This window comes from Nomascus leucogenys, chromosome 7b (genome assembly GCF_006542625.1).
Source record: "Nomascus leucogenys isolate Asia chromosome 7b, Asia_NLE_v1, whole genome shotgun sequence".
In the NCBI taxonomy this organism is placed as follows: domain Eukaryota; kingdom Metazoa; phylum Chordata; class Mammalia; order Primates; family Hylobatidae; genus Nomascus; species Nomascus leucogenys.
In genome coordinates, this window is record NC_044387.1 from 80,489,513 (window position 1) to 80,561,601 (window position 72,089).

The window sequence follows — 72,089 nt, forward strand, 5'->3', positions numbered from 1 at the left end:
TAATATAAAGTATGGGATTATATATATATATATATAGAGAGAGAGAGAGAGAGAGAGAGAGCGAAAATTTTGGTCTTTGGGTTAACACTTGGTTTTAGATCTTTTTCTTTTCTCTTTCTTTCTTCCTTTTTTTTTTTTTTTTTTTTTTTTTGTTTTTGGAGATATAGTATCGCTCTGTTGCCCAGGCTGCAACCACCGCCTTCCAGGTTCAAGTAATTCTCCTACCTCAGCCTCCCAAGTAGCTGGGATTACAGGCATGTGCCACCACACCCAGCTAATTTTTGTATTTTTAGTAGAGATGGGGTTTTGCCATGTTGGTCAGGCTGGTCTTGAACTCCTGACCTCAGGTGATCCATCTGCCTTGGCCTCCCACAGTGCTGGGATTATAGGTGTGAGCCACCGCGGCCAGCTTAAATCTTTTTCTTAATGATTTTTTATTCCTGAGTAAGTTAGTTAACTTTCATAAGCTTAAATATCATATGTAAAATGAATAAAAATACCTACTTGATTAGCGTTTTGTGAAGATTAAGGGAAATGATATATATTATTACTTAGGCTAGCTTCTGGCCTTGCTCAGCATTCAGTAGAGGGCACTGTTGAAGAAGAAAAAAATGAATGTGATCAATAAAAAGATATTTTTCTTTATAAAAAGTTTGTTATTCCTACTCATAAAATGAAACAAAGAAGTCCTGATTAGATGCATTTACCCCTACGATTACATAGTCTTTAACTACAACTTAAATGTTCACTACTCTTATTTTTATTTTCTTAGAGTTGTGGTCATATCTGAGCTAGAGGTTATTTAAAACAGATTCATTAAATATTATCATCAGAGCTATAATTTATTGAGTGTTTAGTATGTCCCATACTTTGCTATGCTCTTTACAGGCAAGCTAAAAAAATTGACTAAAGTTACACAGCTAAGAAACTACAATATTAGTATCCAAATCCATGTCTTATTTCAAAATTTATGCTCTTATCCAGTTTTGTTAAATTTTCCTCCAAGTTGCAGATTTATCTCCAGAATTGGTGGCAACAGAAATGCAGATGTATCTGGTATCTAGGATAAGACTGAGTACATGAAGTTGTTGGATGAAATTGGAAAGACTTTATGGGAAACACAAACGGCTTTGTATTCCTAAATTATTCTTATTTTCTAGAATAATTCAAATTATCTAAACTACTATAAAAGTCAGTGAATTCTGGCTACTCTGTAATAGTAGTTTGGGAATTCCCTGTGAAAACCAGTTTCTCTTCTGATTTTTGTATAACTTATGCAGTAGGGACATTCAACTCAATTTTCCTCAAACTGTTCGTTGTCTAGGGCCAATTCAAACAAAGGACACATTCTCAATGGCTTTCTGGAATGCTAAGTGTGATGATGGGCCACCTTACGGCCAACCTGTGCTTTTTGGATGTATCCAACTTATGTACTGATTATATGAAATCTGGACTATCTGCCTTGCCTGCTGTCTTCCTAATAGGTAGTGCTACAAAGAATACAGCTGCTCAGTCCACGTGAGCCCATCATCAACTATAAATGCCAAAGTGCCCTCCTATAAAAGCAAAGTCTTTATGACTCCACATACGCAAGACATTTTCATGACTGGCAATAGAAGCTGAAATATGAGTTGTTAATACCATATACATTTTGTTCTGAAAAAGTAAAATGTGTTGTTATGCCCTGGGCACTTCTGAAAACTCAAAATTCCTAGGTATTTAGAAGTTTCAACAACCCCATGCATAGCCTTTTCCTAGTTCTCTATTAATGATTCAGTGGGCCTTGAACTTCTGTGAAAAGCTGCAATCTCTTTTAAGCAGATAAACAGATAAGAAGAAAAACTGGCCTTTTACAATGGAAGGAAAATAGGGTCCCAGGAATAGCCATGAAACAATGAAACAGATCAAGTATGTTCTATGATTATGTATTATTAACATGACAGATGAAGATATGATTATGAATTGAATCTCTCCCAATGCAAAGATTGAGGAAATGAAGCAAATGACATAAACTTTGTGTAGGATGGTAAAGTGTTACAATTGGCATTGCTTGCTTTTGTTGTGAAGAAAGTGGGATCTGACTATATCTGTGAGGAAGGATATGTAAATTTGTATGTATATATAATGAATATATACTATATATACACACACTATGTACATACTACAATATATATGTATAGATATTCACATATATGAATATACATGCATATATATAAAACCAGATGGATGGTTATATATCTTCTTCCCTAGTTTGTTCTTACTACATTTGATGTAGATTTGTTCTAATTGGTGCCTTAAATAATTTGGCCTAGACCATAATAAAAACACCCAGTTCTAAGGAGTTTGGTTCTACAATTTTGAAATTTATTCATACACTGAGGTTGGTTATGGGCAGGGTGGTGAAATCATTTGAGTTGTAAAATTGGATAAAAGTTTTACTGATTTGATTAAAAACCCATCTGAGTGCTTGCTACATTCAGCATTTATGTGAGACTCTGTCAGGTAGAAATATGTCACTGAAAGGCTTCAGTTCTTTTGCAATCTGGTCTGAAATATCTGATGGGAAATGAAAAGCCATTATGGCTACCTGGTAGCAAGTCCAATTACAAATGACTCCAGAGCCCTCTGCAATGTGACCTGACTCTAAATCGTCCTTTAGGATTGTCATCCAGTCTGCTGGCCCTCTGCTTTCTGCCTACTCACATGTAATTGGGAAATGGAAGGTACTTATCTGTCTTGTTGATGGCACTGTGCTCATTTGATAACAGTTGCTCCACAAGAGCACAAGAAGGAAAGTGCATTTGCTGTAGCTATAAATTTACTCACTGAAGTGAGTAAATCATGGATATTGCAATTGGACAAATAGACATTGGGAAAAGGGGGTGGGGTAATTGGACTTTTTCTTTTAAAAAGGAACAATAAAATAAACCTTGTTCTTCACCCTCTTTACTTGACTTCTATTATCTTATTTATGAAAAATACACACAAAAGAAGAAAGAAATACGAAACTAGTATTGAAGGAGTTAGAAAGAGACAATCGTTTGTATTCTTGGCAGAAGGAGAATCTAAACTAAACATTAGGAGTGACTTTCACTCTCTTGATACAGACATCCTTCAAGAATTCTCCTTTGGTAGGAGGAAGCTGTCTTTCTTTTCTTGTCCCAATACTACACTGAAAATGCTATTTTTTTTTTCTTTGCTCTGGAGTCAGCCTGGTAGGGAGTCAAGGCTTGTTTTGCAGTAGAATACTGCACAAGGCTCATTTCATGTGGATCTTGCAAAATTCAGAGTTGTGAATATTCACTGCAGGTGTCCTGCTAAGGGAGTAAATTTTCACAGACTAAACAGGCACTAAAGAAGTCCATTCAGATGTAAGAATTGAATGTAGGGGTTTTACGTTTTTATACATTTTTTATGAATTATAAAAAATATATGAACAAAAACCACATCTGCAAATAATCAGAGGGATCTAAAACGATGTTTAGAGATTTGCAGATAAAAATTTTCACCTCAGCAAGTATTGAGGAATGTTTTGTTAAAGTGCTGTCACAGTCATAAAAGCAATGATTTTACATCCTTTATTAGCGCTTCTGATTTAGAAAGCTGAAAAGCACATTGATTCATATGTGAAAATGAAAATACCCAAACCAAAACCTTTTGCTTTTTGATAATAAATTTTTGTTTACTTCTGAGGATGCTCTTACGTTCTTTTCTGGTATATTAGTAGCGAAACTGTTTCTTACAACCTGAAGCAAATAACTTTATTTGGGGCTTTATAAGGGTGATCGATTTCTCAAGAAAAAGAGGAGTAGGATTAGGTAATCCACAGGAGTTGTTGTTTTAATAACTTAAAATTATTTGAAGAATTCAAATCTAGCATGGAAATACTAAAATTTAGTGATGCTAATATAGTTTTAAACCATCATACTACTACTAATAAAATAGATCATTAAAATTATATAACCTTGATAAATTCTTTCCAATTTAATATTACAAAACACGTGGATTTCTTTAAGACACTGTTAACATGGTCATTCTGAGTTTTCTTTTACATCTGAAGTTTTATAAGATGAAGGCTCTTGCCCAAAGCCACACGCAGAGCTGGGATTAAAATGATTGAGTCCTTCCTCTTGGTCCTGCCTTTCTCTTCACTTGACAACACATCATCCAGCAAAGGAGCAAATCAATAATAATGAAAACTTCCTCTTTCTCTCTGGAGTGTTAAAGAGAACAGGTTCACAGAGCAATATCTATAGTAGCACCAGATGCTTGTTGGCCAAGACCTTAGCCATTTTGGTGTGGGGCAGTGGGGCTACTTGGGATGGCTAGCCTGGGGATGAAAATGCAGTAAATGATGAGAATGGTAGAGACTAGAGCCCTATGGGCTAAACATAGGCCATCTCAACCCTGACACTGATTGGCTCTGTGACTTTGAGCTAATCACATAATTCCTCTGTGCTTTACTTTGGCCACCAGCAAAATGGGACATGGAGGCAGGATAAACTTGTTCTCCACAGTCGTGATATTAAATCAATTGCTGGGGACTATTTCAAAACACAGGTGCCAGAGGTGGGTGGTGTTTTCTGTATTGATCTTCATTCTAAATCAAGTTGGCATTCTAAAAATCTTTATTAGGGGATGTATTCATGTGTAACTTTGTTGGGACAAAGTATGATGGGTTTGAAAACAATAACAAGTGGAACTGAGACCAATATGTAGTGTGTTAAAATGACTTAAAAGATTTTTAAATTCTAAAAGGATTATTGAATTTTTTTTTCTAGAATAGCAGCAGTTTAGATGACGTTTCAGCTTAACACAATTTCCCCGAATCAGGCCCCTACATACTCTTCCAGGATCTGTAGCTCCCTGCAATATACCCTCATCCCAGCACTCCTATTAGTCATCATGGGGTCTGTGGCTTTTGCTAAACTAATCCCTGATTCTGGTGCTCTGCCTGCTGGTAGACCATTGACATTCCCATCCAGCAGCTGCCATGGCCATCTTTTGGGGATGACTTTCCCAGGTTGCTCTTTCCCAGTGGTCCCTGGGGTTGAAATGATGCAAAGGCTAAAATTATTTTAAATGTTTCAAAATGTAGTTATTTTCCTTTTAGCATCCACAAAGTCCCATAGGAAACAGATCCTTTAGTCTCTACCTCAAATTCATTAGTTTATTGGGACTTAGAAAACAGACTATGTGAAGGTAGAGGTAGAGTCTGAAATCTTTCATTCTTATGATCTCCCTTCTGGTTATTTTGCATAACATTCCTCTATGTTTCTTTATTTAAAATGCAAACCCTCTCATGCTTCTCTGCTAGAAACTCCAAAGGAAGTACAGGACTCTGCCCCAGAAGTTCCACAAACAGCTAAATTTTTGAGTACAAGTTTGGGCTTAAAGGGGATTCACTTCAGTTATATAAAAGCAACAAAACACTTTTAAAAACTCAATCTAAAATATAATGTTTTCTTTTAAATTAGCTTATATTTCTTTCTTCATTCTATCCAGGATTTACTAATTTTGACACCAAATAATTATATATGCCTATAATAATTGCTTAGAAAAGGAAGCAATAATGTCTGCTAGGTTGAGCTATATGAACTTTACACATTTTAAATGTTTTTGATCTACAGAAATCATAGTTTAATATGCTGTAGCCTAAATCCTTCCATTCTTCCTGAAAAACATGCTTCATTTCTGAGGTTGTCAATTAAAAAAATTATCTGTGGTTAAAAAATACCTTATCTGGGCTAGGTGGACTGAACCAATCAGCAGTCTGTGATCTCATTACTTAGAATATTTGATTAAAGTTTTTGGCCAAGAGGCACATATTTACTAATCAGTGAACTTAGACTCTGTCAAGTCTTGCCTGTGCATAAATATTTTGAAATATCACATTGAAATTAGAAAGTATATTTTTCTCATTCCCCGTTTTATGTAGCATCTCTGATCTGAACAGGACATACCAAAACATGTAGCTCTAATATCTCACTTTTCAAAGGAGAAAATTCTAATACAAAATGAAGAACTGCCTGGCTCAAAATAAGTCAGCTATAATAGTGGGATGAGTCAGGGTGAGGGGTGGGAAAGGATGATGTTAAAGGATTATCAGTCATCAGTTAATGGAAAAGGAGAGGATCTTACCAGTATTGCTTGAAAATGATGGACGTTGATATGCATGAAATCGGCCTTATAAATTCCCACCATCACTGAGCTCTAACTGAGAATGGTGTACTCACCCTCTCTACTTTGGAAACACATGCACACACACGTTCAGATTTTACATTGCTGTATGTCTTCTTACACCCTTCAATATTTCCTTGGGTATTCATTTTATTATTACTTAGGCTGTATAAAAATGTCGTGGTTGTCAAATGATCAGTAGAGAGAGACTCCTGTGAGATTGAGTGGTGGAAAACTGCATCAGCTGTAGTCAGAACTAATGAGTAAGTCGTGTGACAGGACAACAATAGTTTGACATCTGACCTTTTATCTACTTGGTATTAAATGTTGGTGGCTAAGGTCTCACTGCTGTGCACACAAAAGTAAAGTGTAGTTAGGTGCAGAGTGAGAGCACAGTGACTGTAGGTGCACTTCAGACATGAGCAAGCCAGAAGAAGCAAGAGAGAAAACTGTGGCAGTGATTGATTTGAGTACTCGTCAGTTTATAGTGGCTTCCAAAATAAAATGCTCAGAAAGATTCTGAGGCTCTCTTAATTGACCCAAAATATAATATTATCTTCTGGCCAGGTGTGGTGGCTCACGCCTGTAATCCCAGCACTTTGGGAGGCCAAGGCTGGTGTATCGCCTGAGGTCAGGAGTTCGAGACCAGCCTGGCCAACATGGTGAAACCCCATCTCTACTAAAAATACAAAAATTAGCCAGGTGTGGTGGCATACACCTGTAGTTCCATCTACCTGGGGGGCTGAGGCAGGAGAACTGCTTGAACCTTGGAGGTGGAGGTTGCAGTGAGCCAAGATTGTGCTACTGCACTCCAGCCTGGGCAACAGAGCGAGACTCCATCTCAAAAAATTATCTTTATTCCTCTGACAGACACCTTTAAGAAGGTCATTATATGGCTTTCTTAAAGGAAAATGTTAACTTTCTCATCTGTCTGCTTTTGGTTTAAATTTTGGTAACACTTTTGATCAATCACAGTCATATCTTTTTTTTCCTTTTTTTTGAGACAGGGCCTGGAGTGCAGTGGCATGATCTTGGCTCACTACAACCTAGGCTTCCCAGACTCAAGTGATTCTCCAGCCTCAGCCTCCTGAGTAGCTGAGACTACAGGTATGAGCCACTGTGCCTGACTAATTTTTCTTTAAATTTTTTTTTTGTAGAAACAGGGTTTCTCCATGTTGCCCAGACTGGTCTCAAACTCCTGAGCTCAAAGCCATCTGCCTGCCTTGCCTCCCAAAGTGCTGGGATTATAGGCATTAGCCACCACGCCTGGCCACACAGTCATATCTTAAAACAGTTCCCTTTCTACTTATTTCTTTCAATAGAATATTGCCTCTAGGAGAGTGATGTCAGCAAGATGGTGAACTAGGAGGCCAAAAAAAAAAAACCGAAAAAACAACTAAATACTGACAAAAAAAAATAGCTCAGACAGCAAAGAAGAAGCGGAAGAAACCTGTAGAACACAAAAACTGAGGATGCTTGCATAAAAAATTTAGAAAGCATTTTTTTAAACCGGTGTCACTCCATCCCTCAGTCTGTAGCAGTTTGGTGCCAAGAGGGACCCCTCAAAGGCATTTCCCCTGAGAGGCAAAGGACATGAAGAGGACCTCAGCAATTCTTGTCATCCCTGGGAACACTTGCAGTCTTACTTACTGAGGACATTTGTAGTCTTTGTTGATGCTGAGCCCAGATGCCAGAGCTGTCTGGAATCCACACTACAGTGCTTACCCCAAAGGAGTTGCTGCTGCATCTCCTTCCAAGGCTGGAGCTGTGGCTCTGCTGAGCCTTGCTTTCAGGGGCCTGAGTTGCTGCTGTGCCCAAGCCTCTGATATTAAGACACCACTGTGCCTCACTGTCTATGGGACCAGATCTGCTGTTGTGTTGTGCACTCACCCCTGGGGCCTGAGTCACAGCTATCCCCTACCATCACTGGGACTGTATTTTTGCTGCGCTGTTCCGACCCCCTGGAACCTTAGTCATGGTGCCATTGCTCTGTGCCTCCCTCATCAGAGCCTGATCTGCAACTGTGACACCATCTCTGCAGGTGCACTGCTGCTATGTCTGACTCTAGGATGCCCGTCACTGCTATCATTTTTGGTCTCATGCTTCTGCTGCATCCCACTTCACCAGAGCCAGAGAAACCATAGCATGCCATAGGGATCCAGATCCTGGCCCCATGGCTATCTGCATATGCCCATGCCTCAGTTACTGGTACTACAACCACAGCAAATGTGCCCATGCCTCAGGTTCCATGGAATGTGATAGTTCCTGCATGACCCTGAGCCCAGGAAACTGGCTCCAGTAATGCTCTGGGTGTCTATACCACTGCTGTGAGCCTCAGTTTTAGTGCTACCATGACTGCGTCCATGCCAGTGCATGACCACGTGTCAAGAGGGATCTTCTCAGGTAGAACTTCCCTGGATAGAGGAAGAGGAGAATAGAGGGACCCAGCAGCCTTAGCAACCAAAGACCTCAATAGTGTAGCTGTCACTGCCACTGCAGATACCCATAACCTTGGCCACCAAAGACCTCTGCAGTATTTTCCAACATTGACCTCAGCTAACAGAGCTGCACAGAGACTATATTGCTGCTTCTACCCTGAATGGGAGACATTTTACCCCACCCAACTGGCACCCTTAAATCCACCTGCAGCTGAACTTCTTTCCACACTGAAGTCCATCTCAAAAGGCTGAAAGAGGTAACTGCGCCTTCAAAGGTACAGACATCAACATGAGACCACTAGAAACAAGAAATAGCAAGGAACATGATACTATAAAAGGAACACAAAAATATGTCAGTAACTGATCTCAAAGAAATGGACAAAAGAATTACCTGAAAAAGAATTCAAAATAAACATGTTAAAGAGGAAAACAGATAACTCAATTAAAAAATGGGCAAAATACCTCAATTAGACATTTTCCCAAAGAAGGTATACAAATAGCCAATAGATATATGAAAAGGTGCTCAACATCTATAATCATCAGATAGATGCAAATGAAAACCACAATGAGATATCACTTCATACATGTTAGAATGGCTATTATCAAAAAGATAAGAGATAACAAATGTTGCTGAGGATATGGAGAAAAGGGAACCCTTGTATACTGTGGGTGGGAATGTAAATTGGTATAGTCATTATGGAAAGCGGTATGGAGGTTCCTCAAAAAATTGAAAATAGAACTACCATATGCTCCAGCAATCCCATTTTTGGATATATATATATATATATATATATATATATATATATAACATATTTGTACACCCATGTTTATTACAGCATTACTTACATTAGCAAAGCTATGTGTCCATCAGCAGATGAGTGGATAAAGAAAATGTGGTATATGTATGTATACAATGGAATATTATTCAAGCTTTAAAAAGAAGGAAATCCTGCCATTTGCAAAAATGTGAATGAATTCAGAAGACATTATGCTAAGTGAAATAAGCCAGAAACGGAAAGATCAATATTGCATATCACTTATTTGTGGAATCTAAAATAAGTTGTATTTAGAGCAGAAGTGTGATTCTCAGGAGCTAGGGACAGGGTTGAGAAAATGGGATACATTGGTGAAAGTGTACAAACTTTTAGTTAAAGATTAATAAGTTCTAGAGATATAATGTACAGCATGATAATTATGGTTAATAATAATGTACAAATGCTCCTCAACTTACAACAGGCCCTCCTTGACCAATATACCCATTGCAAGTTGAAAAATCATAAATTGAAAATGCATTTAATACACCTAACCTACCAAACATCATAGCTTAGTCCAGCCTACTTAAACATGCTTGGAACACTGATATTAGTCTATATTTGGCAAAAGTATCTGCCACGAAGCCTATTTTATAGTAAGTGTTGAATATCTAATGTAATTTATTGAATGCTGAAGGACTATTTCTACTGAATGTGTATTACTTTTGCACCATTGTAGGGTCTAAAAATCATAAGCTGAACCATTGTAAGCCAAGGACCGTTTATATTGTATACTTGAAATTTGCTAAGAAAGCAGATCTTAAGTGTTCTCTTTATAAACACACACACGGTAACTCTGTGATGTGATGGATATTTTAATTAGCTTGATGGTGAGAATCATTACACAAGGTCTACTTAAAACACTGTGGTGTACACTTCAAATATGTAGAATTATTAACGTTTTAATTATACCTCAATAAAGCTGGAAAAAATATTGCCTCCAATCCTCATTTAATGAATAGGATTTTCCATGTTTTTATGAAGTCCTTTTTCAGTCATCGTTTTGTCTTCCATTCTCTTATCCTCCCTTTCTGTAGTTGTTACTTGCCTAAGATGTACATAAAGTTAAACCTGCTAAAGGTGGGAGCTGTGGACCTTATAAGCTGGAGCTGTCAGTTGGTGTGGATTCTGGGATGATTCCAGCAGCCTGTCTGCTCATTTTCAAAAGAAAACACACTATCAGCAGAGTTGAAGCTGGTCTCCTTAGAAAAATAAACAAATCTCTGACTGCTCTTATAAAACTCACAGATCTTGTCAGAATAAGTTCAATGTTGTTGACAGATCATCAATTGAACGGTGCCTGTGTGAAAACAAATGTGGGAAGTGAGAGGTGTGTGGCTTTTTGTGGGGTGACAGTGACTCTTACCAGATTGGCAGATGAGCGGAAATCCATTTTGTACTCAACTTTGGCTCAAAAGCAGTAGTGCTGGATTTCAAAGAGTAGTTAATTTACGAAGACTATCAACTCTTCCCTCCAACCCATAGCTATAGATCTTGTCCTTCCTTAAGTGTATTATTATTTCGTCCCATGATTTTTTTTCGTTCTGCTAGAACACTAGGGCATGATTTCAAGTACTATGCTATTTTGACATTAACTATGGCTACTACCAGTTGAGGTTTTGATTCACCGAGGGTGTGCTTTAGGGTTTATTGGTGATCACTTGACTTATTTCTTATTTATGTATTTAATAATGACAAAGAAAATCTTTTTGTTTGATCTACATCAGAGCACTACTATGTAGAATTTATGCCAGTCCCATGAAATGCATTGGAAGGGCAGGCTATGGAGTGAGGGTGACTTGTGTTATGCTGTCTAGACACTGCGTGATTTGGGCAACTTATTTATCTTCTTTGAAGTTTGGTTTCAACATTCGTGAAGTGGAGATAATAATGCCTACTTTGCATTGTAGGATTGGCAAGGTCCTGTGATTAAAACAAATGTACAAACAACTTCTTTAGTGCTTGACATGCAAAAGGTACTTAATGGTTATTACTTTATATCAGTAACAATGATAACAGAAGAACCGTTTATTAAGAAAGCAGGCACTGGAATTCAATGATGAAAGACACCGCACTCAATAGTCTCGGAGTGTACAGCTTTGTAGCTCAGATATCTCTTGAATGATTTCCATGTGTTAAGTTACTGAAAGTACCACAAGGAGTCCCCATAATTCCTCTATGACATAATCCAGAGGCACAGACCTCAAGAATTTAATCATAAAGCCGTAGATAGAGGCATCAGTAAAAAAATCTGCCGAAAGATCTTTGGCTCTAGTAAATGAAAGTATGTTTAGAAAGACTCACTTATAGATGTTTTTGCGTTAGTTTTAACAGAATATTAGTTTCAGAATGACCATAGTTCTACTTTCTAAAAAAGAAATTGAGGTACAGAGTTTCAAAATTGTGTCAGCAAAAAACAGAATTCAAGCTTTGTAATCTCCAGGTCTTCAGCCATGCATTATCGCACCTGCTTTTCTTAGTTTCTTCTCAGTAGAAAGACGAATGTTTCAAACCATGTACAAGATGTTATAAAGTTACTTATCAGAAACTTTATAAAGCTGCTTTTATATATCCATCAGAGATTTATGATTTCAATCGCCTCGTACATTGATTTTTTTAAAAAATACAAGATAAAATAGAATATTTGGTGATATACTTTTCTGTTATAGTGATAACATCTATTAGAAGAAAATAAGCCCAATGGATGCATTAGAAATTGAGAAATGTAATTAAATTATAGTCTTGTTTTGCTCATTTCTAATAAATGAATTTAATTTAGTTAAACATTCTTCTTTAAGACCAGGGAAAACGTAATTTATCCAGAATAGAACTATATTAAGAAGGCCTATATAATTGCTTAACTTTAATATTGGTGGTTTTGAAAGCAGTTTTAAAACATGTATGTATACAGCCAGTAAGTCACATTATTAAGACCACTTTAACTTGAATATATGCAGCGTCTTTATAGGACATTTCTAAGGAATACATTTTAATAACTTCCATCAGTGTTACTGAAAAGGTAAAAAATAAGACAGTTGTTCTGCAGGGTTTAATTAAACCCATCACATGGGTAATTGAATATGTAAATATTTCATTGAGTGATAAACTTCACACAAGGAATTCTTCTAACACTTGGTGATATTGAACTTGGTGATGCTGCAGGTTCATCAGAGAGCTAGCTAATCTATGTGAATGACGGTATGTCTAAGAAAGAACAATGAGCTTAAATTAGAAATAAAAGTGATCTGAAAGACTGCTTAGAGCTTGAATTTTTTTTCTCTTTAACTATGTCTGATTTACACCTGTTTCTTTTTAAGAGTATAATTGTAATTGTTAGCATCTCTGCATTTAAAAGTGCAAGTTAAAAAAATCCAAAATAGTATTGGAGACTAAAATCCCCCTTTATAATGGAAAATCTCTTGGCATTATTGAATTATGGACTAGTTTACAGGACTTTGAGCTTCATACATGGGTATGTGGTATCTGTTTTCAGACAAATAACTGACAAATACCAAGACATCTTTGCGTTCTGTCAACCTAGATCTACATCCTTTAACTACCGTCCACATGCCTAGTTGAGTTTAATAAAGAACATTCTTTGGATCATTGAACAAAAATCAACATTAGATTTACCTTATTTTAATAATTCATTTTAGCATTATTATCTACCATGTCTTTATTTTTTGGCTTTTTAAAATTAATTTTTTTGGTACATAATATTTTAAATATATATGGGATAATGTGATATTTTATTATGTGCACAGTATATATAATTATCAAGTCAGGGTATTTGAAGTGTTCACCACTTTGCTGAACTCAGTGTTGTGAACAATTCAAGTTCACTATCTTAGCTACTTTGAAATATACAATTCATTGCTGTTAATTATAGTCACTCTGCTGTCAAACAATAGCATTTATACCTTTTATCCAACTGTATATTTGTACCTGTTAAGGTACAAATTTGTACCTCTTCATTCCCCTTCCACCCACTCATTCTTCCCAGCCTCTCATTACCTATCATTCTGCTTTCTACCTTTTTGAGATCAACTTTACTGCATCTTATCACTCAAATCTTGATGAATGAGTGGTGGTCATAATCCAGAAACCCATTAAATGGTGTAAACTTCAGAAATTGGTTTAGTTCTTCCTGTACTGAGACTGACATATCTGTCTAATGTGCTCTGTAGGGGAAATAGAGCTGAAGAAAGTGTGCGCTGGCAGGAAGAGATGCCAGTTTCCAGCTTCAGAGTGTATTAGATGCTGCAGACTCTCAGGTCCTTTCAGCCTCCTGTCGTTATATTAAAGGCTGATGGGAACTGTTTTTGTCTGCCAACGATCCTCTTACTGTGTCTACTTGTATTTTAAAAGCGACATCATATATGATTTTGCGATTTAAGATTTCATATGTAATTCAACAGATGGATATAGTAGCACCAATCTTATTTCAAAACTGATGTTATTTAGGGTTTATTCCACATAATGACTAAAACCACTGTTTGCAACACACATTGTTTTTGGTAGCTTTGCCTTGTGGACAGCATGGTGTCTGTTGAAAGATCATCCCCTTTCAGATAATGTATTTTGTAGCCTTCTACAGCTCAGTTCAATGTCAAGGATGGAAAGGTAAAAGAGATAAAAAGTAGGTATCGTGCAAATTCTAAACTGGTTTCCATACGTTTTGGGAGACTTGACTTGCCATTAATAGGGAGATACAAATATGGAGGATAGTCATGCTTGGAAGAAAAAAATCACTTAATCATTAAGTCTTGATTGCTTGTCTATAAAATAGTATCCATCATGTAGAATTAGTAGGATTGTTAAATAAGATGATTAAAGTACTTGGCCAGTTTCTTGCATACATAAATTAATTAATATATTTTTTCATTAATATGTTTTGAGTTTTCTGAAAATATAAATTCCAGTTTTTTTTGAGTTAGCAGAACATGAGTTTTTAAACCTTTTTTCCCATTCTTTCTAGAAGTTAGCCCCTCTTGTATTTCTTTCTAGACTTGGAAGCTGGAATTCACTTCCCACTTAGAATGCTTGATGAGCTAGGAAATATTAATATAGCTGCTTCTTATTCACCTACTCAACGTCAAAATGTAACAGACTGATTAAAGAGAAAGAAGACATGAATAAAATGACAGAATACACATTAAATTTTAATCACTACAAGTTCATCTAAGACATGTAGCTGGCATGCTGAAAAGGAATTATATTTAAGTCAGGGAGATGGCAGTGTTGTTTAAGAAGCTAGTTGAATTCATCTAGTCAGGGGAAAGGTAATGGTGGGATTAGGGCAGAAAGAAAGCAAATATGTTTGTGCTTTCTAACACAACCATTTAGACATTTTTAAAACGTCCCAAACAAAGCTGGATGGTGTTTTTGATGTTAATGCATTTGGAATAAAAATGTATATTAAAGAAATCTTACTGCAGTAGAATCCTCTGACAGCCTTCAAATTTCACTGAAGAAAGGCCCCTGCAAAGTCTGTGGGGAAAGAGATACCTGAAATAGCCCCTATCTGTCAGATGCATGCAGAAAGATGAATTTCAAATGACAAAATGTTTATTATAAAATGTTAGGCTATCGATTAGTGTGAAATTGTACATGTTTTTTACCATGTCATTTCGTTTATTCCTTCAAAGAAACTGACGTGTTTGTCAGAATGAGGCATAAAGCTATTTTAACCACCTATCTAAAAGTGTTCAAATTCCTTAGCATAACATTTCATGGAATCCACAATCTGAACCCAACCTGCCTTACCTGCTACTTCTCTTGTTTACAAATTCAGTGATTCAGTTACCCATCAGAATACCCACTGCTGTCAAATAGACCCCTCCGGTAAGGGAAGGGAGGGAGGGACAGGAGCATGCTAGAAAAAACCACCACTGCACCACCAAAGTCTATTTATCACTCAAGGATTAACTCAAATATTATCACAAATATTTTTTGTCTTACCCTCTTATCCTCAACGAAAAGAGTAGGTAGTATCTCTTTTCTCTTCATGCTTGTGACAATTTAGCTACACCTAGGCCTTTGTAATATATTACTTTCCATTGTTTATAATTATTTGTGTATATTTCTTACAAATCCCTAAAATAGTATAAAATAGTAAGCTTTTAAATAGCAAGAGAACTTGTCTTTTTATTATTCTGTATATCATGGAACCCTGCGCACCAACTTACTAACAGTCATCTATTCACATATCCATGTACTAACTCGTTACTATACAAACTATGTTCTATGAATGTTTCAAGACACTATGTACATTAAGTTGAGAGAGAAACAGAAACAGAGGAGAGAGCGAGAGAGAGAGTGAGAGAGACTTCTTGCCAGGAAGGACTAATGCTCTAGCGAGAAACTATACATGTTGCCATGCAAAGCTTTAGTTACAATGATATTTAAGATAAGCAATGGTTCAGTATGGAGGATATTTATTAGAAATAATGGGAGAGGATGTTGAAGGGTTAGAGATGTGGCATGAAGTTCTTGTATACTGTGCAATTTGGATTTTGTGCTAAAGGCGATGGGCATTTGCTGAAGAAAGTTAAGTAACAAAGTTATACTCTCAAATTTTACGTGAAATTTGGATCTTAGAGTCTGATCATTGAGATAATGAGCCCACTCTGAATGATGTTGAGGTTAAAAATGAAAACAGCCCCACAAATAATAAATAATAAAATTGAAACTAAGGCAGTAGCAAAGGTGAGAGAAAGGCAGGGATAGATTTAAGAGCTAATTTTAATGAAACCAAATCACCTCAAGAATTTAAAATATGTCCCTCCCCACTTCCCACTATTCATTCTCTACTAAAATTAACCATAACATCTGGTGGTATACAAAACTTTCTCTGGCTAATATTTCCCACCTAGTTAAAGAAACTGGTCATTTTGAAGTTTTACACATTTAAATCTCATGACTTGATCAGCCTAAAATCCTAAGTCAAAATGGTCTCCAAACATCAAAACTTTAAACTGTGTATAATGTAATTAAACACAAATAAAACAAATTAGGCAGAAGATACAATGAAAAATGGGAAGAAAAGAAAAATCAAGGAACAGATGCCTATTCAACCTTTTCCACTTTGAGCTTCCCACAAAATATCACCTTTCTGTTAGAATTAGTGTCTGCACCAGTGGGGAAGCAGGCTATTCAAGGTTTTCATAGCTTGATGATTATGGGTTTCAATAGTTTCTGGGTATTTCTCTTTTCTATTTCTAAGTCTTTCTTAGGTATGTTCCCTCGGATGGAATAGTGCATGTTCCTTAAAGAGGTTCTTAGGTTGCAACTGATTGTGCCTGCTCTGCAGAAGTGATTTTTTTCTTCTGAATTCTCACAGCTGGTATTCTGCTCTGCTCTTACATATTGCTTTTGGCAGTGACTGTCACTTGCTTTCCTGTTGCTGTTTTTAATCTCTACTGCTATCTCTGCTTCCTGACAAGTCTGCCTTTTGTTATTTTTCTTCCGCTCTCTACACACCTGTTGTTACCTTTTTCTTCCCATCATAACAAACATCTCTTATTTCATCCAAAGTTCTTTGGTTTATGGGTTAACCTTAAAATCTCTGCTTCTTATTCACTCAGTTCATAATTCAACCACTGAATTCTACCTCCCTCACCTCACTGCTCTCCTCTGGGTACTCAATGTCATTTAAATTGCCAAATACAGTGGATTTTTTCCATCCTATCTTCCCGTGTCACTCTGCTACATTATGATTCTCCTTCCATCTTTTAAATATGGGTATTTTCTCTGATTATTACTATTTCTTACTGCTATTCTTTCCTTCCTCAGTTCTATTCCCCCAAAGGATATCATGAATTCTTAGGGTTTCACAGTCCATGTCTGTGAGTGATCATTCCCCAATTGGTATCTTTGCACTAAAATGTCTCTCCTCAATCTCCATACTCATATGCCTGATTCTCTGCTGGACATTCATGTCACAGGTTGGGATCTTCAGATACAGATGCAGAAACAGAGTTAGATGTGCAAAATGATTATCAAGCATCAACACCATGAAAGGAAGGAAGAAAAAGGCTTGACCAGAGAGAAATGTCAGATCATAGGTCTGGCCTGACAGAGACTCAGCAAATCCTATGGCATACTCCAGAGCAATTATTGCCCATAGAGTTCTGCAATGCCTCAAAATTCCTAGGTTTTTAGATTCCTACTTTGCTCATTCATTGAATGTAAGGCAGCCCAGGAAGAGTGTGATATATGTGTCTGCAGCTTAGGCAGGAGTTGAAGGAACCAATGGCCGGAGGCTATTAGTTGACAACATTCCATGCAGCTGGGCAAGTCCTTCCCCAAAGGAAGATCTGGTGGCGCATCTTCATGTCAGCCACTCAGTGTCTGAGTGTTTCCTTAACTCAAATTCATACATTCCTGCTGTCATTTGAGGTTCTCATTTTCTCTTGGTTGAAATTAACTAAAATATTTGTAGTTAATAATTGAAGTAAAATTTACTGAATACCTAACAAATTCTAGACCCTGTTCTAGACACCAGGGATTCATCAGTTAACATACAAATAATTAAATATGTAATGTTTCAGGAAGTACTAACTTTCTTGCCCCTGGCCTTGTATTTCCATGAATAAACTTGAGCTAGTACGACTCTCCTGGCCTCTCTCTCCACAATGGAGATTTGCTCCCCCAATATGTAGATTTGGAGAAGATTGTAGGAGTAGTGACTGTCAGTAAAATCTTTGAGTAGGAGCCGTAAAGCCACATTCCATAACTGGCTTAATCAGTAAAAAGAAAGTTGACATTAAAAAAATTATACGTCTTGGCCAGGTGCGGTGGCTCATGCCTGTAATCCCAGCAGTTTGGGAGGCCGAGGCGGGTGGATCACCTGAGGTCAGGAGTTGAAGACCAGCCTGGCCAACATGGTGAAACTTCGTCTCTACTAAAAATACAAAAAATTAGCCAGGCTTGGGGGCAGGCACCTGTAATCCCAGCTACTCAGGAGGCTGAGGCAGGAGAATCACTTGAACCTGGGAGACAGAGGTTGCAGTGAGCCAAGATCGTGCCATTGCACTCCAGCATGGGCTATAAGAGCAAAATTCTATCTCAAATAAATCAGTAAATAAATACATAAAATTATATGGCTCTTCCCTGTGTTTTAGTTCTCAATTGATCTAAACAAAGGAGAATAAGAAAAAGGTATTATATTTTAAACTCTTAAATTTCATCACATAATACATCACATGGGGGAAAGAGCATTGAAGAATAACAATGGTCTAAGAGAATAGAGATTGAGTAGAATAAGTGGTGGGTATTTTATTGAGTTATTGGGAGATATCTCTTTAAAGAGATCACATTTTGAGCAGAAACCTGCTTGAGGCAACCCAAATTCACTGACCTGAGGAAGTTCATACTCCAATCTCTAGATGTTGCCTTCCTAGCCTTCTCTGTCTTTTGGGTCTTGACTTCTATAAGGCTGGCTCATTTTCACACTCAGATCCTTCTTTAGTTTTGGAGTTATAAAATTCACCCCAGGCCAGGCACGGTGGCTCACGCCTGTAATCCCAGCACTTTGGGAGGCCAAGGTGGGTAGATCACGAGGTCAGGAGATCGAGACCATCCTGGCTAACACGGTGAAACTCTGTCTCTACTAAAAATACAAAAAATTAGCCGGGCGTGGTGGCAGGCACCTGTAGTCGCAGCTACTCAGGAGGCTGAGGCAGAAGAATGGTGTGAACCCGGGAGGCAGAGCTTGTAGTGAGCCCAGATAGCACCACTGCACTCTAGCTTGGGCAACAGAGTGTGACTCCGTCTCAAAAAAAAAAAAAAAAAAAAAGAAAATTTGCCCCAAGCATTGAAAAATTCTGTTGACTTTACTGAAGATAGGTGAGTGTGTATCTAATGGGGTCACATCATATATAGTTTTACAACTTTCAGCTTCCTGTCTGTTCCGCTCACCATTTCTACTCTACTTCTAATTCTTTTTCCTCTATAAAGTGTAGTATTTTTCCCTCATCTAAAGCTAGAAGCTGACTGCTAGACCCTAAAATGTTATGTTACAGAATAGGGAAAGGCTTACCTTCTATCAATCCCTAAAACAAAATTATTGCAGCATTTTTTTCTCATAATAAGACAGATCTTTCTGTACAGATAATTCTAGTGATAGTTATTCAGCTATTACTGTTTTTTTCACATCATCTCATAGTCCATGCTCTCTCTTTCTCTATCTGTGTATATGTGTATGTATATATACACATATATAAAACTTGTGTATATGTGTGTGATGTGTGTATGTATATGTGTATGCACACACACACACACACACACAGATATTTACATCCTCTTTCAAAGTTATTCCACAAGTAAACCTCTTCAGTCGTATTTGAGGGGCCTTAAGGGAAACAAAATTAAATTATGTAACTTACTTGCTCATACTCACATAGGATAACCAGCCATCCTGGGACAGAAAGGTTTCCTGAGACACATGGATATCAGGGCTAAAACTGGAGAGTCCCAGACAAACTAACATATTCTGGATCTCCTTTGACTTAGTTCCCAAATCCCTTCCTCCTTTGAAGGCTGAGGAGAGATTCCTTGAGATTTTAGAGTATAATTTCTTTTTTAAAAATTATACTTTAAGGTCTAGGGTATATGTGCACAATGTGCAGGTTTGTTACATATGCATACATGTGCCATGTTGGTTTGCTGCACCCATTAACTACATATAATTTCTTAGCTCTGTCCTAAGGCTCAGTCATGGAATGAGTTGCTTGCCCTCCAGGGGTAAATTCATTTCATCGGGCTATCTTTACTCGAGGCACATCAGTTAGAGGTCTTTTTGTTTCTGCAGAAATCTCTTACATGCCTGTCGTGGCTGAGATACATAGTTCTCTTTGAGAGAATTTGAAGACGACCTGAAAGTAGCAAGAAGCAGAACTATGTCTTCTTCTCTACTCAGAACAGCTTCCAATTGTTTTTGAGCTTCCAACGCTAATATATATATATATATATATGAGTTCTTGGTTAACAAGAATTTGACCTCAAAAGTTCTAGTCCATACCAATTTCCATTCTTTTCTATGACTCTTCAGAAATTTTAACTTTCTAGAAATATTTTGGTGTATTTTGCTTTCAGATCACTGGCTCTGCTGAAACTGGATTGTCTAACCACATTATATAGGACCTTACCTTAGTGATCTTCTCACAATATTCCTATGCTTAAAATTTGTGCAGAAGTCTTTCTTCCTTCCCCTTGGAAAACAGTAAAAGTTTTTTTGTAGGAGTTCTAGCAACTCTCAACATAATAGGATCCAAACAATATAATAAAGATAATTATAACAGTATCTACATTTAAACTTTTTAAAAATGCCTTTTTTATCTTTGTTATATGAGGTCAGTGAAATTGTGATATTATAGAATCTATCACGTAAATGTAATAATGCTGAGCAATTTCTTTTATTTTATAATTTCATACTATTTTAAAAAAGAACCATTAGCTTTGAACATCTGTCATTGTTTAAAACTAAATCCCAATGTTACATTATTATAACTGGAATTTTAGAATAATTAAAAGTTTCTAAACACACATATCTATGTATGCATACACACACCTACATAAACACACATTCATGCATTAATATAAATAATTATTAGCTGAATTTACTCATGAAGAGCCATTCCTTTAGCTATACTCAATTCAGTTCCAGGGACATCTCTTGGCATTTCAGAATTTCTCCATTAAATATCAGTTCTTTTATTTTTATTTTTCATTTTATTTATTTTTTTCTTTTTGAGACAGAGTCTCACTCTGTTGCCCAGGCTGGAGTGCAGTGGCATGATCTTGGCTCACTGCAACCTCCACCTCCTGAGTTCAAGCGATATTCCTGCCTCAGCCTCCTGCATAGCTGGGATTACAGGTGCACCACCATGCCCAGCTAATTTTTTGTATTTTTAATAGAGATGAGGTTTCACCATGTTGGCCAGGCTGGTCTTGAACTCCTGACCTCAGGTGATCTCCCCACTTTGGCCTCCCAAAGTGCTGAGATTACAGGCATGAACCATCGTGCCCAGCCAAATATCAATTCTTAATTGAAGTAATGGGCCCGAGTTTTTGTAATCAGGTAATTATATCTGTGTCATGCTGAAAAAGTGTTCTTAGAAGCAATGTTATTATCTTCTTTTACAAACATGTAACTGTGAATGGTTATATGTACATACTTATAAATCAAATATGATTCACACTTCCTTTTAAGTATTAGAAACAGGATTTATAAGGTCAGATAGGCATTTTCTCTTTATAAACTGAATTTTCTTTTCAATATTTTAGAATGAATGTAATATGTCTTCAACCAATTTGAATCCATTCTGGCTTATGTCAGATTACATTGTATTTGTCATTAATTTTCGGTATTAGCTAATAGGCCTTGTCCACAGATAGTAGCTGAGGCAGACCTTTGCCATTTACGTTTTTCCTATGACTTAGTCAAAAATTGCTTTCAAATTTGTTGAATAAAAACTACCTCTTATTCAAAATTTATAAATTAAAACTTATAAAGAAAAAAATTAAATTATAAAACCATAATCTGTCAGAATGGAATTAAACAAACATAAGTCTTTTTGGTTCCAAAGTACTTAAATTTCTGGATTTAAGAAATAATAGCTATAAGTGGATGTGAAACCACCAGATGTTCTCTAAAGCAAACATCGTATTATATTGCATAATATAGGAAAATGGAAAGGAAATGGAATTATAGGGAGTCCTGTTGCTCTGGGAATTATCTATCTAATAGACTAATTATCAGTCTCACATTTGCTTAACTCTTGCTTGTGTATCATACAGTTTAGTACTTGTTTGTTTGTTTTTTTTTTATCTCTTGCTTCTTCTCTGTTAGGTTATAAGCTCCTAGAAGGCAGAGATGATATTTTAAACTTTTTTTTTCTCCCTTAGAATTGCTTTTCACAGAGATTAGGATGTAAAATTATCGGTTAACTGTTCATTCTTTTTTCAAATGAATAGTTTCCTCACCTGCAACCCCTAATAGATTGTTTGAAATCCATTTGGCAGCGAGGGTGCTTGGGACACTCATCCAAGAAAGGGAAGCTTGGGAAGTTGAGGCTGAGTCATTCATCATGGTAGAGCTTAGAATCGGTTTCTCATAGTAGGATAAGAATGTTGGCCATAGTATATCCAAAGTGGATGGGGCAGCAGACCAAATGATAAATAGGGCGATTGTACTATCATGTGAGAAACTTTGATCTGGAACGTATTACCCAAAGTCTTAATATTTACTTCATCCACCCAGGAAAATTGTTGAAAAATCACATGAGGTAATGGCCTCTGGTGAGAAACTGATAGTTACGTATTTTGCACGACAATAAGCCCTTTGTGACTCATTGCTTTCTGAGTAGTCTTATGAAGATTTGTCTTTCCATGTCAGGCTGTTCTAAGTGTCTGCCAACCCAAGCTGATATTCCAAAACAGAGTTTAAACCAATTGAATGCTCAGAAATATTGGTATCAAGAGACATAACTGGGGGCTGAATACCATGACCTGTGTTTGTGTAGGATTTTCACAGTGTTGGCAACCTGTCAATTTTATTTTATGGTTAACTACCATGAAATTCTGTAGGAAGAAAAGTTTCATTTTCTCTTCCATAGTAAAGCTAAGCCTATAATGCCACATTTCCAAATCTCATGAACTCTCTCTTTTCCTCACTGTTTAAATATGTATACATAAATTTCTAAGGTAAATTAAACATTGATATACTCAAAGGTTGAGAATCCATTTTCTAGGAGCATTAATGAATGTGAAGGTAAAAGAAAAATTTAAACATCTCTTGGCAGGGAAACTACTTATATCATTTTGCTTTGTTCAAGCAGAATCAATTTAAGTTTGTTACAGTTTTAATGCCTGAAATATAAGAATGAAATTCATTTTAGAAATGGGAAGCAACAGTCTAACACATATTGCCTTACTTTCTTAGTTTATCTCAACTTTATTCAGTCTTAAAAATATAATGGCTCCCTGGGTGCAATGGCTCATGCCTGTAATCCCAGCACTTTGGGAGGCTGAGGTGGGCAGATCACAAGGTCGGGAGTTTGAGACCATCCTGATCAACATGGTGAAACCTCATCTCTACTAAAAATACAAAAATTAGCTGGGTGTGGTGATGCAGTTCTGTAATCCCAGCTATTCGCGAGGCTGAGGCAGGAGAATCACTTGAACCTGGGAGGTGGAGGTTACAGTGAGCCAAGATCCAGTCACTGTACTCTAGCCTGGGCAGCACCCCCCACCACCGAAATATATGTATATTTTTCATTGTACCTATTTTTTAAAAAATAGAGCGATATTTCAAAGCATCTTTTATTTTATTTGGTACCACTTTTCAGATATAATCTATATCTTGTTTCTCCATTTTAATTTTAGAATTAAGGACTAATTTTTGGATTTTATCCTCCAGAAGCATGAACAAGTTGCCAAATGCAAGAGGAGAATAATGAAATTTATTTTAACAAAATAATTCAACTTTTAAGTTAAGATCTAAAACTTGTGGTACATTTTCAGTGTGTTGTTCCTCTATTCATTTATTCACAAATGTTTATTGACCTAGCTTTTGGAAATACAAAGTAAATAAGGCAGGATCCCTACTTTCAGGTAGCTCATGGCACTAAGTACAAGATAAGTGCTAGTATACGTAAGTTCAAAGGTGGACAAGATTAACACTGGCACTAGAGGCAAGCACAGTTTATTGAATAACTGATGACTTAGAGGAAAAATAGCCTGTAATCCCAGCACTTTGGAGGGCCGAGGCGGGCAGATCACAAGGTCAGGAGATTGAGACCATCCTGGCTAACATGGTGAAACCTCGTCTCTACTAAAAATACAAAAAATTACCATGGTGTGGTGGTGGGTGCTTGTAATCCTGGCTATTCAGGAGGCTGAGGCAGCAGAATCGCTTGAACCCAGGAGATGGAGCTTGCAGTGAGCCAAGATCGCGCCACTGCACTCCAGCCTGGGCGACAGAGCGAGACTCCATCTCAAACAAATAAAATAAAATAAAAAATAAAGAGGAAAACTAAACAAATTAGAATAGGTACTTTCAAGACTTAAAATGTTATAACAGTTAAAAAAGAAAACACTGATGATTTTGAGCAAAGAAGGAAAGAAAACCTTGGAATTAAGGAAGGCTACCTAAGCCCAGAATGTGGTCACCCAAGTAAGTCATCTCTAGTTGCTCAGTATTGGCTGATTCTAGGAAGTGAAGTTATATATTCAGCAAAAATAATCCAGAATGTCAGCAAATTATTTAAACAATTCTTTCTGCCCCTTATTTCTGTTTCGTTACTTTATAGACATGCTATCAAAATGATTCATAATTTTTCAAGAGTCATTTTTATATTCAGGTGGTCATTCAATTTAAAGTTATGAATATAGCAAAAATGAGGAATTATAAAATTATTCATAAAACTCATGCTATAAATCATATTTAAGTATTAAAAATGAATGATATGCATTTATTCTTTACTCAGTTATGTGGATAATTGGCATAACTAGTGAACATCTATCTGCTGATTTCCAGACCAATTTATAGTTCCCAACTCTCATGTGAACTCTAGGTCTTATGTGAGGATATTTTGGGTGTCAAAATAATTAGAAATTATTAGACTTACCTCCACCCAAGCATACATTTCTCCCTCAAATTCTTCTTATTATATTTCCCACGTTCACTAAAGATACCAAGTGCCCGATCTCTTAAGCTAAAATAATTGCTATTGCTAATTATTCCTTAACTCCTTTATCTTACATATCCAGTTGTTTAACAATTTTTATTAAATCTGTCCCTGGGTTGTTTCCCTAAATACTTCTCTTCATTCTCCTGCTATAATCATGGTTCAGAATTGCATTTGTTTGGATTATTGCAAAGTTCTCTCTTTGCCTAATTGTTTTTCTCCGCTTCATCCAATGCTCCATTCGTCTGAGAAAACAGATACAATGCAGCCCATGACGTTTTCCATCCTAAAAACCATCTTTAGTTTCCTGTTACCTATAAGATAAAAAATTTGACTTCTTAGGAAACCATACTAAAGAGTCTGACTCCAAGCCAAAACCAATCTGTATATATTTATGTTTTCAGGCCTGACCACAGGCAATTGCAAAGGCTTTTTTACATGACAGGTCTCACAATGGAAATCTTCCCTCTTTACACTGGACTTGGTGCACAGTCAGTGTACTGCAGTCTCTGAAGTGTTGCGGGAATGAAGGAGGACTGGAGAGACCGTGAGGTGAGACAGAAGAATTTTATTGAGTGTACTCAGACCCAGTGGATTAACATCCAAAAACTGGGCCTAGAACAAAGACAGCACTTGACTTTTATACATACTTCTAAAAGGGGGTGGGCTAGCTTGAAACAAGGTTACAGTGGCATGAAGCGCAGTGGCATGAAAGCAAGGATACAGAGGTGGAACAAAGGCAGTTAATTAAATTGTGACAGGTGCATAACCCAGAATTACATATGACCTTTGCTATGCAGCCCAGATGGCTGTTATCTAGGCTTTGCTCTAGTGCTTTGCACAGGCTTATCTCATAACCTTCGCTATGGCACCCAGATGGCCGCAGCCCAGGCCTGCTCAGGCATGTCTTATAACCTTCACTGTGCTTCTTGGATAAAAACAGAATACTTGAAGTTACTAGTTACAGAAAACAGGAATCTATAAACTCATAAATCTTGCAGAGCCAGGTACAATCACACAGAGAGGGGTGGGATTCGAGAGGGAACTTTACTTTTTCTTATCCTTACGTTGAGGGAGTGCTGGGAGGGTCTCCAGAGCACATTCTTTTGAGCCTTAGCTTCTTTGAGAATTTTATTTAGACTTCGCCTGGGTCTGGGCTTTGCCTGTTACTGCCTTTGGGATGAGTCAGCCTAATATAGAAAGTTTGTTTTTCTGTTTTTAATTTTATTTTTCTTTAATTTCCTGTCTCTGAAGGGAGTTGCAGTCAAGGACTCAGAGCCCCCTGACTGGCCATGTTCTTATGCATATCTGCTTTCCTCTTTCAGATGCTTGCATTTGGAGGTCTCCTTACTGGGGAACCTTGAACACATTTTCCCCACTCTGACTCAATATTCAGTACTTTTCCACTCCCAGCCATTCCTCCTCACCTTCTCTTCCTGCCCCTGGGTTTATAAAGCTGCAGGAACTTTTTGTTCTGGATTCACACAATAGTGAGATAACTCCCACATCTGTGTTGATCCACTTGACCCTTTACTAAGGTGCTGTTCCATGTGGGAAAATGAAACAGGAGGGGAATTGGTGCTTTCTCTGGTTTTAGCCTCTTACTTACATGATCATAGTAAGTAATAATAAGCTTTATTGTTACTTCCGTTTTGGCTCATTGTTTTGAATCTGCTAGTCTGGCACCTGATGACTCAGCTCTCTCCAGCTCACCAGATCTTCTGACAAACTGGCGCCATGAGGCTAGCTGATTAAGCATAATGCCATTCTGGAGGAGTACAAAGCATGAAAATCCCATGGGGTACTTTGGGAGGTGCTAGTGGAGTCCACAAGGCACTCGAGAGGGATGTTAGTGGATTGATTGCAAGAGTTTGATGATTCTGTGGGGTATTTTGCCAGTGGGTCTTGAAAAGTGCTAGTGGACACTGTGGGACATTCTTGGAGGATGCTATCAGGTTGTTTATATAAGCTTATCGGTTCAAAAAGGGACCTTTGGTCCTTCTCTTTATCCCCTGACTCTATGGATATGCTCACGCAGTGGGTCAGATTAGAGATATAACAAATGGGGTTTGGAAAAAACTAAGCCCAGAACTAGGCTTAGTTCCCCACTGTTTAAGGTTTTCTACCAATGGGATGAGAGAAGGTCAGTGGGCTCCCATGAGCTAAGTAACTCTATGCAGGTCCCTGGCACTGATGAACACCCTACAGTGCAGCAAGTTGTTGAAATTTCAGAGGAAAAATTAAGGGTAAAGAGCCCTTCATCAATACTTTTCCCAGTGGTTCTGAAGAGAACATAGAGACTTAATTAGATCTCTTCTGCATGTAAGCTTGCTAATGTTTGTAAAGGAGAGTGGCATGACATGGGATGCATTACCACAAACTGTCTCTCTTTAGAGTGCCCTGACAGCAGTCACTGCCAGGATAACACAATACAAGCAGTAGCCACAGCAGCAGCAGCCACAGCCTCTGGGCACTACCCCTCTCGAGGACAGCCCGGGCTCCTCTTAAATCAACTTTCCCTGTAACATCAGACAGAAGAAACTGTCTGCCTCCTGGCCTGTTGCCTGACCCAGCTCCCTCCCCTGCAAAATGTGTGGCCAAATCCTGACGGGTGGCTCCTGTAACTGACATGGGTGGTCTCTCTGCCTTTCCCTGTGGGCTTGTGTGAAGAGGCCTGAGAGCCCTGCTTGCTTTGCTCCAGACCTCTTGGCTTTTGAAAATAAATGAGATTAGAAATTAACCTGAAAAGTCTCAATCTTCAGGAGTGATCAGAGGCCCCATGCCAAGACTAGAGTTCAGTGGGGAGGAGGAGGAGAATGGCACCTCTTGGACCTTCTATATTCTGGTGCACAAGTGACTGTTGTCCCTGCAATTTCTGGCACTAAGATGAGGGGAAAATAGAGAATGTTCTGTGGTTCAGAATCTGAGACAATCACCACTGGGACCCTTGACCAACTATCGATGGATCCCTTGGGACCTTATGAACCTCCATTGTTATGGCCCCTACTACTGAATGTATTGTTGATATTGATGTATTATCTATGTACACCCCTGTTAGCCTTTACCTCCAATCTCTGACAGGAATTGCTGCAGTTAGGGCCATTTGATGGGGCATGTGGAAGACTAACCTCCCGGACTCATGGGCTATAGTTAATAGCCTAGCCATTTGACTGGGCCATTGGCAAGCCTCATATTGACATATAAAACAAGCCTGTGGGAGATGGGACATTTGGATAAAAATTAGTTCTGCTCATCTGTATCTATATCTATCTATATATATGAGCAGAACTGATTTTTATCCAAATGTCTCATTTCTCACAGGAGATTTTATATGTATCTCCCATGTGGATACTCAGCCAAGGCCCCTATGCTAACCAACAGAATATAATAAATTCTCTTTAATTTCAACTTTTATTTTAGATACAGGGCATACATGTGTAGGTTTGTTACATGGGGATATTGCATGACATTGAGGTTTGGGGTATGGATTCTGTCACCCAGGTGGTGAGCATAGTACTCAATAGGTAGCCTTTGAACCCATGCCCCCTGTCTCCCTCTCCCCTTTAGTAGTCCACGGTGTCTGTTGTTCCTATGTTATGTTCATGTGTGCCCAGTGTTTAGCTGCCACATATAAATAAGAACATGTAGTATTTGTTGTTTTGTTTCTGCTTAGGATAATGGCCTCCAGCTGTATCCATGTTGTTGGAAAGGACATGACTTCTTTCTTTTTTATGGCTGCATATATTCCATGGTGTATATATACCACATTTTATTTATCCAGTCCATCATTGATGGGTACCTAGGTTGATTCCTAGGTCTTTGCTATTATGAAGAGTGCTGTGATGAACTTATAAGTGCAAGCATCCTTTTGGTAGAACTATTTATTTTCCTTTGGGTGTACACACAGTAATGGGATTGCTGGGTGAAATGGTAGCTGTTTTAAGTTCCTTGAGAAATTTCCAAACTGCTTTCCACAGTAGCTGAACTAATTTACATTCCCAACAACAGTGTGTAAGAATTACCTTTTTCTCCACAGTCTAGCAAGCATCTGTTGTTTTTTGACTTATAGTAATAGCCATTCTGACTGGTGTGAGATGGTGTCTCATTGCAGTTTTCATTTACATTTCTCTGATGATTATGATGCTCAGCATTTTTTCATGTTGGTTGACCACTTGTATGCCTTCTTTTGAGAAGTAGCTTTTCATATCCTTTCCTTACTTTTCAGTGGGGTCGTTTGTTTTTCTGCTTGTTGATTTGTTTAAGTTCCTTATAGATTTTAGATATTAGACCTTTGTCAGATGCATAGTTTATGAACATTTTCTTCCATTCTGTAGGCTGTCTGTTCCTAATTATATGATTTACTATATAATCTACTTTCTAAAAGAATATTCCTTTCTCTTCCTTTTAAAGTTTCTCCTTTTTCTCCTTTGACCCTGAACTGTAGGCTCAACAGGACTTTTTTTTTTTTTTTTTTTTTTTTTTTGAGGCAGGGTCTTATTTTGTCACCCAGGCTGGAGTGCAATGGCAGAATCACAGCTCGCTGCAGCCTTGGCCTCCTGGACTCAAGTGATCTTTCCCAGGCCATTTTTTATTTAGTGTCATTGTACAAGCTCTTTCTTCTATCTTTAATGCTCTTTCATCCTTAGTGAACTACTTTGCCTACAAAAAAACAGTTAAAATATTATTCTGATTGCTAGTGCTTCCTTGTATTCCTCACTTAGGACTTCAACTCTGATGAATCTTTTGTTTCCAGAGCAAGAATACCAAATAGCATTTTAGATAGAGAAAGAGGGATTTTTACATACAGTAAGTTGCCTCCTAATGAGGCTGTGCGTTTCTTTAGAAGAGGCATGATGTTTTAGTCATCATTGTGCTTCTTTTAGGTTTTCAATAACATTTGTTGACTAAATATATAAAGAATGTTATAACAAAGTCCTGAGCAGACTGATATTAGTTCTCAATGTATCTCATACAGAACATGGCGTAAATGATATAGTTTAAATATTTGGACTTGCTTAATGTTCTCTATTAATAGATATTGCTGCAACTGTACAAACCAGTTTTCTGTAGAAAATAGACTATTAGAGATGCAAAGAACAGATATAACCTTGTACAGCTTTTTAATCTGAATCACAAAGAAACCAACTTCCGTGACTTTGTGATTGGTGACAGTATTTGTAATGCCTGTTAAGCATCACACACATTTAAATTGTGCTGGAGTTGATGCTTTGCTGTGTGTAGCAAAGAACTGACTTTTTTCTCCTACCTCTCATATGAGCCCCATCAGAGAAACTAAATTTATGTTTCTTAATAAACGCTGCATAATATCCTACACAATAATAGTTATTTTCTTTGCTTTTTCTTTTATCTAATAAAATGTTGTGGTAACACTGTTTTATCAGTTCTGAATCTATGAAGCAGAATTTAATTAACCAATAATGATCTGTAGTTTAGATTATTTTACCAGCTTGTTCTACACTTAATACATACTTGGAAATATTTCTCTATCTTATAGCATATTTTAAAGTTATAACAGCTGTATTTCTGTAAAACTAGGGCAAATTAGATTTTTTTTGTGAGTTGCTTTTGTAAGTAGTGATTTAAAAATGTGCATTTCTAATGGGTTTTTATCTTGATATTCTTTATCTAAATTCAATAAGTTTGCTTAATTATTACTTATGCAACAATAATACCTATATTTATTATTTCAAGGTGTATGCTTGAGTAGAGTTTTAACGCTAGCCTTTCAAAATCCTATTCATTTATAAAGTGAAGAAATTTACTCATTCCAGGTAAAGTGTAGTTACCAAAGCAGTTCGAGAGGCAGACTTATTACCATTCAATCTGGGGTCTATTGGGCTCTGGCACAGAAGAGCAAGAACGGCAATGGTAGAAAGAAAGCCTGGCTTCTCATCCAGCCTTCATCTCTAAAAAGCTCTGTGATCTTGGATAGTTCACTTAATTTGTCTCTTTTCAATGATCTCATCTATTAAATGGACTTACTATCATTACAAGGTAAAATTTAAAAAATCAATGTTACCCTAAATTAGTTGTCATCTTTATCTTTCTCCCTAAGATAGTGTAGTATCCTGTTTAACTGGCTTGGAGCCATGCTTCCTGGGTTTGTCATTTATGAGCCATTACCTCAAGCAAGTTACTTAAATTCCTTGTGCCTGTGTTCTCTCCTTTAAAAAACAGGGGTAACAATAGTATCTATCTCATAGGGTTGTCATGAGGATTATGTGAGTCATTACATGAAAAGCACTTAGAACAGTACTAGCATGTGGTAATGCCTCTTCCTCTTTTGTAACGACCTGCCTATTACCTATTGCTATAATGACATAGATTTACTAAGAAGCAGCCAATTCACAAGTTTTGTATTACAGCTGGAAATAACTTTGAGAGAGGGAGAGAGAGGAAAAAAAAAGAGAATCTCAAAGGGAGAGGACTCAATACGTATACAGTTTTTTCCCACTGTCAGAAATGGAGTTTCTGCTGAGGATTAAGTACACGATGTGGGCTCTTAAGAAGGCAGCTTTGGTGCTGTAATGAACAATCTCAGACATCAATACACCTGAAGAAGGTAATCCTGACCTCCGCTTTATCCTCTAAGCTTGATACTCTAAGCTTTTATCCCAAATCTCAAATATTGCCTTCTCTTTTTTTTTTCTCTTTTAAGGTCAATAAAAACTTCAAAGATCTTTTAGAGCTATAGATTTAGGCTGTAAATCATTCATTTTAATTTCTATGTTTCAAAATTTTAAAAGATTACTTATAGCAGTATAGTCTTTATATATCAGATTTTAACACTATCCTTAAAGATTTTAAAAAATATATAGGTTCTTTGTATAAGTAAAGTAGATAACTATAATAATAGTAACAAAAATAATTCACTATTTCTGAGGACTATTGAGGTACTAGTCTACATGCTAAAGTTTTAAAAGCATCATCTACATAAATGAACTCTTAGTGGTGGATCAATACATAAATGAACAGAGCAGTCCTTTTTGGTATTATTTTTATTTCTCAAATGATGAGATTAAAGTTCAGAGGTTTAAGTACCATGTCCAAGAATACAAAGCTATAAAGTCAGTAAGTGGTGGAATCAGGATTCAAAACTTCATTAGTCTGACTTTAAAAACCTATGTTCCCAAATAATAGCCTATAGTGACTCCTGTCTCAAAAAAGGATAATACGCCTCATTCCATTTATTGATTCCAATTTAACAGATTAATCTAAATGGAGAATGGTCACAGCAGCTGCTGCTCTTTGTACCAGAAAAATATAATAATTCTCTCATGAAATAGGTACACAGAGAAATAGCCTCCCAGTAGTTGTGAAGTTTAGGGCTTCTCGTGTACTGTGTGTAAACAGAGTACCAAGCAAGCTCAGGGGTGATTGGTCTGATTTTCTAAATAAAGTGTCCTGGGAGAATAGGTTACTAGGAACTAGGTGACCCGCTCAAAAGAAAGTGGCATTGTTCTTGTCAAAGTGGTCATTGATTTTCTCTCAAGTTTCTGTAGGGAGTTGCAGGATAAATTTCTATTTGCTACAAAGTGGAAAAAAAATGTTCTCAGATGGACTTCTGTGTCTTAAAAATATAATCTGGGAAGGGACAAGAAGTCTAACAGAGAATAATCAGAGTTTTTAAAGAATTCTTTTTGAGATTTGTAGAGAAAAAAAAAGCTTAAAAAAAAGGGAACTAACCACATCCAAATTTCTTTTCAAGGGTCTAAAAAAAGATTGGTAAAAGAAACTAAATTAGAAGAAAGTCATCTTTTTAGTTATACATATGACTATTACAATGTAATTTGTTATATACTTGCATTTATTAATATATTGATAGAAAGCTTTTCACATTTGATGGGCCAAATGAATTGTTAGATTTTTGAAATCATAGGAGAATAACATTTGTTTTATGCAATAAGAATGTGCTTTCCATAGCCAAAGGGGGCATGATATCATGATATGACACAGAAGCACAAAAGTACTTTATGATTAATTTTTCTTTCCTTCTAATACATTTTTCCCTTTCAGTGACCTAAAGCATCAGTTAAATAACAAGCATTTTCCTATATGGATTCAATGTTGATAGAGGTATTCTCATCAACGCTACAAGCATTTTATCTCAAGTACTTTAGGGATATAATTCATGAAAATCTTAAACAGTGTATGGCCATGTGTGGAAGTCGCAGACCAGGATAATTTTGGGGGAAGCCACCCATTTCATTTCCCAACTGAGGAGGACTTATACTGTCTATTGTCACAACTGCTTGAGCACCCTTATCATCTTTAGGTCAAAGATGCATTATTTAAAAGAGCCAAAAGGCTTATTTACAGGACATAATAGACAGTAACAGCTGGGAAGACATTGTGAATGTCTACTGGGTAATTAAAATGAGTTCTCAAGATAGATAAGCACACAAACTGAAATACATATTTATTTGAGAAGTCACACTGGCTCCCAAAGAGCTCTTAAGGGCTGTCAAGTAAATAGCAGCTTACATAGAAATGAGGATCTAGTCGAGTATGTGACAAGTAATGGAAATGTTAGTTTCTTTTTCTGTGTCTGATATGCTCTCTGGTGACCCTCATGGTGTTAGCTACTCTTTGCTTCCTCTGCCTGTGCGTTAACAAGTTCTCCCATCTTTGTCAGAATATTGTAACCTAGAAGATTAGGTAGTTTGTGCTTGTTAGATTTTAACCCATTAAGGACAAGGAAAGAAGAACAGAATCTGTTAAGCGGGCACAGAATGATTTAGAAAATAAGCAGAATGGAGCATCCAGAAGGCTATGAAAGGGCAAGGGCAGAAATAAAAAGTTTACCACAGCAAGGAAGAAAAACAACGACCATAAGCTCTTGAATATTTCTATAAACACAAAAGACAGTCATTGAACTCATCAGATCAAACAGGGTTCTTAAGGAGTACTGTTTATGATTCAGTAACTTTATTGAAGAATAGAGCCTCTTCTAAGTGTTTATACTGATTGCAAAGCTCCTTGCCCCATTTCACCCAAAAAGATATTGGCCTCAATAAGAACATGATGACTTTTTAAATGATGTATTCAAGTTTCCCTTCTCTCTATCCACTTTTTCTGTTTCATAGTTTAAACTTTTGCCTTTATGATGATGACATTCATTTATAGTTTTGGCTTTCATTTGCCTGCCAACATATCTCTGGTTCCATTTCTCTATTTCCTCCAAGAAGATCTCCAGGTGATAGAACACAAGTGAACAGGTAGATACTGGGAGGCAAGATGATGTTTTAGCATGCGCCACATTTTAGTAACTTACAGATATCTAAGTATAAATGTCTAATGAGGAATTCGATATATGCGTTAGAACCAGATGAAAAATCTGAGCTGGAATATAAGTTTATGAGGCACCTGGGTACAGGTACTAGTTCACCTTAGTGGATTTAATGATATAACCTATGAAGACTGAGTAGCATGAATAGAAAAGAAAGTAGGAAGATGGGGGGCTATGAATCGCATTCTGGGGATTCCTTCAGAGGAAGGAGAGTCCAAGAGGAAAAATGAGAAGCACAGACCATAACAACAACAATGAGGGTATGAACTGGAGAGTGTCTTAGAAACAAAAGGAGGAGAGTTTTGAGAAGGAGGAACTCAGATAATAAAAGAAGTCATATGAGACAAAGATTGAATGAGGTATGGACAATTGTAGTGAATTAATCAATAAATACCATTGGTAATGAGTTAATGGTAAGTATGGAAGTGGAGAGAATGAGACTCTGAAAGTAGGGTTGAAAGAAAGGAAAGAGGCCAAGCTAGGTGGCTCATGCCGGTAATCCCAGCACTTTGGGAGGCCTAGGTGGGTGGATCACGTTGTCAGGAGATCAAGACCATCCTGGCTAACATGGTGAAACCCCGTCTTTACTAAAAAATACAAAAAATTAGCCGAGCGTGGTGGTGGGCCCCTGTAATCCCAGCTACTCGGGAGGCTGAGGCAGGAGAATGGCGTGAACCTGGGAGGCGGAGCTTGCAGTGAGCCGAGATCGCACCACTGCATTCCAGCGTGGACAACAGAGCGAGACTCCGTCTCAAAAAAAAAGAAAAAGAAAGAAAGAATGGAAAGATATAAGGCAGTAAATTGAACAGCAGATGGGATTAAGGACTTTCTTTAAAATGAGAAAAATCTGATCATGTTTCTTTGCTGAGAGGAAAAGATCGAAGCAGTCACATCCACAGAAGAAAGAATGGACCAAGGATGGTGTTTCCATCCTCAAGAGGCAGGTGCAGATTGAATTAAGAACTGGGGTGGAGGTATGTTCCTGGTATCATATTGCAGCAATTGAAGGAATAGTTTCCGGAATTGTTACAGTTTGTCTTTGATTTTTAGCTGTGCAACCTTAAGTAATTTGTTAAATTAATAACACGTCTCTCAAGTAAGTTATCATACTTAATAAGTATTCTTTGTAATGTTCTCTGATATAGAAATTAAGTAATACAGTTTTGATATATTTATAATATTAAATAAAACAGGAGGTAAGCATATAAGGATATAAGCATATAAGGACGGGTATGGCTAAAACTAATTTTTTATGGATGGATATTACTAAGTTTTGCACAATTTCACCAGAATTTTTTAACCTCTCTGTGTCATGGTAGACATGGTCATTGGTTGGGAGTGACTGAGTGGTCGATTGGGGAGCTTGAGGATAATAGCAGAGATTTGAGAGAGTTTTGTAGAAAATGGAAGAGGGAACACTAAGGAAGGATGAATGATGGAGAAAATGTATGTGTATGAATTTTGAATTTAAAACATTTTTCTTTTCTTTCTTTTTCTTTCCTCTTCTCCTCCTCATCGTTTTTCTTTCCCTTCCCCTCCCTCTTCTCCCCTCCCTTCTGCCTCCTCTCCCTTCTCTCTTCCATCTCCTCCTCCTCTTCCTCCTACTTCTCCTCACTTCCCTCTTCATCTGCTTCATCTCTTTCTCCTCATTCTTCTAAAGTTTCCTCCTGCTTCTTTGGTAATTTAAACAGTTCAGATACAGGAGCAGAAAAGGCAGATTTGTTCTGGGTCAGGGATTTATTTGTCGAGTGTGACATAAATGCAAGTGGATTAAGGGTGTTGGCAAAAGATTAGCTTAAGTGGAAAGGAAGTGAGGACAGCAGGAATTTGTAGGTAACAAGAAAAAAAAAGGCAAGTTTAAGGGCCCTTGAATAACAAGACATTGTGGGAGATGGAGACTAAAAGAACTGGGATAATAGGTATTGTAATAAGAGTGAAAGATAATATAGGGTAAGATTTCAGAGGCGGAGTAATTGTAAATGATGGCAAACTTGGCATGTCAACTATAGATGTACAGAGGAGAAATTAAGTGAATGCCAATTAGAAGGAATTCAAGAACTGTGGGAAACAGACATTATGTAATTTACATGGACAGCTGAACCATGTGCCAACATTCTAAATAAACTTTGGAAGATAACCAATTTGAAAGCCACAATGAGTGGTAGAGAATTATGAAAGAGTTTTAAATAAAAGGAGGAGGTCGCAGTGATCTGGAGGAAGCAGTTGAGAGTAGAATGTAGACAAGAGTATTAAAGGATGGCTTGTCACTGGAGAGGCCCAGGTTTCAGCTAATGGCAAGGAGGTTGAAGGATAATTTTGAAGATAAGGTAGAAGAAAGGTATTGTGAGATTACATCAGTGTCACCTGGGGCAGGGGACAGGTGGGAGCACTTTTCCAAACTTTATTCCCCAGTGAGTTCCCACTTAAGCCTTGAGAGTCAAGCCAGCCATGTGCCTCTCTTAATACAACTCTTCCCATTCCCCTGTGATTCCCAGGTCTAAGCTAAAGAAAGAGGAAAGTTTCTATTATGATTATGATTGACAGATATGGATATTTTGATTAGAGCATTATGACCTTCTTGTGACTGAAAATGATCAAAGGAATTTTTATCATGGAAAGAGACTAGAAATCATGAGATGAGCCCTGGTTTCATCCAGGGGTGGAACTACCCATAGCAACAGTGCAAGGGAAAGAATCCAGATGTTTTCTACTTTTGACCTTTGGAATTCCACTTCTTAGTATAATGGGTATAGCCTTTTTTGATAGTTATAGATTCACATTTGTTTCTTGCTAACAAGAGATTCAAGAGCCTCAAACCATAGTTGATTAAAACTCATGGGAATATTCTTGGAAGATGCATAGAATCAAAATTAATAATGATTATCACTAGCGAATGTTAGGGGTTACTTTCTTTCCTTGAATTCTAAATAGACTAACCCACGAATATTTTAGCTGCCATTTTTTTGTTGTATTCTTAGATTTGGCAAATGATTATGATGTGAAGCATGCGTCATAAGACTCTTTTGCATATTGAAATGTATATCTGCTTTGCATGGGCTACAAACAATTATGGATTGAATTTTTGCATACCTACAATCTGGCTGGGTGCTTCAGCCTTGTTTAAGGGGTTCAATTAAGCATTAGGGCACGTTTACTTCCTTTCCTGTTGGTCTTTACTTCCGTCTGCCTGACAGTTGCTCTTTGTGCTTCTCATTGTCATCCATTTTCTAAACATGTCCAGCTCAGGAGGACTAAATCGCAGTGAACTCCTGTCAGTGCTGATGGACTGGCTGGCTTCCAGGCCCTTCTTGTTGGTGATCTTGTCAAACCGTTACATGCTGATTATGGTTTATTGATGATGCCTGTGAAACTGCTTAAGAGGCCAGATGTAGCATCTCTGAGCAGTTGAAGCCTCGCAGCTGGTTAGTATGTTGCACACTACTTCTGCTTTCTACACTACACGATACTGTATCAGTGACACCATACCTGATAACCCTTTGAAGGACATGCAGTGCTTCTTGGCTGATTACTTTCTGGTCTCTAGATGCTTCAGCTCACATTACTGCCTAAATAAAAACTTAACGGTAACTTTCTGTACTCACTGGTATTTTTTTCTTTCAGTAAAACAATAGCGTATCTTAAAAATATTTTCTGACTATTAACAAGTTTTCAAAGAATATCTTCATTATAGAATATTGATATATGAGTAACTTAAAAATTGGAATCCTTGAATTTTTGAATATGTGATGAGTTTGGGGATGAGTGGATCATGCTTGCCAATATGTTCGGTCTATTTTATTTTGGTCCCCAAATTCTTATTTTTAGGAACAAAAATTGACAGAAGGATTATAATCATGAATATTCCAATTTGATCAAGACCCAGAATTTGTTATAAGCATCCTTTGAAATTTTATTCCACTTTTAAGACTGAGGCAATACTAATATCTGAAATATCAAGAAGAACTGTGTATGTGATTCTGTTATCAAAATTTTTACCAAATGCCATTTGAATTTATGGTATTAATAGAAATAATTGTGAAACAAAAAGTCAGGTCTAAAATAAAGTCAACAAAATAACTCCTAAATGAATTTAGTTCTGGAAATGAATATTTCTATTATTTTAATATTTACCAAATGGACACATACTTGCCTAATATTTAACTGTTACTTAACATGGCAAGTTTATCTTGTATTGTACTAGCTAGGAACGCAATGATAACTATATGATTGCTGAAACCCTACGTGTCTTAAAAACAGAGGTGCTTAACTGGGTGATTCATGCGGTAAATTAGTTCCTGACCACTAGATGGAGCTATGCAACCTTTTGCGTTATTAACAGATTTCTTACAAACTATTTGTTTTCCTTGAAGGGAAAAAATTATCCTTGAAAATTTCTGAGGAGAGTCTTTTCCCTCCCATTTTAACCCCATCTTCTATTGATGACTGAAAAATGCCCCATATTCTCTGTATAATGAGAAAGCAGCATTACGGTAATGACATACTAGTGTGATCATTATATTATGTTCTAGGAAGGAAGTAGATACATCACCAAGGTCACCCTAGAGTTAATTCGGCCTCTCCACTAATAGTAATAGGTCAATCATGGTGACATGCTAACAATTCTTTCTTTTTCTATTCATTGGTTCAAGACACAACTCATTAACTTCATCTATTCGAATTGTAGACCACAGCTTGCTTCTAGGATTTAGGAGGCTATGGAAATGTGATTACATTTGGAGCGAGTGTGTAAACCACTAACAGTGTAACAAGTACAAATAATAGTTTTTCTTTTCATTTTATCAGTTACCCATCATGATTAACTTAGCAAATAACCTACAGGTCTTTTTGGCTCTGGAGGAATGAGGCTCACCCCTAAACAATGATTAGCATTGCGTATGATAAATTAAATATAATTATCATCTTGTGCTATTAATGTTTATCTTTCCTTGTAAAGAAAGACTTATTTCATTTTGATTTATAAGCAATTATTTCACTACTTTGGCTTTCACCCTAAATTTAACCAGCAAAAATTTAAAAAAAAATCATTTTCCTCAAATATTTCATTGTTCTCCCTTGTAGAGAACTATAATACTATGCACAAAATAGCTATTTAATAAGTTCTTGTTAGATAAATGAAAGGTTCATGACACCATGATTATAATTTATATAATGGGAGCAGTGCAATTTCATTTTCGTCTCTTATTCTTGTCCAAATTTCAATTTATTAAATTATCATGAAACTTCAAGTAGCAAATATGTTTTAAATATTTAGATGTGGTATTCCATATATAAAACAGATTTTTGGATGGTGAAATAGTAATTTGAAACCCTATACACCACTGTGTTCCCCATTGATTCAGGTATTTAAATAAGAGGTTTCTGGACTGGAGTCATTTTAATCAAAGATCTTTATTTTGAATCTAAGGTCATACAGAAATTGGTAAATGATCAGAAGCAGTTAATTGTCAGTCAGCTATTTTTGATAGAGAATATTTGTGAAGAAAGGCTTGATCAGAACATTTTTAAGAAAGCCAGCTGTTTTTGATGGAGCAGGGGCAGAAAATGGAAGGATGCTTCACACTGCTCTTTGCTTCTAAAATGAGGCAGTTCTGGAAAACCATAGATAAAGAACCATCCATTAATCTCTCTTGGCATTCAAGCCAACCTGATACAAATATAGGAACTAAAATGAGTCGATTTCAGCTCTGGGAGTAAATACAACCTCAATTTCCCTTCAGCCTGTAAAAAGCTTCTAAGAAATGTAATGATACCTGGGTTAACAGAAAGGAAACACATTCAAATTTAAATGTTTCGTTTGCAAAATGATATTCCTTTGATTTTAACAGCAAGACAAATTCACAACAGAAAATTCAGAAAATGCAAAAATTGTAAATGAGAAGATAGGAATGACCCATAATCCCATCACTCAAAGAAAACAACTTGTAGGGTTGTATATGTGAGTTCATATATGTATGGGCCTATACTGACTATGTTTACCTAATTTGTTTTTGGTTTTCTTTCCTGTAATACACAGAAAATCTTTTTAAATATCTCTGATTTATCTTCTAAAACATGATTTTAGTAACTGCCTATTATTCTAATATATAGATGTACAATAATAATTTGACCAGGAATGTATTTTGGACCTTTAGATGATTTCTTAATCTTGACTATTGTAATCAACATTATAATAATTTTTAATATGAGTTGATGTATGGTGAAAGTCTGTCTCAGAATAATTTTCTATATATTTATTATCATATGTTTAAATGGCAAATATTTATACATATTATAAACCCGTACATATATTTTTATTACTGATTTTTAGCATGTAGAAAGGGAAGGCTTGTACAGCAACCCAGGCTTTCTATTGACAAAGCGTGTGGGAAACGATAGGGTGGGTGAAGAGTTTGCTTAGTTGTATTTTTGAAATAGTTGGCAGGAATATATAAAGACTATATCTATCTATACTTTCCCAGGTACTTGAACTCCTGATTTCTGAGGAGAACCTAAATGCAAAATAATGTTCTCCAAAGCAATCACATTTGTAATCAACATCAAGGCAGGGTGTATTACAGCAGTGAGTAAAAGAATTAATGTACAGGCACAGATGCCACTCCCAGCAGGCCTGCTGACAGTAAGCATTTTACTAATTTTCTCTATTTGGCCGTAATTTCACTCAAGGTCCCATTGGTAGTAAAGCTCAAGTAAACTTAACAATTTACTCTAGAAATGCAATGAAAATCATGACCAAAGTGCTATTGTGCTCACCAACATGGTGCTACCAAGCAGCTGTCACTCGCTGGTTTTCCATCACATAGAAACGATTTTGTCACTTTCTAAAGGAGAATTTTCATCTACACCTTTTCATTTTCACTTTTTATTTTAAAACAATTTTAAACTTACAGAAAACTTGCAAGGATAGTAAGAAGGATGAATACCCATAACCCAGATTCCACGATTAATGACATTTAACCATACTTGTTTTATTGTATTTTCTCCTTCCCTCCCTCCCTTCCTTCCTACTTAGCTACCTCTATGTATCTGGCAGGAATATAACTAAGAGATGCCGTGTTCTTATTATACTTTATCCTGTATTATCTTATAGGTTGTTATAATATCAATATTCTCATTTTATTACTGGTGGTTTTTAACTCTGATTTCTTGATTAAAGTGATACCTCAAGGTAAAGTTACTATTTTTTTTGTAATGAATCATTACTTTGATAAAATGAATAATTTTATCAGAAGACACTTTGAAAGTGTGTAAGTTTCACTTTCCTAATCAAACTTTTACGCACCAGTTGTGGCATCCACTGAGGATCCTTGACTGAAATTGCTGTTACTATGATTTTTGCCAGGTGGTGGTTTTTTAACTCATTACTCTATACTTACATAAAACACTAACAATATCATTCTTTATTTTGCTGCTAAAATTGCTGGAAATATGGCTAGTAAAGCCACTTCAGACTGGTTTCTGTGTCATTTTTTGACATTTCCCTTCATTCTGTGAGGATAAAATGTTATTTTCCAGCACATCAATATGTTCTACATTCATTTGTATTTTTCTTGCACCAGTCTCTGAGTCAGCCATTTCTTTAAGGAGTCCTAGTTCTTGTTAGTGGAGAATGGTCCTAGAAACCAAAATATTATAAGCTAGATGTGCTTATTGTCACTTGAGTTTACTGCTTCTAGTCCCACTGGGTGGGCTAATTGAAAAAAAAATAATATATATGTGGTGTGTGTCTATGAACATATATGTGCATACACATTTTTTTTTTTTTTTTTTTTTTTTTTTTTTTTGAGACGGAGTCTCGCTCTGTCACCCAGGCTGGAGTGCAGTGGCGCGATCTCGGCTCACTGCAAGCTCCGCCTCCCGGGTTCACGCCATTCTCCTGCCTCAGCCTCTCCGAGTAGCTGGGACTACAGGCGCCCGCCACCACGCCCGGCTAATTTTTTGTATTTTTAGTAGAGACGGGGTTTCACCGTGGTCTTGATCTCCTGACCTTGTGATCCGCCCGCCTCGGCCTCCCAAAGTGCTGGGATTACAAGCGTGAGCCACCGCGCCCGGCCTACACATTTATATACACACATTTACATCTATGCTTCTCTCTCACTCATACCTTAAATTCATACCAGTGCCACAAGTTTACTTCAATACCTTCAGTTCTAATCCAAACTCGTAAAATTCACTCTGGCATCTTTTCCATACTTGTAGTTCCCTTTTCTGACAATGAGGAACTTGGCTTCCATTTGCTTATTTTCTCAACCACCCAGATTGTTAATCAATCTCAATGATCACCCAGGGCTGCTGCCAAAAACCCAGCATGGCTGTCGTTTTGCAAAGGTCCTCAATTCGCTTTCTCAGCTGCTTCCAACAATAGCACTGGGGGAGGCACAGGACAAAGAGATGAAGAATAGAAGTGAAAGATCCCTGATGGCTTTTTGACTATATTATTCAAAGAAGGAAGGAAGGAAGGAAGAAAGGAAAAGAGTCTAAATATTTTAATGTATAAATAATTTGATCAGAAAAAAATCCTCTACTGTTAGCTTTCTTTGAGTAGTTTTAATTCAATCAAACAAGAAATATATATAACATTTGAAAAAAATCATCTCGAAGAGCATGATTCAGGTCTTTGATAAATAATGAAGGCCAATGTCATGTGAAATGATCCGAGAATTCATGCAGTTTATCTCCACATCATGATTTTTCCCTTTATGATTTGATCATGGCTGCATAAAACTCTAGGGGTAAATGGCTGGCATACGTAGGTTTATTCTTAATTCATTTTGATGTGGTCAATTTTGTTTAAATGGTATTCAAGCATTAATGTTAAATATCCAGGATACAGACTTTTGATTTTTTGAGTTGTATTCACTCAGGAATATGAGGTTCTTTCACAGAACATCAAAGATATCCACAGCATTTTCATTTGATTCCCAGCTGAAAGAACATAATGAAATTAAAGTCATCTTCCCTATTTCCTAATAAATGCTATGAATTGAAATTGAGCACTAATAACTGTGCGTGCCTAACTTCTGAGCATTTAGCAGAGTTGCCCACAAAATTGTTCAGTGGCACAGAGGAGCTGAATGCAAAGGAAGAGAAACTTAAACACAAAAACCATAGTGAACATTGAATTTTCTTTTGTAAGAATATTGTACACAGGACTGAGTTATGTCAAGAAAAAATGTTTTGCAATCAAATTAAGTTATTGACATTATGTTAGAAGGCTACAATGAATGGGATGTAGACCTGCATACATTACATTTTCTAGTCTGATTACTCACAAAGTTTCAGTCACAAACAATCTGTCTTCTTGTATTATCAATGTTTCAAGCAAAGAAGATTAGATGTTATGCAGTGGCATTGTCATACAGTTGTGAAATGGAAGATTTGTGTATTTATTCAACAAATATTTATGGAATGCCTATTGTGTTTTAGGCATTATTCTACTTCCTTACAGTACGGTGATAAATAAGATACCAGTGACAAATAAGGTAAATGAGATAAGTGATATTTAATCTTTGCCCTCATAGCTCTTCCATAAGGGGGGAAGCAGACAATGAACATATTAAGTATAAATATACACACATAAAATATTTCAGATAATGTTAAGTTTCACTATGGAAAATAAACAAGAGTAATGGGACAGAGTCAAGGTAGGCGCTAGTCTATTTAGAAACACTAACCACTGCAGAGTAATTATAAAACTTTACATGTTAGAACGGAAAAAACTTGAGACATTGTTTAGTCCCACTCCATCTTTTTGCAAATATTAAACCTGAATTCCACAGAACTTGCGACTTGCCGATGGTCCCATGGCTTCTGATGTTCTTGCTGGGATTTGAGTTCTAGTGTCTAGTAGACCATTAGTCACAGTCACTATGTGATATCCTGGAAATTTACTAGAAATGTAGACGGAGCCACTCAGTTTCATGTAGCTCCTTGTGATCCAGACACAGTCCATATTTTTAAATTTAGCTCCTGATTTTTTTATCCTTATTAAATTACTACTTATACATAGTTGTAAATGACAAATTCTTTATCATTATATAGTATTACATATTCTAATAATATTTTCAGCCAAATATAAATAACAAAAATAGTAGTCTCTGTCCCCATCTCTTCCAATGACTGATTCCTATTTCTAGAGGCAATCATGTTTTTTTTTTTCCTAGGGTTTCTTCTAGAATGTACCTCCATATAGCTAAATAATATGCTCATATTTCTATTTCTTGGTTTTCCAGTTTTTGTACCTAATAGTTTCCTTCAGCAGGCCCAATTCCTGTCACATGATGACAGCAAGAATGAAAACATCTCTTATAGTTTTCTTAAATTTACTTGGTGGAGCTAGTGTTTTCCTTGATCTTAGATAAAATTTAGGATAATCGTTTGGTCAACTTTAGTTTTAAAAAAAACAACCCTACATTCAATAATTAATACGCCTGTTCTAAACAATGGTAAAATATTTAATGTCGAGGCATGCATGCTTTTCTCCTCCTGCCTACATTTGTGGTAGGCTGTCAGCTTGCACAGTTTTGCACAAAGGAGGAGAATTGGATTCTTGGATCTCCACTTCTACTTCCGTGGGATTCTATGCTGCTTCTCCTTCATTTGCTAACCTTTGAAAGTCAAATCTTGGGGTGGAAATGAGAGGAGAGAGGGGTTTTCTAGGCTATTAATAATATGAGATGGCATACTTCCACTCCGGGAAAGGCATAAATTGACCTGTTCTCTTGTAAGATCATTTTGTGGATGCTTTTGACATCTATCCTGATTGAAATTCCCTCACCACCGGTTCCTGGAAATTCAGTCACCTTTCTATTGGGGACTATTGTTTTTCAACTGATGCAACTGACTGGATCTAACATATCTACCCCTAATTATGGGCCACATCTGTTCTGCAGTAACCAGCCATGCATTGTGTATCCTGACAAACGCTGAGAGCGTAGGCAGTCTTCTGACTGAACGACTTGTCTTGCACAAAGGTTGGCTTTTTGTCCTCTATGCTAGTGGAAAGGGGCAACACTACTTCTCCCCTCACATAGGGAAGGTCATGGGACTCACAGTTATCATTAAACCTCTCCCCAAATCCTTGCCTCTCTTTTTGCCCCAACTCATTTCCTTGCCTCTCCGACTGTATTTATGGACTGCAGTTAGATATTCAACTAAGTGTTGGCAACCTATTTTCAACTACATTTTGGAATATTGGGCACATTATTTGGGGACCTCAGCCCAAACGAAGGTTAAAAGTTTCACTTGTAACATTTGATCGCAAGTATTTCTACTGATTTCCTTCTATGAAAGAAGAAAATATAGCTCCCTTCTTTGATCTGTTTTTTGCTACATTTTTCCCTTGCTTCCATCTTCCTGAAATAATTTTATCATGTTTTGGATTGAATCAATATTTGGTGTGCACATTATGGTGATTATAAATATTTACAGCTGAGTCACAACTTTTACAGCTTTTTTATCCCATGCAGTTTTTCTTTGATTGGCTTTTTTTTGCTTTTAAAATTGTTTATGCACCTATCACTAATTAATTCTAAACCATTCCATCTAAGGTGCAAATATTGCTTTAATATGTTAAAAATCAGGAAAAGATACTAATTTTAGTTGCAGAGAAAACCTTGATACTTTTAAAGCAATCTAAATATGACCTGAGAAAGACTCTGAACTTCTATATTTGAGTCCTTGAGGATGAACTCTAACCTAGCTTAATAGGCAGATAAGATTGAAATCCTAATTGAGGAGTATGCACCTGTAACAATAACTGAGTTTGGCCAATCCCAGCAGCCACACTTCAACCACTCCGAGACTGCTAAGTGTTCCAACTGTGTTCAAATAAGGCAAACACCAACCTGTATCCAGTCCAGCTGTTTCTGTACTTCATTGCCGATTTCTGTACGTCATTTCTCTTTTTTTGCCTGTAAATCTTTTTCCACCACGTGGCTGCGCTGGAGTCTCTGTGAATCTGCTGTGATTCTGGGGGCTGATCAATTTCCAAATCATTTATTGCTCAATGAAATGCCTTTAAATTTAATTCGGCTTTAGTTTTTCTTTTGTCTATACTCATGCACCATTTGGACTGCCTTCTCTTTTTTTTTCTGAGACGGAGTCTGGCTCTTTCGCCCAGGCCGGACTGCAGTGGCGCTATCTCCGCTCACTGCAAGCTCTGCCTCCCGGGTTCGCGCCATTCTCCTGCCTCAGCCTCCTGAGTAGCTGGGACTACAGGCGCCCACCACCGCGCCTGGCTAATTTTTTGTATTTTTAGTAGAGACGGGGGTTCACCGTGTTAGCCAAGATGGTCTCGATATCCTGACCTCGTGATCCGCCTGCCTCGGCCTCCCAAAGTGCTGGGATTACAGGCGTGAGCCACCGAACCCGGCCTGGACTGCTTTCTCTTAATTCTGCTTCAGAACTGTGGCCTGGGACTTCCCATCATCACCGTTGTTGGGATTCTCATCTTTCTTCTGCATTGGAGTTCTCAAATCCTGAAGCTTGATTTACTTTTTGTTGGTTTATTCATTAATTTGTGGGTGAGAGTTTTATTTTTGAGATCTTGTGGCCTGAGAATGTCTTCTGAAAGGAAAACAAATCTCAGGACCCTAAAATCACTAAGCCAAGGGAGAAGTCAAGCTGGGAATTACATCGGGTAAACTGGCCTTCCATTTGAATTCCTAAATAATATAGCTAAATAGATAAAATAGCTGCATACCTTCGTCACAATTTTCTCACAAGGAAATTCCTTGTGGGCCTCAACATATTTACCCTAAAACAGTTGTGTTGAATTTCACCCTGGCAATGTAAACTAATAGCTTAGCTTTATAGGTGTGGAACAGAAAATCATCTCTCTGCTCACCTGAGACAAACGCATATCTGATTGCTTCCTCTGTCATACTGTTTACGTAAAAATGCAGATTCATGGAGCCAGACTAAATTGTGTATTCAGCGAAAAGCTAAATCGAAGACTCAGAAGAATGTAACCTTTTGTCTCTTATCTGCCTATGACCTGGAACACAGTCCTTGCCCCCAACCCCACTTTGAGTTGCCCCACCTTACAGGACTGAACTGAACTCATGTATATCTTATACATATTGATTGATGTCTCATGTCTCCCTAATATGTATGAAAGCAAGCTGTACCCTGACCACCTTGGGCTCATGTTGTCAGAACCTCCTGAGGTTGTGTCATGGGTGCGTCCTTAACCTTAGCAAAATAATCTTTCTAAATTGGTTGACACCTATCGCAGGTATTTTGGGTTCACAGTCTTTATTCGATCTTCACATTTGATTGCTAGCATAATTGAAAGACTTTGCTCACTGCCTTCTGGTTGCAGTATACTATGAAGTAGTTTGATAATATCCTAATTCTTGATTTTTTTGTTTTTCCCTCTTCTCCCATTGATTGTGTTGGCCACTTTAATCTGGCAGTTCACATCTTCAGTTCTAGGAAATAACCTTAGAATTACTTGGATAATTCCCCATTCCCGCAATTCCTCTTCTCCTTTACTGTAACATCTAACTTCTTATTAAAACCTCCTTGACAGGTCTTCTAATTAAAAAAAAAAAATGTTCTCTCCGATTCCCCACATCTTTGTCTTGTTTCAATATCTGAGAAATTTCCTCAAATTTTAAGTGTTGTAACTTTTATTGAATTTTTATTAATGCTATGAGACAAATGTTTTCTAAGAATTTTGGGGGGAAATGTTCTCATTTAAAACAAAAACATAGCAATCAATGCTATATATATCATATAAATATATATATTACATATAAATATTCATAACATCTGAAGATCTTACTTTTCTATTGTTCCCTGAATAGTTTCTGTTTACTCTGGATTTTAAATTTTTTATATTATTTTGGTCTCTTTTTTTTTTTTTTTTACAATGGCAAAGGCTCTTTTCAAATCTGTGTCAATCCTTTTTTCTGTTTATACTTAAGCCCAAGCCACTAAAATGCTGTTTGAAAATTCTGTTTCTGCAGGGGATTGGTGGTCTAAGGCACTTTATAGTAGGGAACCGGCCAGTTTGATGGGGGGGATTTCTAAATGTGGTATCCATGGATCTTTTCTTTGAGGCTAGTCAGTTTCCCTAGAAAGGATTCTTTAGATTTTCTGCCAGTGATGTTGTCAATGTGGCTCCCAGCATTCTCGGAGTCAGTTTGTTAAGACAGGCTATTGTTTCACTATGTAGTAGGTCAATTTCCACTTGATCCCACTTTTTTAAAGCACAGCATTCCACCTAACCCCAGCCCCTTCAGCTGTGCTTTTTGTCTCAGAGTCAAGTCTGTCTACTTCAAGCTCTCTTGAGAGTAAACCTCTAGTCTTCTGTTGTGACACATGAGGAGAACTGCCTGGCTGCACTGAACAGATGAGGGTTTCTTGGACATCTAACCACTACCTATAAAAACTTTCAAACCATTTTCTAGGATTTACTAGCACTTAAAAGGCTGCCTTCAGAGGTGATTAGGGCCTTCATCACTTTTGTATCCACATTTTAACTTTCAGTTTCTTGATATCACTTTTGTTTTTCTTTTATTTTTTTTGAGACAGAGTCTAGTGGCGGGATCTCGGCTCACTGCAACATCCACCTCTCGGGTTCAAGTGATTCTCCTCCCCTCTACCCGGCTGCAGCTGGGGCTACAGCACCACCACGGCCAGCTAATTTTTGTATTTTTAGTAGAGATGGGGTTTCACCATATTGGCTAGACTAGTCTCAAACTCCTGACCTCGTGATCTACCCGCCTTGGCCTCCCAAAGTGCTGAGATTACAGGCGTGAGCCACCGTGCCCAGCCGATATCACTTTTCTAGTGTCTTATCTTGGACTCTCTTCTTTGTTCTTGTAAATTTAGGACTTTTTAATTCCTTTACTCTGTTCTCAGTAAAGTTTTGAGATGGAGCAGAAATAAACATACCATGCAACCTATTATGTTTTCTGGAAGCTTTATATCTTCTTTTCCCATTTATATTTTTTGCACATTTTAAAAGGTTCAACTTCAAATAAATTAGTATAATTTAATTTTTTAAATCATGAAAGATGTTAATTTACTTTAATAAAAAACTAAAAATAATAAACATTTATTTAGAATTAATTATTCACGTGACTGGGGGAGGCACAGGATTCCACATGATTGGGGAAGTTAAAATGCAAGCATCATTTGAATGTCTCATTGTTCTAATAAACAGCCAAATCAATATCTTCAGATGAATACAAACTGTGCTGGAATACAGATAGTATGTTATACAAAGTCCATGTTATTGGTGTTTTAAAAATGGTTAATAATTGCAGTTTGCATTGACATTGGATATTTCAGAAATGAATTCACAAAAGATTTTTTGATGATAAGGCAGGTACAGAAATTCATAAATAATTTTACGTGAATATTCAATCATGAAATATGTATCAGCAAAACAAATCTTATTATCTAGTATTCCTTATTGTTATGATGAACAAAGTTATTATATAATAATAGTATTAAATTCTAAGAGTATTCCTGTGGAAAGATGCAAGAAATTAAAAAGGTAGTTGTATTTTGCTTCTGATCTATACACAAACTCTGACATATTAACTCTTTGTGGATCAATTTTCTTTTTAAATTTATTCCTTTAAAAGTTGATGACCTATTAGTGAAAGGTCAGTCTTTTATCAAAAATTCATCTTTCTACCACTTCTGTTCTCTTCCCCAGCCCCTCCACACACACATACATCTTCAACAGCTTGCTCTTGTCATGTAGACCTTGGCTGTCTGGATTTTTCAACAGCTGAATTCAAACAATACAGCTTTCAATATTTTATTTTCATTCTTGGAGACATACTATGTAGTTCATTACACAGCCTAGAAATTTTCTTACTTCCATGAAATATTGATTAGTAAAAGACTGGGTTCAATGTTTTATAATTGAATAAATATTTATACTTCTTAAAGTACTATTATTAATAACTAATCAGAGCTTTTTCTATCAGTAAAGAAATCTTTATAAATAAAGCCTTTAGGACCCTAAATTATGTAGTTAATTACAGAAAGGTTAAATTGATAAATGCTTTATTCTATAACATTTGATTTTTGTAGAGCATAAGCTTGGAAAATGAAAAAAGTTAGAAAGGTGAATGTTATAATATGCTAGTACTATAAAGCCTAAGTTACAAAGAAGAAAGTGAACATGAGAAAGAAAAGAAAGGAAAATTCACAATGCAGATAAGAAAGAATGTTGAAAATTTAAGAAAGTGCTTAATCATTAATAAACATATTCCATGAAGTGCCCAACTGAGAGAATAAAAGTGAAAAGAGATTTAAAGATAGCTGTGGTGATAGGGGACATGGTCATTGGGGCTAGCTCTTCACCAATAAGTTAAAAAATTATTTAGAAAAACTCGAAATGGTCCATTTAGCATTCAACAAGCCTCCATTGTTACTAAATCTTTTGTAGCTCTGTATAAGTCTGGTCTTCTAAATAGCCTGAAACATTTAAATTGTCATATAATACAGTTTTCAAGACAAAGACTAAAAAGAATATACTTAGTCAAAAATAAAAAGGCTATAATAAAAAATCTAATATTTTTAGAGGAAAACAACTACCACTTAGCATGATCAAGGAGTTCATTTATAAAAGTTATTCATCAGAGACAAATAGGAAACCATTAAGTAGTACTCATCTTCTACAAGATATATATCCCAATTGCTTATGAGACTATTTGACATTGTTGAGCTCTTTGCTCTTTGTAATTAAAGGGCTTTATTAAGTAACAAGAGGCTCTTCTTGTATGGACTGTTGCCTTTAATTTGTGATATAAATTTCTGCAAAAGACAGCTCAAAGTCAAGCAGTTAACACTGTGGATGCTCTACTGCCAATGTGAACAATTTTAAATGCTACAGCTGATTTATATATTTTAATTTATAAACGCTATGTTTCCTGTTAGTGTTTAATAGAAATTAAAAATATTATCATTATTATTAATTACAAGTTTTATTTTTGGTGTTCTTAAAAAGTGCAATAATCTTAAGAGTAATTGTATTATTATTTTTACATTTTTTGGCTTAATCTCAGTATAACACTCAATTTAATGTAGTGATCTTCAGTATATTTTTAATATCTGGTAGGGTTAGTTCACCTCAAGATTTATTTTTCAAAGTAACTTGACTATTTGTGGAGTTCTATCAAGTTGGACGTTTGTGTAACTCTGCACTTTTTTTTTTTGAATTTTGATGAAAAGGGCAACAAATATCTGTAGATGGACACAATAAGCTATACATTTTCCTTCAGTTTACTTTTAACTGCCTAACAGACATAGGATGCAAATTTCTCATTTTCATTAGTTCTAAGTATTTTATAATTTTGCTTAATGGTTTCATTTTAAACTATGGGTTATTTACTAGATATTTTAAGGTTACTACATAGATTTTGATTTTTCCTTTTACTTCCCATTTGTTAATGTATATTATCATTGCATTATGGTTAAAGAACGTTGCTATGGTTTGGAAATGGTTTGTCTTTCCCCACCAAAACTCATGTTGAAACTTAATCCCTAATGTGGCTGTGTTGGGAGGTGGGTGGGGGCTAGTTGGAGGTGATTGAGTCATGGGAGCAGATCCCTCACGAACAACTTGGTACCATTCTCCAAAAAGTGAATGAATTATCCTATGAAACTGGATTAGTTCTACAGGAAATGGAATCCTAGTTTCCACAAGAGTGGGTTGTTATAAAGTGAGGGGGCTTCTTGTGTTTTTCCCTTTTGCACTGTCCACTTCCCCTTTGGCCTTTCACCATGTTGTGATGCAGCATGAAAGCACTTAGCAGATGCTGAACAGATGCTGGCACCAGCATCATGCTTCTTGTACTTCCCAACCTGCAGATCTGTGAGCTAAATAAACCTCTTTTCTTTATAAATTACCCAGCCTGAAGTCTTCTGCTGTAGCAACACAAAACAGACTAAGACAAACATGGGATGTTGGTTTTCTTGATCTTACCAAGCTATCCTTTGTTAACCACTTGCAGTTGATTTTTTATAAATTTTCCTTATTTATACAAAAAAACCAGCCTATTTTTGCTATAAGAACATAGCTGTCAAGTTAATGAACATCAATTATGCTTTTAAACATTGTATATGCTGACTTGGTCTATGTAGGCATCATATGTCATTTTCCAAGCATAGTGTTATCTTCTGTTACTAAATTTGTTATTTTCTCCATGGTTCTAAAAAATCAAGCTTTATGCATGTTAAATCTCTATTGTTAGATGTAAGCATGTTTATAAGCATAATGTCTTCTGGCCCAAGTGTTACTTTTATCATGATATAATGCCTATATTTATCTTTTATTAAGTTTTTTACTAAGAATTTTCTTGAATCTAAAATTGCAACAGGTTTTTTGTTTTGCTTTTGATAAATTAAATAGTAGAGTTGAGATAGCCAAATAATGAACTAATAAACTAGGGCATCGTTAAACACTCCTTTGAAAGCATCATCAGTGATAAAGGTCAGCTCTATTTCTAAATAATAGTGATATAAAATATGGAATTAAACATGTCAACATTAATATATGACTATGTAATCAAGAAAGAAATATAAATAGAGGAGAATTAAAGATGGTAAAAATTAAAGAAAAATGAATGTTCATAAAATAAAATAGTTCATAGATACTAAACAGAGTTTTTTTTGTGCCTACACCTAAATAAAATTCATAAAGTTTAAGAAAAGACCATTGCTTTAGGTCAATTATATTTTTGAAAGTACAATTGGGCTTACATTTACTTATTTTTAATTTGTAATGTTTTTAGAAGCAGAGCGTCTCTCTGTCACCCACACTGTAATGCAGTGGTGTAATCATAGCTCACTGTAACTTCAAACTGCTGCAATCCTACCACCTTAGCCTCCTGAGTAGCTAGGACTACAGGTATACCACAAGCCAGCTAGTTTTAAAAATTTTTTTAAATAGAGACGGGATCTTGCCATGTCACCCAAGCTGGGTTCTCAAACTCCTAGCCTCAAGCAATCCTCCTGCATTGGCCCCCCTAAGTACTGGAATTACAGGTATGAGCCATCATGCCCAGCCTGGGCTTACATTTAAATACTTGTATATTAGCAGCTAACCATTTCAAATGAAAATTTATAATACCATCATCAAACATAAAATAGCAATAAATTTAACAAATGTTGGGTAAATCTACACTGAAAACTTTAAAACTTATCTGAAATGAAATAAAGACCTAAATAAATGGGAAGAAATACCATATTTGTAGATCAGCAAACTTAGTATCAATATTTTAAGATGTTAGTTCTTCTAAAATTTGTCAAAGTATTCACTTTTGAAAAGAACATATTTTTAAGTATTCTGCTTGAAGTTTGCTAAGCTTCTTGTATGTATGATAGTTTTAATCAAATCTGAAAAAATTCTGTCATTATTTCTTCAAAACATATTTTTTCTTAACAAAATAGTTTTCTCCTGTTCTTCTGGAAATGCAGTTATACATGTATTATATACCTGATATTTCTCACATGTTATTGAGTCTGTGTTATCTTTCAGTTATTATATTCTCTCTGATTTTTAGATTGGCTAATTTCTAGTAATTTCTTTTCGAGTTTACCAGCCCTTTCTTCTGCATTTTCAATTTTATAGTGAGCGGTTTACTTTAAGGTGCTTTTCAGTTTTATAATTTCTATTTGTTTTGTTTTTATAAATTACATTTCTTTTCAGAGATTTCTCTCTATTCAATCATTGCATTCATTTCTCTATATAATATGTATATTTAATGCACACAATATTTGTACATAGTTATGGAGTACAGTGTGGTATTTTAATACATGCATACAAAATCAGGGTAATTGGCATATCCATCACCTCAAACATTTATTATTTCTTTGTGTGGATGATATTCAAAATCCTCTCTTCTAGCTATTTGAAAAATTACAATAAATTATTGTTGACTATAGTCACCCTACAGGGCTATAGAACACTAGAACGTATTCCTCCTATCTAGCTGTAATTTTTTTATGTGTTAATCAACTTCTTCCTATACTTTCCTCACACCTACTATTAATCTCTAGTATCCACTATTCTTCTCTTTACCTCTGTATCAAAAATTTTAGATTTCACATATGCATGAGACCATGTGGTATTTATTTTTGTGTGCCTGACTTGTATCATTTAACATAGTGTCCTCCAGTCTCATGCACATTGCCATGAATGACAAGATTTCATTATTTTTCCATTGTGTGTATATACCACATTTTCTTTATCATTTCATCTGCTGATAGAAACCTAGGTTGATTTCTTACTTGGCTACTGTGAATATTACTGGAATAGAGGATACGTGCAGTTATCCTTTCCTTTGGATACATATTTAATAGTGGGATTGCTGGATCATATGGTAGTTCTGTTTTTAGCTTTTTGAGGAGCATCTGTACTGCTACCCATAATGGCTGACTAATTTACATTTCCACCAAGAATGTATATGACTTTTTTTAAATGTCTGCATCCTTGCCAGTATTTGTTATTTTTTGTCTTTTTTATAATAGCCATTATAACTGCGATGAGATGATATCTTATTTTGATTTTCATTTGTATTTCCCTAGTGATTAGTGATGTTGAGCATTTATTTATAATTGTTAGCAATTTGAGTGTCATCTTCAGAGAAATGTCTATTTAGATCTTTTGCCTATGTTTAATTTAAATCATTTGTCTTTTTGCTTTTGAGTTATTTGAATTACCTGTCTATTCTGGATGTTAATATCTTATTGGATGAATAGTTTGAAAACATTTTCTCCCATTCTTCTTGTTGTCTCCTCACTCTGTTGATTGTGTCTTTTCTGTGCAGAAGCTTTTTAGTTTGATATAATCTCATTTGTCTATTTTTCCTTTTGTTGCCTGTGCTGTTCAGGTATTAACCATAAAATCTTGGTCCAAATCAACATCCTGAAGCATGTCCCCTATATTTTCATGTAGTACTTTCATAGTTTTGGATCTTACATTTAGGTCTTTCGTCCATTTTGAGGTGTTTTTGTGTGTGTATAGTGAGAGATAGGGGTCTAGTTTCATCCTTCTGCATATGAATATCGAATTTTCCCAGCACCATTCATTGAAGAAACTGTCCTCTCCCTCATGTATGTTCTTGGCACCTTTGTAGAAAATCAGTTGGTTATAAATGAAGTGATTTATTTCTGGATTCCTTATTCTGTTTCATTGATCAATGTATTTTTTTAATGCCAGTATTATGATGCATTGGTTACTATAGCTTTGTAGTATATTTTGAAGTCAAGCAGTGTGATGCCTCCAGCTTTGTTTTTTGGCTAAAGAACGCTTTGATATTTGGGATCTTTTGTGACTCCATCCAAGTTTTAGAATTATTTTTTCTATTTCTGTGAAGAATGCCATTGGAAGTTTTTTAGGGCTTGCACCAAATTTTTAGATCACTTTGGGTAGTAAGGTCATTTTAACAATATTTATTCTTCAAATCTATGAACATGGTATGTCTTTCCTTTTTCTGTTGGTATGTCTTCTTCAATTTTATTCATCAATGGTTTATAGTTTTCATCATGGAGATCTTTTACCTCTTTGGTTAAATTAATTTCGACCCTTTTTTTCTAGACTGTAAATGGGATGGCTTTCTTAATTTATTTTTTAGCTAGTTTGTTACTGGTTTATAGAAACACTGCTGACTTTTGTGTGTTGACTTTGTATTCTGCAACTTTACAAAATTTATCAGTTCTAAAAGTTTTTTGGGGGAATTTTTATGTTTTATAATATATGATTATGTCATCTGTAAACAGGGACAATTGGACATACTCCTTTCCAATTTAGTTGCCTTTTCTTTCCTTCTCTTGCCTAACAGTATTAGCTAAGACTCTCAGTACTATGTTGACTAAGAGAGGTAAAGGTGGCCATTATTATCTTGCTTCAGTTCTCAGTGGGAAAGCTTTCAATTTCTTTTAGCATGTATTTGGCTGTGGGTTTGTCATCTATGGTCTTTATTGTTTTGAGGTACATTACTTCTATATCTAACTTGTTGAGGATTTTTATTATGAATATGTTTGTTTTTATCAAATGCTTTGTTTGCATCAATCGAGATGATTATATAATGTTTCTCCTTCATTCTGTTGATGAGATGTATCATATCTATTGATTTGCATTTGTTGAATGAACCTTACATTCCTAAGACAAATCCTATTTGATCATGGGATATACTATTTTTGATGTGCTGTTGGATTCAGTTTGCTATTATTTTGTTGATGATTTTTGCATCTATGTTTATCAGGGTTATTGGCCTGTGGGTTTCTTTCTGTGTTGTTTCCTTGTCTGGTTTTGATGTTGGAGTAATGCTGGCCTAATAGAATGAGTTTGGAATAATTTTCATACCTTTAATTTTTTGGAATAATTTGAGAATTTGTGTTAGCTCTTTTTCAAATGTTTGGTAGAATTCATCAGTGATGTCATCAAATCCTGTTCTTCTTTGTTGGGGGACTTTTTATTACTGCTTCAATTTCAACTCTTATTATTGTTCTGTTCAGGTTTTCTAGTCTTCCTGTTTTAATCTTGGTAGGTTGTATGTTCCTAGGAATTTATCTACTTCCTCTAGGTTTTCTAATTTGTTGGTGTATAGTTGTTCATAGTAGTCTCAAATGATCCTGTGTATTTCTTTGGTATCAGTTGTAATGTCCCCTTTTTACTTACGATTTTATTTATTTGGGTTTTCTCTCTTTTTTTCTTAGCTAATCGCTTGTTGATTTTACTTATCTCTTTTAAAAAACAACTTTTTGTTTAATTGTCTTTTATTTTTTAGTTACTACTTTATTTCTGCTTCAATCTTTATTATTTATTTCCTTTTACTAATTTTGGATTTTCTTTGTTCTTGCTTTTCTAGTTCCCTGAAATGAATCATTATTTATTTGAAATCTTTCCACTTTTTGATGTTGGTGTTTATTGTTAGTAAGTTTGCACTTAGTGCTGCTTTTGCTGTATCTCATAGGTTTTGTTATGCTTTTTCTTTTCTATTTTCATTTGCTTCAATAAATGTTTAAATTTTCTTCTTAATTTACATTTTAACCCATTGGTCATCCAGGCACACACTGCTTAAAATCCAGGTATTTGTACAGTTTCCAAAGTTCCTCTTGTTATTGATTTCTACCTTTATTCCATTGTGATCACAAAAAGATACTTCATATCATTTTGATTATTTTTAATTTGTGGAGACTTGTTTTGTGGTTAGAATATTGTTTGTTCTGGAGAATGTTCCATGTGCTAATGAGAAGAATGTCTATTCTGTCTTTGTTGGGTGAAAAGTTCTGTAAATACCTGTTGAGTTTATTTGGTCTATAATGCAGTTTAAGTCCAATATTTTCTTGTTAATTTTCTCTTCAGATAATTTTTTTTCCAGTATGATAAGTGGGATATTGAAGTCCCCACATATTAAAGCGGGATCTATCTCCCCTTTTAGACCTAATAACACTTGTTTTATACATCTGGGTGCTCCAACATCAGGTGCATATATATTTGTAATTGTTATACCTTATTGCTGAATTGGTTCATTCATCAGTATATAGGCGTTCTTTGTTTCATTACAGTTTTTGATGAAGTCTACTTTGTCTGGTATAAGTATAGCCTCCTGCTCATTTTTGCTTTGCATTTGTGTAGAATATCTTTTTCATCCCTTCACTTTCAATTTGTGTGTGTCTTTACAAGTAAGTAATTTTCTTGTAGGCGGCACATAGCTGAGATTTTTTTAATTCAGCCAATTTTGATCTTTAAATAGGAAATTTATTCTGTACATATTCAAGGTTATTATTGATAAACGAGGATTTACTCCTTTAATTTTGTTATTTGTTTCCTAGTTGTTTTTTATAGTTTCTTATTGTTTATCTTTTTGATGTTTTGATTTTCTGTAATGATAGAATTTCTTTGTTTTCATTTGTATATCTGCTCTATTAGTAAGTTTTATGCTTTTGTACGTTTTTGTGACAGTAGTTATTGTCCTATTACTTCTGGATGTAGGACTCTCTTTCGTATTCCCTGTAAAGTGAGTCTAGTGTAGACAAATTTTTAAGTTTTTGTTTGTCTGGCAAATAATGTCTTTCTTCTTCATTTCTGAAGGATAACTTTCTGAGTGTAGTATTTTTAGCTGACAGCTTTGTTTTTCGTTCAGCAATTTGGATATATCATCTCATTCTCTTCTGGCCTGTAATGTTTCTGCTGAGAAATCTGTTGTTAGTCTGATGAGGATTTTCTTATATGTGACTTGATGCTTTTCTCTTGCTGTTTTTAGAATACTTTCTTTGTCTTTTACTTTTACAGTTTGAGTATAATTGAAGTTGAAACTATTTAGGGAGTTTTGCGCTTCTTGAATCTGGATGTTCGGATCCCTCCCAAGACGTAGGAAGTTTTCAGTTATTATTTTATTAAATAGGTTATTTCTGTGCCTTTCCCATTTCTTCTCCTGCATAATGCAATGTCCATAATGCAAATTCCATAATGCAAAAGTTTGATCACTTAATTGTGTCCCATAAGTCCTGTAGGATTTATTCATTCATTTTTTTTCTTTCGTTTCACTGGGTTATTTCACAAGACCTCTTTTCAAGTTCAGAGATTCTTTCTTCTGTATCATCTAGTTTATTGATGAAGCTCTCAATTATATATTTTTTTATTTTATGCATTGGCTTCTTCAGCTCCAATATTTATCTTTGGTTCTTTTTAGTGATATCTATCTCTTTATTGAATTTCTATTAATATCATAAATTTTTTTTCCTGATTTTGTTGAATTATTTATCTGTATTCTCTTGTTATCTAAGTTTCCTTAGGATAATTATTTTAAATTCATTTTCAGGCAGTTTGTAAATTTCAATTTTTTTTAGGTCAGTTACTGGAAAATTATTATTCTTAGTGATGTCATATTTCTTTGCTTTTTCGTGTTTGTTGTACTCCTGTGTTGATATTTGTGCATCTGATGGAACAGTACCCCAATTTTGTAGAGTGGCTTTTGCGGGAAAGGACTTTCATCGGTAGATTTGGCCTAGGGTGTCAGTTGGGTAGCGTGTGTTGGCTTTGTTCTGGTTGGTTGCAGCAGTGTATCCTCTGTGCAGTTTCTTTAGCTATTGATAATATCATGTAATGGCTATAAGTGCTTCAGTGGCTTAGTCTGCAGAGATTTTTGTAGCTGGTCTGTCTATTGGGCTCTGCTCTCCTGGGCACAGGGTGGTGAGCTGGTCCTTGCTCTGTGGAAGTGCAGAATTCAACAGCCAGTGGCTCAGATCAAGCACTGCTTCCCTGGGGGCAGTGCAGAGCAGGGGAAGTACAGGGAAGATCAACTGGTGGCTCAGCTTGGTTACTGCTGCCCTGAGGTTGGTGCACAGGCTTGGTCCACTCTTAGAGAAAGTGAGCAGCTTGTCAACCTGTAGCTGTATTTGAGCACTGCTTCCCTGGGTGCAGGGCACTGGGGGGTCTGTGCTCCATTAAGCACAGAGCTGATCAGCCTGTGGTCTGGCTTGGGCAAGTGCTTCTCTGGGAAAGGGTGCCAGTCTGGTCTGCATTGCAGGGAACTGAGGATCTGATCAGCTGTTGGCTTTGCTTGGACACTGCTTCCCTGGGGTAGGGCACCAAGGCAACAGCTGTTCCGTGAATCTAGTCTCTGAGTGGCCAGGATGACTGTGCTGCATCCCTTGGAATGGGGAATATAGAGCACCTCCTATGTTTCTCTCAAGGGGTAGGGAGCTGCAGCAGCTGAGCTTGGGAATGCTGAGCTATCCGGTGTGAGCATGATGTAATGGGGGCAGAGCCTCAAGTTCAGAAAGATACAATTGCTACTCGTCTTCAGAGCAGGACTCATTCTAGCTGTGGTTGCAGTTTTGAAATGGTGCCTTATAGCAGCTCCTTGGGTCATTGCAGGGCAGCGAGCACAATGTGGGCTCCTTCTCTAAAACAATGCGGCAAGGAGAGCTTCCGGCAGCAACCTAAAACAGGCTTAGGGCTATGAGAAATGCAGGATTCTCTAGCAGCAGCAGAGATTGCAAGGATTCACAGCATTAATGGGGGGATTCTGGGGCCTCCTGAGTATCTTCTCCCTACACAGTGAAGTCCTTCCTGGCTCCAAGCTGACTGGGGAGATGCAGTGGGAGCAGGGTGGTGCTTTGCTTCTTTCTCTAAGCAGCCATCCTGAATCTTCATGTTCCACAATGTCTCTGCCATTCTCCTGCTGCACTCCAGCATTCTCCTTCAGATATTTCAATCAAGATATAGCTGTTTGTTAGCTATTTTGGTACTATTTTGTTGGGAGAACAAGTGCTAGGTACCTCTAGTCAGCCAGCTTGCTGATGTTATCATCCTGTCTTTTAGTTTAAATTCTTGAACATGTTTCTAAAAGTTATAGTCCTTGTCTGCTGATTGCCATATCTGCATTGTCTTTCTACTAATTGCCTATTTTCTTATGTGTCACATTGTCCTACTTCTTCATATAGCTAGTCATTTTAATTATATGATAAACATTTTAAATGGTTTATTGTCGGGGTCGTGATTAATTGCCCTCTAAATGATATTTGTTTGTTTGTTTTCCTGGAAACCAGATAAATTACTTGTGGGTCTTTCTAATCTTGTCAGGCTTGGCTTCTTTTCTTATTATTTGTGGTCTCTTTAAGTTTTGACCTTAGTCACAGGGCGTGGCTCTAAGTTTAGGTCATAGTTGTTACTCTTAAGGCATGGCCTTTTGGAGGATCTTAATTGAGTACTCGAGCTTCACTGCAAAGTTTCCAAGCACTCTGAACTGCATAATCATTTTCATTTTATCTATTGTTAGCTATCAGCTGTACAGTTCTATGATCAAGCCTTGTTATGGATATAATCTTGACAAAGAACTTGCACAACCCAGTCCTTTGTAAAAAACTTGTGGGCTGGGTACGGTGGCTCATGCTTGTAATCCCAGCACTTTGGGAGGCTGAGGCGGGGGGATCACACGAGGTCAGGAGTTTGAAACCAGCCTGGCCAACATGGTGAAACCCTGTCTCTACTAAAGGTACAAAAAATTACCTGGGTGTGGTGGCGCACGCCTGTAATCCCAGCTACTCAGGAGGCTGAGGCGAGAGAATGGCTTGAACCTGGGAGGCGGAGTTCGCAGTGAGCCAAAACTGTGCCATTGCACTCCAGCCTGGGCAACAGGGTGCAACTCCATCTTAAAAAAAAAAAGAAAACAACAAAAACAACTTGCGAGATACAGACTTCTAGGCACCCTCTTTTCTGCTTCTAACTCTTATTGACAATCTTCACCACAATTTTAAGCCTCCTAAGTAAGCCTATGCACCAGTATTTGCCTCCTCAGCTCAGCCCGTCTACTGTGCTTTGTTTGAGTTTCACTTCTTTATGCCTTGATGCAGAAAGTCATCTGGCCAAAAAAAAAAAAAAAATTTCCAAGGAAAACAGGAATCTGATCTATTAAATTTTCTAATTTTCTTTGTCTCAAGAATCACCTCCCCACCTTGCTTGTTTTCTTGTGCCTGGAAACACTTGTCTCATGTATTTTGTCCCGTTTTATATTTTCTTAGGGCAAGAGGGCAAGTTTAATTTCATTTCATTTTAAACTTTAATTTTGTAGCATTTTAATATATTTAAGTTCATTATATCTAATTGGAGCTCAAGAATTACTGACATTTTTGTTAATGCAGCATTTTATTAAATATGCTCCTGCTGTGTAGTTTGTTAATAGTATGTGGCATTATAACAGATAAACACAAAATTTAGTACTGAAAGATTTTTTTTCTTGGAATTATCTGTAAGTTTATACTTTTTTAAAAGTTAATGTTCAGCCAAGAAGACCAAAGTCACTCTGTGTATTTAAGTATGAAGGAGAATATAAAATTATATGATTACATTATAATTGAAAGGGCTGGGGGTGTTAAGGTTGGACAAGTCTATCTTAGTCTGCCACGCTGATGTCAGTGATTCTCAAGGAGCTCAACTGAGAGTTGCTTCAAATATCATGTCTACCCACTCATCTGCCAGCAACTGTCCCTGAAAAATAATGACCTTTTCTGATTTTAGTTTTTGCAAATCTTATGTGTCTTGATAGGCTCTAACCTGGAACCATATGGAGAAAAATTCCAGAGAATGTAGTTCTTAGCTTCCCTCTTAGGCTGCACAGAGAAAATCCTAGAAGAAGGTAGTTGTAATGCTGATTTGATTTCGACAGTACAGCAAAGTATGGTTTGCCTCGACATCTCAACTATATGAACTCTTCTAAAATGTGAAAAAAAATTGGAAATTATTTTGTGAGCAGAAAATTTTGAATGTATTTCAGTTATTTAAATATTTTATTTTATATTTTAGTTTTATTGAGGTATATGTCTAATAAACCTTCCCTGAGTGAACACTGGTGCACAAATATCATTTGAATGGGTTTAAAAATGTCTGAATCATTCTGAACGTAGAAAAATAAATAATATTTTCAATTAATTATTAGAATAATTACGATAGTCTTAAGGTAAGGCACTTAAAATTTAAAATTAAACTCTCCATAAATCCATAGCTCTGAATACTAATCTAAAATGTTTCTAGCTTTACTTACATGTGTGAAAATGCCCTGTTTGTGTAGCATTCTAAATTAATTTTAAGGAATCAACTGAATAAAAAGTGAGTACATGAAAGGCAGAGAAAGATTTAAATATTGGTCTCTGATTTGACATATATCTTCCTCTGAAGACACTAAAGATTCAATTATCATTAAAGTGTAAGTGTGTATCTCTGTCGCTTGACCAGGATTATCACGTCTGCCATTTGAACCTGGAGGACTTCTTGTAAGGTCATCCTATCCTTCGTATATTTAATTGCCATGGGGATGTATATCAGTTATGCTCATTCCAAGCATATCAAAGGTAATCTTATGTGAAAATGGCCCTTTAATATTTTAAGTCACTGTGGTATTTGTTTGCTGTGGGTACTCCTGGAATACCATGGGGAAAAAGAACTTTAAAGTACAGTGGAAAGAAAGAGAGGGTAACTCATGCATAGGGAGTGATAAATCTCCCTATAATGGTCTGGGCTCTATGACCACACTGTCCATCATGTAATTTCCCTGTTAACTGTTTTCTGTTTATTACTCTGAACCCTGCAGTTTGATGTTGTAATTTCTGCTTCTCAATCTTATCTTAATATTTCCTTGATTTGGACATTCATCTATTCAACAAATATTTATTGACTGTCTACCATGAACCAGGGCTTGCTCTAGGTTGTGGTATGTAGAAGAGTGGACAAAATACTCAGAACTCTCTCACTTCACAGGGATTATATTGTGGTAACTAGACTCAGGAAATGAAAAAAAAATTAACTGTGTTAGTAATAAACGATAGAGAATAAAATAATTCAGGGAAGAGGTATGAATAGTATTGGGGTGTGTGTGTGTGTGCATGTGCATGCATGCATGCATGTTTTGGGGATGGTGATGTCAATATTAAATAGTGTAGAGAAGGCTTTAAATGAAATTGTTACATTTAAGAGACTAGTAGAAGTTGATCACTCTGACATTTCTCCAGGCCTTCTTCATTTCTTTTTTCTGTCCTCCGTTCCTTTTTAAATCTATTTCTTCTTCATACTTACCACTGTCTAGAATAATCTCTCTCATATATATGGGTGTTTGTGTGCATGTGCATTATGTGTGTGTGTGTGCATGTGTGTGTGTATAATCTTGTTTTCTAATCCCATTAGAATATAACCTCCATGAAGAAAGAGATTTTTGAATGTTTTGTTCAGTGTTTTATCCCCAGATCCTAAAAAGTTCTTATGTCATAAAGAAGTGATAAATAAGCATAATTAAATGAGAGATTCAATGAGTGGATGAAAAAGACCATTTAAGGGAGAGGAAACAGCACATGCAAAGGCCATGCTGTGAGAGTGTATCTGGTGAATAAAATGAACAATCAAAAAGTCAGCGTAGCTGGAATGGAGTGAGATGGGAAACAACAGTAGAAGATGAAAGTAGAAAGGTAATGGAGTAGGGCACGGGTGACAACCAATATAGGGCCCTTAGGTCACTGTAATGACTTTGACTCCTACTTTGAGTGAGATGGAAAGCTAATTGGATGGGTCATATTAGTGGCAAGACCTCACTTTTGTTTTTGCAGGGTCACTCTGACCATTGTGTTGAGAATTGATTGAATAGCCAAGAATGGAAGCAGAGGGACTAGTTAGGAGTTTATTGTAAAAATGGCCTTCCCAGTATTTATTATTGTCCAATCTCTGTAAGTGTAACTGCCTTGTTGTCTAGAGTGTTGTTTCTTCTCTTAAGTTCACAGCATGGAGAAATAAAAGCAAATATAAAGTGTCATTATAAATAAATTAAAGCAGAGAGAGAAAGATCCTGAAAATTATGTGAGTTGGCTTAAATCATGTACATGGAAGCAAACAATCTATATCTACCCTTAATAAGCCAAGGGGTTTTACAATTTCAGTTAATGTAAATGAGAATAAAAGAATATAAATAATATAATATTATATTAATATTATAATAATATAAATAATAAAAGACTTTAAATAATATAAAAATCTCCTGGCATAGAAGCTTTTAAATATCTACCTTTGAATATAGGAAAAAAAAGTTCATTCAGTTATGTTTAAATGACAGTATAGTGTTTTCTAATCCTGATACAAAATAAATTCTCTGGACAGTTAAATTTAAAATGAGGCTCTAACATGTAGTCAAGACATTTCTTACTATAAATAAAATAATTTAGTCATAGAACTACACTAGAAAATTAGTTTACTCATAATTCTGGCACATAATTTTTTATCATAAATCTCCATTTAAATGAAATAAATTACAAGTAGTCAAAAGCTTGACTGTGACTGCAATGAGGATGCCAACAATCAATTCTATGTCAATAGGGTTGAAGATCTTTAACACTCTATGATAATAGGTTTGGTAAAAGGGCTTTGGAAAAACTCTATGTCAGAGACATACTATTTCTTTCCCTGATACACACACAAACACACACACACAGACTCACACTCACTTTCCAATCCCCAAAGATCACTGACAAATATTCTAAAAGATATGAAATAGTGAACTCTATTCTTTCATCTTGTCTTTATATATCTGTTTGTATTTATTTGAAGGTATTTTAATTGTATACTTCTAAAATGTTTTGTTATTAACATGCAAAACTTGGTGGTATACCACGTGTGTTTAGCTGTTCCCATATTGCTGTAAAGAAATACCTGAGACTGTGCTGGGCAACAGGGACCTGGGCCTGGCCCATGAAACCATTCTTTCCTCCTAGGCCTTTGGCCTGTGATGGGAGGGGCTTCCCTGAAGATCCCTGAAATGTCTTCAAGGCCTTTTTCCCCATTGTCTTGGCTGTTAGCACTTGGCTTTTTAGTTATGCAAATTTCTCTATCAAGTGGTTGCTTCTCAGCCCACTTGGATTCTTCCCCTGAAAAATGGGCTCTTCTTTTCTACCATGTGACCATGTTACAAAGTATCAAAACTTTCACACTCTGCTTTTCCTTTAAATATAAATTCCAACTTTAAGTCATTTCTTTGCTCGTGCGTCTGAGTAAAAACTGTTGGAAGCAGCTATACCACTTCTTGAACATCTTGCCACTTAGAATTTCCTCTGCCAGACACATTAGGTTGTGAGTCAGAAGTTCAAACTTCCACAGATTCCCTAGGGCCTGGACACGATAGAGCCAAGTTCTTTGCTAAGGCATAACAAGGATGACCTTTGCTCTAGTTTCCAAAAAATTTCTTATTTGCATTTGATACCTTGTCAGTCTGGACTTCACTGTCCATATCACTATCAGCATTTTGGTCACAATCATTTAGCCAGTGTGTAAGAAATTCCAAACTTTCCCTCATCTTCCTGTCTTCTTCTGAGCCCTCAAAACTCTTCCAATCTCTGTCTGCTACCCAGTTCCAAAGTTGCTTTCACATTTTTAAGTGCCTTTATAGCAACACCCCACTCCTTGATATCAATTTTCTGTGTTATGCCATTCTTGCATTGCTATACAGAAATACCTGAGACTGGGTAATTTATAAAGAAAAATGTTTTAACTGGCTCATGATTCTGCAGGCAGTACAGAAAACATGGCACTGAGCACCTGTTTGGCTTCTTGTGAGGCCTCAGGAAGCTTATAATTATGGTAGAAGGCAAAGGGGGAGCCAGCATATCAAATAGTAAGAGCAGGAATAATTTGGTGTTGCGGGAGGTGCCACACAATTTTCAACAACTAGCCTCATGAGAACTCACTACTGCAAAGACAGCACCAAGAGAATGGTGCTAGACTATTCATGAGAAATCTGCCCCCATGATCTAATCGCCTCCCACCAGACCCCACCTGCAACATTAGGGAGTACAACTCAAAATGCAATTTAGAGGGGACAACATCCATACTATACAACCATACTTACAGCTTCTGTCTCTTGGCTTGAACGTGAGACTTTATTAAGCAAGTTTTGTGAAGTTAATTTGAATCTGCTTTTGCAATGGACCATACACTAATAAACTTCTCATTTCTGGGCTTAATAATTTAAAAAAAAACACATTTTTTTCACAAGAAAGAAGATGAAAATTGTTTGCTTTATAGCATATGTAAATTATCATAGTTTGAACTGTTTCCATTCGTTAGCCATCGGTTTGGAAATAATAACATCATTCTGGATTTAAATGAATGGAACTCCTAGGGTGAGATTTCATTATCATTAAATAGTTAAAGAAAGATTTTTAGGTGGAAGACTTTGTTAATTTGTTTATATTTTGATATACAATTTGCAAGGGCTGCTGTAATAAAGTACCACAAATTGGGTGACTTAAACTGTAAAATTTATTGTATCACAGTTCTGCAGGCTAGAAGTCTGAAATAAAGGTGTCAGTAGGGTTGGTTCCTTCTGAGAGCTGTGTGCAGAAATCTGTTCCAAGAATCTCTTTCTCACCACTACCCCAGTTTATGGTGGTTTGCTGGCAATCTCTGGAATTATTTGGCTTATGAAAGTACCCTAATCTCTGTACTCATCTTCACTTGGCATTCTCCCTATAGCATGTCTGTCTCTGTGTCCAAATTACCCCCTTTTATAAAGACACTAGTCATGTTGGATTAGCACCTACCCTAATGAGCACTAAACATTTTCAGTAGAATTGTTTACTTAGCAAATTGTTTACTTACAGATGTTAAGTTCTCTCACGTTTCTTGTAAAATTCAATGCTTCTTTTGTGGCAGGTTGAATTTCAATTATGCATTCATCTCTTTAAGTCAGTTCTAACACTTTAAATGCTTCAACGTGCCTTATATTCAGCAACTCATTTTTTAAGGGGGCATTGCTATGGCTATCTTATTTGTATAAAAATATACCATAAGTATATGTGTATATTTAATATTTGGAGGTACATCTAGGAATGGCTTGAGGTACATCACTGAACCCCTGCTATAGCATTCATGGGTGAATGTATAGGTTTCAGAAAGATACCTGCAAATGCATATGTCCAAGGTACAGAATCCCAAACATAGGATTCCTTCCTTCCTTCCCTCTTTTTTGAGTGGAGAATTAAAACTGACCCCACACTCCAAGGGAAAGACAGGCTGTTCTGGAGCCATGGTAACAAATAGCTGCCAGAAACAGTTTAAATGCATTTAGTTAATCACTACCAATTCTTCTCAGTGAATATGCTTCTTCAAGTCAACAAATCATTGATAGTCCATGCTTTGGAAAGCCTGGCAATCAGGAACATACTTACTTCAATAAACATGGCAGCCAATTAACAAGTATCTCAATCCGACAACCATGCTTCCACATAGGGTAAAAGCCCACTTAAGCCTTAGGAATTTTAAACATTCCTGCACTTTGTGTTTCCCAAAACCCTGAATAAGATCAGCAGTCTTCTCTGCTCAAAGAACATTGTGCCTGAGGGGTCTAGCTCTGTCACAATATGCTAAGTAACTAATTGAGCTTTGTCTGTTTGTTAAATATTAAGTAATATTTTCACCATTCTTTAACAGATGGAACTGAACTACTGTCAGTCAATAAATGGTAGTTCATGTTATAATTGAAGTAATGCAAAGGATCAGATTGTCAAATTGTACTCAACAGAAATCAAAGATATTACCCAATAGTAACTTTACTGACAATTGCAAGGATACAAGTAATCCTGAGGTACAGATGAAGAAGGGAGAGATCCTGTCAATACAGATTTCTAGTCCCTTTCTCTCCTTAGCTTAGCATGTGATATCTCTAAGTAATACATATGGGATACACTATTTACACAGAAGAGAGCCTTTTCTGTCATGAAACATTTCCATTTTATATACTGATAGTTACTTTGCACATAAAATATTTTCCAGGAAACCATTATCTATACATGCTAGATTGGTTTACTATAAAGACTCCTAGACAACTGAGCATTCACAGATAAGAACCTTTCCTCTAGCAAGTAAAAATTACTTTGTGTGCATATCCTCCTACTACAATGTCACCAATCACCAGGAAAAACAAAAAGGATTGTAGACCTGCTGCTCAATCCTTTCCTTGAAAATTATTATTGAATATGAATAACATTTTAGAATAATAATAAAATGGTAAAATGAAACATTTTCTTTTAAAAGTAGAGGTTTTTTTTTTTAGCCCTTATTATTAAAATTAGTATTCCTAAAATAAAAGCAAACATTATGGAATAATGGTGCACTGAGACATCCTCTGATTCCCCTGACAGTATTTAAACCAAAATGGGAAATAGAGTCTGTTGATAATATTACAGCACTAAACACCCTAAAACTTAAGCTAAATAGTGAATATGACGCATGTTTTTAAAATGTTCTTCGATATACTATTTAGAAGAAAAATCAGTTAAACCTGATTCTTTATCCTTAATCAAAACTCGCCATTGCCTGATCTCATATGAACACATTGCATTATGTCCTCCACCTGATCATGGAATTATCCAGATTTATCTGAATTAGGTCATCCAAGACCAGAGAATGAATAAAAATAGATTCCCATATCACAGATGCCAAGTGTGGTAGCTCATTTTCAAGATGGCTGCTAACAATTTCTTCTCTCTAAGGACATTCTGCTTCTTACATCTGTAGGAGGTCTAATTTTCACTTCTTCTCATGAATCTGGGATGAGACTTCTGATACTAAGTCAGAAAAAGCCTTATTATAGTTTCTCCCTGATCCTCTTGGAATTTTTGCTTTTGAGTTGCTCCCTCTGGAAGCCCAGATATTGAAGGGGTGGCCTGCCCCTCCACACTGGTAGGTGTTTCTCGTCAGGTGGGAGGAGAGACTGAGAAAAGAAAGAGACACAGAGACAAAGTACAGAGAAACAAAGTGGGCCCACGGGACCGGCGCTCAGCATACGGAGGACCCGTGCCAGCACCGGTCTCTGAGTATTTATTGATCATTATCTCTACCATCTAGGAGAGGGGGATGTGGCAGGACAATAGGGTAATAGTGGGGAGAGGGTCAGCAGGAAAACATGTGAACAATGTCTCTGTGTCATAAACAAGTTTAGAAAAGGTGCTGTGCTTTGATGTGCAGGTACATAAACATCTCTGGTGCATTAAGGAGCAGTATCGCCCCCAGCATGTCTCACCTCCAGCCTTAAGGTGGCTTTCTCCTATCTCAGTAGATGGAACATACAACTGGGTTTTACACTGAGACATTCCATTGCCCAGGGAAGCAGGAGACAGATGCCTTCCTCTTACCTCAACTGCAAAGAGGCCTTCCTCTTATCTCAACTGCAAAGAGGCCTTCCTCTTATCTCAGCTGCAAAGAGGCCTTCCTCTTTTACTAATCCTCCTCAGCACAGACCCTTTAAGGGTGTTGGGCTAGGGGATGATCAGGTCTTTCCCTTCCCACTAGGCCATATCTCAGACTATCACATGGGGGAAACCTTGGACAATACCTGGCTTTCCTAGGCAGAGATCCCTGTGGCCTTCCGCAGTGTATTGTGTCCCTGGGTAGTTGCGATTAGAGAGTGGTGATGACTTTTAACAAGCATACTGCCTTCAAGCATTTGTTTAACAAAGCACATCCTGCATAGCCCTAAATACATTAAACCTTGAGTCAACACAGCACATGTCTCTGCGAGCACAGGGTTGGGGGTAGGGTTACAGATTAACAGCATCTGAAGGCAGAAGAATTTTTCTTAGTACAGAACAAAATGGAGTCTCTTATGTCTACTTCTTTCTACATAGACACAGAAACAGTCTGATCTCTCTTTTCCCCACAAGATATCATGGTGTGAGAAGTCCCAATCACATGGATAGTCCACGTGCAGGTGCTGTAGGTAACAGCCTGTTATTAGTCTGCTCAGGATTGCATAACAAAATACCATAGACTAGTTGGCTTAAATAAAATAAATTTATTTTCTCATAGTACTGGAGGCTGGAAATCTGAGATCAAGGTGCCTGTATGGTTGGGTTCTGTTGAAAGCTCTCTTCCTGGCCTGCAAAGGCCACCTCTCACTGTGTCTTACATTGCAGGGAGAGAGAGAAAGGAAGGAAAGAGAGAGAGGAAAGAAAGAGGGAGAGTGTTAGATATGAGTTCTAAATTTCTTTTCAAAGAATCAGTATGTCAGTATGTTCAATTCTTTGCCTTCTACTTTTAAACTTAACTTCCTCATAAAACAACCTTTTTTGATTACCTGCTCCTCCCTGACTCATTTCAATCACCTAGTCCACCTTGACTCATTCCTATTACCTGCTGCACCCTAACTCATTCCGATTACCTGCTACCTGCTCCACCCTGATTCATTCTCCACCCTGCATAAGCATTTTTCCCACCGAACCACTCATCCCCTCACTCTCTTTAAATTCCCCAGTCGGAATTAGTTTAGTCTGTGTGGTCTAACCCTAGCCAATAGGGTACGACACAGCAGCAGGGCCCACGTGCGTCAGGGATAAGAACCCCATCCTCTCCCTTGTTCAAGTGTGTGCTCACCATTGCTCCATCTGTAAGGGCACACACTTTATAGAAGTACCTTGCCTTGCTGAGTATTAAAAAGAAAATTTTATATTTGAGTGCTATTTCTTTTGCAGCACTGAAACTTTATTTATAACAGAAAGAGAAAGAAAGAAAGCACTCAGGTGTCGCTTCTGGGGGTACTGATCCCATACTATCCTGGGCCCCACCCTCATGAAATCTAAGTATAATGATCTCCCAAAGCGTCCATCTCCAAATACCATCATGTTGGTGGTTAGGGCCTCCATACATATATTTTGGGGGACACAAACATTCAATCCATAACACAGTCCTCAATGAGTTTCCATCTCATAGACAGCATTAATTTCCATTATGGGAATAAGCAATCTTTAACATTAAGCCCAGTCAGATTTCAGATGACTGTAGACCCAGCAAGCGTTTAACCACAACTGTATAATAAATTCCAAGCTAGAACCACTCAACCAACTGGAGTCAATATACAGAACCAGGAGTAATAATAAATTGCTTTATGACACCAAGTCTTGAGCTGGTTTATTATGCAACAAAAGCTAATCTGAATAGAGATTAGCACCAGAAGTTAAAGTGTTACCATAACAAAAACTATAACATGTGGCATTGTTTTGGGACCAGTAGGAGAGCAGTAGTTGAGAGTGTCTTAAGGAGACTCAGTGAAGGCTGATGACAGTGAGATTTTGTAACTGAAGTCTGGAGAAAAGAGAGGATGCCCATTATGTAGTGGCCAGAAAGTTTGGC